General features: G+C 29.2%; 1 protein-coding gene across 1 annotated transcript; it reads left to right on the top strand.

Annotated features, from left to right (window-relative positions):
• The first annotated feature begins 2,241 nt into the window (after positions 1–2,241).
• On the top strand, positions 2,242–26,768 carry LOC107455617 (uncharacterized). Its single transcript, XM_016073241.4, has 3 exons — positions 2,242–3,133; positions 21,050–21,512; positions 26,217–26,768. The coding sequence occupies exons 1-3, from the start codon at positions 2,896–2,898 to the stop codon at positions 26,611–26,613; spliced, it is 1,098 nt and encodes a 365-aa protein (XP_015928727.2). The 5' UTR covers positions 2,242–2,895; the 3' UTR covers positions 26,614–26,768.
• Positions 26,769–60,948: the final 34,180 nt, after the last annotated feature.

The raw sequence follows: 60,948 nt of genomic DNA, 5'->3' as shown, positions 1-60,948 counted from the left end.
TATAATTACACACCTTTTTCCTAAGTGTAGAAGAATATTTAAAAGCAGCAGTAACTCTAATTTGTTCTAAAGGAAAGAAATCAGAAAGACCATGAATAATCTGTGGTAACTTAGCATTTTCAAAATTCTTATCATGAAAATTAATCGTACAAAAAACCCTTTCGACTTTAGAAACATTATTAAAAAGCAAATCAGTTTTATTAACACCAATTTTTGATTTAATTAAATCCAAAACTATAAATTTAACAAGTTCAGTATCAAATTTAATTTTAGAACCAAATTTAATAAGGAAATTTTTTGAAATTTTATTTTTAAAACCAAAAATATATTTCCTAATAGTGAAAATATTATTCAAATTAACAGGTAAGTTACAAAAATTCGAAAACTCATCAAACTCAATAAATTTACCCTTACCTTTTCCACCTCCCCTTTTACTTCTAAATTTTGAATCACAAACACCAGGAAAATCAAAAACTTTTAATTTATTATAAATACAAAAATCTTCAGTATTAACAGTACCTTCCCCATTAAATTTACTATTTAATCCATAAGGAAAAAGAGTCTTAAGACTACCAATGTAAATATTTTCTAAATCAAGTCTTTTATCTAAATTTTCCATAAAATCCAAAATAAAAAGAGTAACATTATTAAAATCATGAAATTGAAAATGTAAAATTTCATAATCCGTGGAACAATTACTATTATTAAAATTTTTTATAGCTGATCTGTGGGAATTAATCCGCTTATGAAATTCAAGACCTGTCTGACCAACATAACACAAATTACAACAATTGCACTGAATTAAATAAATAATATTAATACTTTTACAAAAAAATACATTAGAATGACTGTCAATTTGAGAACTATCAGCCAAAGGACAAGTTTTACATTTTTTATTACAGCATTTCTTAAACTTTTTAAATTTTTTTATATTTTTAAATTTATTTAAACAAAATATTTGACTTAGTAACTTTTTGTCCGAAGTAATCCCTAAGTCAAGACTAACTTCAGTGCTCCTTGTTTGGGCGCGCGACGAGCCAGGCGCCATAAAATATTTATATATTGTACTTTGCATTATTTTAAAATTAACCTAAAAGGAAATACTAAGATAGACATATAAAACCTAGACATCCAACAAAACCCTTTGACGCTTTAAATTAATTAGAAAACACCTGAAGCATGAAATAAAAACAAAATAATTTTTCAAAAGAAAGAAAGAAATTTTGCGTTTTATATATAAACATTGATTTTTCCCCTCTTTTCATCAAAGGTGCTTACATAATATTTGATCTGATCATTTGCATGTCACCAATGTAGGTGCCATGTAAATTTCGAAAATGCTATAAAATGGTGCAAAAAAAATTATAAAATGACAAGTTCAATATATTTCATTGGTATTTCTTTAGAAACCCTAGTCTTAATAATATAAAAATCTGAAAGAATGTGGATTAATGTTCTTGGATTAAAGATTTTACCAGCAAGTGCATAATGTTCACTTTTCATAATTAATATGTAAGTTATAATATAATATACTCTGCGTTTTAAAATGGCGACAATTTACACGTGCAAATCCTTAATCTGAAGTTCATTCTTTCATTTTAAATTTCATTTCTTTAAAAATAACAAAGAAGTGAAATTATTTGAACAGCACTGAATGGAAGTAAAAACAAATCCCCTCTCCTATTTTGACTCTTCAAAAGAACAAAAAAAAAAAATTTCAATATATGTTCAATATCGGTTGATTTTGCTTAGACAGAAATAGAGAAAGAAAAAAAAAATCGAAAGCAAAACTCGAGATAAACTGCAGAATCCCTTACGAATATGTTCTCATGTCATCACCCAAAAATCGAAACTTACCCTGCCCTTCCTTCAATATTCCATCCCCATATCAACCTCCAACCTGTCAGTGCACCTTTCTTTCGATGCATCACTCGCCACCTCTAAAACCACCCCACAAGCCCATCAAATATACAAACAAACAAGAAAAGAAAAGGACACGGGGTGGCGCAACTGCAAAAAAGTGCAAGAAAAACGGAAAAACACGATAATAACACAATGTTAAAGAGTCGCTCCTCCCGGCAGTTTCTTTTGTGTCCTTCCAATACGAAAAATGAAAGCAGACCGCCCTCTCGCGTCGACCCCCCCTCGCGGGGGTGGTCCTAACTGCTTGTTCAAATGCTGGGATCGACTACACCCCCTATGCGCGGGAAGTTCGTCTCCGTGAGTTTGATTCCGAACTTTGACTTGCCGATTAGAAAGTGAGGCCACTTGTTCCGACTTCATCGCTGGTTGATTCTTCGTTGTTCGGATCGCAGAAAAGGGATCAGAATTTAGATCGGATCATCTAATTTATAGATTGAAATCGAAGAAATTCTGGATTTTTTTTTCCTTTTACGTGATCGCATGAGATAGATCTCACCAACTGAAATTGTTAAATCGTGAAAAATAAAAATGATAGAAAATAAATAATAACAAGGATAATTATGTTTTTAAAATATTTCAAATTAAGCTCGTACGAAAACATCAGAATATAGAACTGGTGGTAAAATCAATCTCAAGATCATGTTTTTAAATAAATGAAAGAGAGACGCAGTTAAATTCAAACAGAATAGGTTGATCAAGATTTGTATGCGTTTTGAAGAAAAACAAGGTCATCAACGCTCGTTATTATATATGTGTTCAACAAATTCAAACCTAACCAAGATATGCATTTGGATAACATACAGAAAGAAACATAAAGAATTATAATATAGTTGTTCATTATAATTCAATTCTACTGCCTTTATTTATGTGCAACATCAACGCCTAATTGCTTATAACAATAAAATAACTTGTTGTTAGCTGATTTCGGGGGGAAAACTTTTTGTTAAAAAAGTTTTTGTGTTAACTGGACAAATGAAGATGACGGCTACCACAAAGCCTAGTGGTTTCAGTGTCAGAGACATATTGGAACTACCTGAGGTAAAGAATGCTAATCCTAGTAGTAGTCCTAATCCTAGGACAAGTCCTGTTCCAAGAGCACTGGATTTGTCTGATGTGACGCTTCCAGCGTTGTGTTACAGCAGTTTTTGTCCTGACACTTCTTATTCACGGTGGTTGGCATCAGAAATTATTCCAGCCTATGCAGCTTTACGTAAGTGTACCTTTAAACTTTTCTCTATCGATATCTTAATTTTATTTTGTTTAATTCGCAGCAATTAACATTAATACAGTTTTAACAGTAATTGTGTAATTAATGCTGTTAATTTGTGCACAGAGGAAAAAAAAAGTATTGCCAGAATATGATAAAATTTGTGTTTCTGGTTCTATGAGAACACCCAACAGCTCAGTTATTTTTACTGAAGTACTTTGGTAATGATTTTGGTAAAATGAACATTAAAATATGGTTTTATAATAAAAGATAAATTTAGTAATAGTGATAAAATTTTGTAATTTATCATGCTACCTTAGAGCATGGCGTAAAAACCATTTATTCGTTTAAATTTACTTTTCAGTTTTGTATTTTTTACTAAACGTGGGTGATAAGAACTATGATTTTGAAAATCAGAAATTCTGATAAACCGTTACTATATGTACGGAAAAATTACCAAATAAATGATTTCAGTACTAGATATATTTTGGTTTCATTAACTTAATAATAAATAGTATGACTTCTTTTTCCTTACCAGAAATGTCATTACGGTACGGTTATTTTACCAGAATTTTTTTCTCCGTGTGACTAAACTTCATGACTTATTCAATGGTACAATGAAATTTTAACGACAGTAAGATGTTTCGAATTCAAATTAAGGTATAGGAAAGCATTTAGAAAAAAAAAATTATTTTAAACTTAAAAGATTAGAAATATCTTCAATAAGTCTTTTTTTATTATTAGTTAATATTAACCTATTCTTATTAAAGAACAACAGGTTAATTTTCAAAAGCTATAGTTTTAAAGGCTTGATTTTATGAGTGCACTGTAAAAGATTCCGGATCAAATTGAGGTAAAAACTACTGGCACTCCGAATTTCCAATACTTTTTAAAGTTAAATTCATTTTTCCCGGAACATGTTACGGAACAAAAAATCTGATATACCGTAAATTTTACTGCAATACTTACGTAAAATCACTCGAATTAAATAAATATTACTGTATAATATAACTGTTATACATACAGTTATTATATTATACAGTAAAAATAGATTTTAGGGATGATGCATCTAAAGTGCCGGTACTTTATACCGTAATTTGATTTAGAATTTTTACTAATCAATTATTAGGCATTCATGGTGCTTATACAGACCATTTTTATTAAAACAAAATATAAAATCGTTAAATACTATCGGCAAGTGCATGAATCTTTCAAGCAATGTATTAAGTTTTTATATTAATTATCTTCTTTTGCGCAGTTACTAGTAAACTTTTTTTAAATAATTTTTTTATTCCCCCTTGTTGACGTTTTTTTCATCCCTGCCTACCCCTCTATGATTCTCGTCAAAGTTTGTGCAATTTCGTCAAATTTGCACAATGTGTCTTTTACGGTATCTCTGTTGAAATATTTTCATGCCCGCTAGGGTACGGAAGGGTAAAAAATACTTACGTGATCGGGTTTTTTACATACCCAGAGCATGTAAAAAAGGCCATGGTCTTTACCTGCAATAAGGCTTATGCTTATTGTCCACTTTACTTTTATTTACATCCAAAAGATTCACGTTCAGAACTGAAAATTTCCAGGTTAAGTCCTCTGGTCGCACAGTTAATTTTCCCCATGTAAAAAGAAACCGAAATCCAACTCATGGTTTTACAGCTGGTGTCGTACCTACAGAACTTAAATTATTGGGTATTAGCGCATCGTTTATTAAAGATTTCACTTGTTTCAATGGTAACAAATGGGTAGGATTAAATAAACTGCGTCAAAATTTCAATTTAGCATGAATCTTAAATAACCACGAAAATTAAAATTACGAATTCAAATTGTCAAAATAATATTTTTTAAAAATTGATCTGAAACTTAAGAAAAATTAAAAAACGTTTAAAGAATTTTTCTTTTTTACTCGACATTTTTTCCTGATTCAAGCAGAAAACTAAAGCACTATTTAATTAAAACAATTTGCTGTATCAAAAATGCAAGTTTCTTATTATCTTATTTTTTAAGTATTAATGCGAGAAATAAGGTATATATTTAACATACGTGTTTTTCAACCATGTATATTTCAGATATAAATATTAAAAAATTGTATTCACCTCAAACTTTCCAGTTATTGTAGTTTTTATACAGCGGGATACCCACCAAACCTACAGAAACAAACGGAGTATAACTCATATAATATATCGATGTTTTTGAAGGCACATATAGTTTGCAAAAGGAAATAACATTTAACAATAGTTATAGTCATTAGTTATAAATAATTCGTTAGTTATAATAATAATTCCGCTAATAAAAATAAAGATTGTGTTCCCAGATCTTTAATTTATAACAACTGATTTTTTGACTAAAAAAAAGTCTTTTTAACTGTCACAAATCATTAATGTATGTCTTTCTTTTAAAGATAGTGCATCGTTTTTAATACATTTAATTTAATTTTAAGTTTAATTAAAATCAAAGAAACAGAAAAAGAGTAAGCAAAATATTTTTCGTTTCAAAAATCAAAATTATTCGTCAAATTCTTTTATAAAATACAATTCTTCCTTTAAAACTATAACTCTCCTTCTCTGATATTTAAAGAGTTGTTATTTGAAAGCAAAAATTTTTTTGAAAAATTAATAATTGAAAATTTTATATTAGTGCCAATGAGTAAAAAAGTAAGAATGAAAACTCCCCCCCGCACATAAAACTAAATAAAATTAGTTGCCGAAAGGAAAAAAATTTTAAATTTTTCTGATGTAATAGTTTTAAATGTGATTCAAAGGGGAATATTTGTAAAACAAAATGATATATAACTGCTTAGGTTTTATTTTGTTGTAATTATTTAATTTTAGAACAAGTGTATTTATTTGGCGAAAATGCATCCAAATAAACTTATTAATCAATACGAAAGTATTAGAAGTTTATTAGAATGTGATAGAAGTAACAATTGAATGCGATGGAGAAAAAAAAATTAGAAAAAAATTTAATACATTTTTATTTTGATCCTGCAACTAGTTTTTTGTTCTCTATAAAATGTGCATTAACAGTACCTGCTCTATTAAATCGAATACACTTGAACTCTGTTATAATAAGAATATAGGAACCTAGTTAATTCGTTCGATAAACCAGGGTGCTCGTTTAAAACCGAATAGACTGAAATAAACTAGGGAATCCTTAAAAATGGTTCAGCTTTTATTGTTTCTTTGTTGATATTGGAAAAAGAACTCTGAGTTTAGTTTGCTGTACAATCTTGAGCCTGTCTTCGGCAATTGTTCGATATATGCTTTTATCATAATCAAACATGTGTGTTGATAAAATCAATGCAACCCTTAAAAATGGAGAGCGGATCAGACATAAAATTTCAACTGACCTTCACGCAGGTGCATATAGGCATACGTATGATCACCAGGAAGTATAAACTATGTAATAGTCTGCATACAAGATTAAGAAAATTTGTAATTACAATTACTACTAGTTTCTTATTCATTTGCTGACTAACTACATCTCCATTCCTCAACTGTTTGTGTGATTAAAGGGGATATAGACAAAGAACCTCACTTTCTTACTCTTTATTATCTACCTAAAACAACAACACCAGCACACGACCCGGCACTTGTACAGTAAAAAGTTTCGGATCAAATTACGGAAAGAAGTACTGGTGCATCATAAGTAATATTGATTTTACCATAAAATCCGTTTTGACCATAAAATTTTGCACCGTATATTTTACAGTAATAATCAAACTGCAGTGATTCAATGATTTTACAATAAATATTACTCTAAAAATTATTGTATACCAAGGTTTTTGTACGGTTAAATTTTACAGTAATGCTCTTATTTTTAGATGTTTATGCATGCTGTTACTGTCTATAGTCTGCCATTGGAAATAAAATAAAAAAATTTAAAAAATTTTACAGCAAAAATTACCGGCACTCTAGGTGCTGGTATACTTTACTGTAATTTGATCCGAAAATTTTTACAGTGTATCTATCGGCTTACGATAATCGTGGCCATAAGAGGAGACAGATCCCTTGCAAAGAATCCCCAGCCACGTGTCACCAATCCCAACCGCTCGCCTTAGAAAATTGTTTACCAGATGAATTTTAAAATATGAATAGTTACGCTTTTACATAGGGTAGAATAGAATATCTTTAAATTTTCCTGTTAAACTGTCCATATTTTGGGTAAATAATTGGGAAAAAAAATTTTGAAAATGTGGTTTTAGGAATGATTGTAGGTAGCTTTTCCAACAAAATGCGAAAATGAAATGAGATAATTTTACATACTATATTTTAGAAAATTATTCAATTTTTTGTTTTCTTTACCATAAATTGGAAAGGTCTTTAAACTGTTTGCCAGCATTGGACATAGTTTACGCACAGTGTAATGTATTATTGTAGTTGGATTTTTGAAATAATCCTATCCATCCTTAAATATCCATTATTAATAAAATTAAAAAAAATCCATTGTAGCCAGTAAGGTGTTGTCTTACCATTCTGTCTTATATCTTCTTTTTTTTTTTATTCATCTTGCATGAACTTCAACTTTAGTGGTATCGCATTAACTAACTTTCATATTTTTTCGTATATTAATTATTATTATTATTTTAATGTGCTTTTAATAAAGGTATTCTCTTAAAAAAGGTTAAAAGCATATTATTTATCAATATAATGATTTTCGATAAATAAAAGTAAAATTAACTTGGTCATTCAGGTCATTATAGTAGGAAGAAAAATATTTTATTCTATTTAATAGATTTTATAATTAAAACAAAAAGGATTGGGTATTACATTTATTTCTCTTGTATCAAAAGGATTTAATATCAGAGGGCATACCGACAAAATAAAATTTAAAGCGTGATTTATAAATTGCGGAACGTATTGATGATACTGTGTTCAAGAATTTTGTGTTCTGAACCTGTAAAACTTCTTTCACGTGATTAAAAAAAAATCTTTTTTCCATGGATAATCTTCTCAAAATTATGAAAGAAGAAAAAACACTTTTCCAACCAAGTTACAAACATTTAAAATTTATGTATTTTTTAATAATAGCTTAGTTCCTGTTAATTTCGCTCAATTAGGAGTAAATAATTGAATGTAGATGCTCCATTCAATGAAAGTCTTAAAATAATTTATCTTTTTTGGATGCATACATATCCATTACTACAAAGTTCCTTGTAGTGCGATCCTTCCTCTTTTTTTGTTGTGGTTTGTTTTCTCCTTTATTCATTTATTTATTATTTTTAGTCAGACAAAATTTCTAACATCATTTAATTGTGTTTTCTTGATGCCTACCCGCATCTGTATCTCGTGTAATCTAGGTGTTATTAGTGTACCATCTAATTCATAGAAGATTACATTCAATCTTCTGCATTAAAATTTATCTTTTTTCTAATTTCATTTTACGTTGTTACGTTTACGTCGTTAAACTAGAAAATCTGTTACATATACAAACGTTCATTTCCCGCAAACAAAGAGAAATCGTTGTAGATAGTGCCTTTAGAGCAAACGATACAGTTGTAGTAATATAGGCATTGTCTAGATGTACGGTACTACGGTACGGGACTCTCTTTTACTAATGTTTCCCCAATTTTGCCTAGAGTCACAATTCTACAAACAAAATAGATATTTTTTTGCAAAAAAAATTAGATTACTTTCTTTACTATCGAATAGTAAAATAACACTGAAAGATAAAATAAACTACAGTGTAAAACATTTCGGATCAAATTAAGGTATAACGAACCAGTGTCAGTAAATTTTACCGCAAAATCAATTTTTATAGTAAATTTTACAGAAAAAAAATATGTGATATGCTGAAAATTTTGCAATAATATTTATTGCTAAATCACTGAATCACAGTAATTAATTAAATGTTTATGTAAAAATTACAGTATGAAATTTTAGGGTGAAAATGGATTTTGCGATAAAATGGATTTCACGGATGTTGTACCTGGGTGCCAGTGCTTTATTCAGTATTATGATGCGAATTTTTGTACAGTATATATCTAAATCTATAAATAGAATGTTATACAAGAGGGCCCGCGATTACAGATTATTAAAGAAAAAATTTAATAAGAGATATTATTGAAGAAAAAAAATTTTTGAGAAAATTAAAACATTTTCCGGGCTCTCTTTTTATCTGCCTTTTTTATTTTCATTAATTACCTTTTCTTATAAGAGTTCATAAATGGGTTGTCAATGATTATTTTATTAATTTTAATTTTATTCCATGATTTAAATATTTATACCATTTTTCTGTTCCACTAGCTTAATTTGTATCGTGGTTTGTCTAAAGTAATGACAAATATTCGATTGAGTTACATGCTGAAAACCTTTTATATATACAATTGATAGCATTACAAAAATTTAAAAATACTTAATGTTTGAAAAGAAATGTTTTATTTCTTATTATTGTTAACTTTTATAATAAAAAAAGAGGGAAAAAAATGGAAGTTCGAATAAAAATGAATACACAGAAAAAAAAACTCTATAAAAATCACCGCGCTGTATGGTTAAAAAAAATCATCATTATCATTTTGGTTCATAAAACCAAAATATATGGTAATCATTTGGTAATTTTTCAATCGTATTGTAAAAGTTTGCCGGTAATTCTGATTTTCAAAAATTATAAATCTTAATACCACACATTTAGTAAAAAATACAAAGCTGAAATTAAATTTAATCGAATAAATGGTTTTTATGCCCTACACTAAGGTATCACAACAAAAATTACCAAATTTTACCAGATTTCTTAAATTACATCACACATTATAAAACCATATTTTATTGATTCCCGAAAAGTCTTTACCAAAGCGCTTCTGTAAAAACTACCGAGTTTCTTGGTGTTCCCATTGTGCCAGAAATACGGTAAGTTTTACCATATTCTGGCAGTTCTGATTACACTTTTTTTTTCTCAGTGTGCGTTTAATATTACTTTTCACTTCATGGGAAACAGTTTTATAAAATGGATTTTGATTTTTTAAGATTTTTAAAAATAAGTCTTGATTTTATGCTTCTGTTTTACTCATTATACAAATTATCTGTATTCGCTGAAGCAAAATAATCCAAATTCCAATCTTCAACCGAATTTTTTGTTATCAACCGAAACTTCACGTCATCTTTGATAACGTCCACCATCTGTGTTGTGAGTAGTGATGGCAGTTATCGGGTGTCAACATCCTTATGAAAACTTCACTCAATGGTTTTAAAATGTTGAGAGTGTCAAGATAAATATTCGAGTCCTCACTCCCAATATTTATAGATCAAACAAAAAATGACAAGTGTAATATTCATCATAATCACTCTCAACGATTGCTACAAACTGATAGCTGCTAACGTACGGAGTTGTTTTTATTTAAGTACGTGTACTCAACAGGTATCAGCGACACGTAAAAAAACAACTCATTTTGACATCTTGTTTATGGAATTGATTAAAAAAAAAACCAAAAAAAAAGAAAACAGTAGGACAAATGGCCACTGTAATAATAGCAGCTGTATTGTGCTTAAAATATTTTTAAAAAAATGATCATCTTATTAACTTTTAATTAAAATATGAATTCGTCATGGACTAATAATGAATCCTAATAAATTTTAATCCTTAAATATGTAAATTAATGAGAAGACGATATTTTAATTCACAGTATTAGACACAAAAACGTATTTTCTGTGAATTAACATACATTTTTTTCGATGAATTAAGTTTTTTGAACCCCCCCCCCCACTCAAAATAGAAGGCAACCTTGATTCAAACCGTTTTCTTTTTTTTTTTCATTTGGTTGAGATAGAAACATTAACTAATTGTTTATTTTTAAACTTCGTAAAAATATTAGCATGCTAAGCTTGTTTCCTTAAAGATTGAATTAAAATGCATGCAAAAAACTTTGCAAGAAATCTCGTTGTCTACCTTTTACTGTAAACCTTGTTTCAGCCTTTTTTTTCCATTCTAGCTTTGCCCAGGCTCTCAAATGCAGCATTTTGTTTGCATTAAAAACTTATACGAGATTCATTTTGTACGATTTCATTCTTCGATCGTATTTCATTCCTATACGAGCAACATTTTGTTTGTATTAAAACTTATACTAATGTTCAGGCAAACCTTCATTTTTAAAAAGCTAAAGAAGGTACATATAAAAGTCTGCATAAATAAACTTTGTTTCAGCGATGATCATAAAATCTAAAATAAGTCTGGAGAAGGAAAATTTATCCTCCGTTTGAAAATGCGTTCTACTCTTGATTTACGAATGATGAGTCATCCTCGATTTCAAAAGGTTTTTCTAGCCTTGTTGTAAAGGCAGATTCAATCGCGATGTAAAAGGGTTGTTTATACAAGCTTAATGCTAACGTCATAGCACGTAAACTAGCATAGTGTTAATTTAACTTTTTGGGTATTTCACTCTCTCAATGACGTCGTATTTTAAATTTTCATTTCTCAATAACACTTTTAACGATTCTCTTACGACATTGATTTTGCCATATACATAAATAAACTAAAACTACATAAATATAATTAGCGAAAAATTTGTATACCGCACAATTCGATTTTTTTTTCATCCATAAGTAAATTAAAAATAATAAATAAATATAAAAATAATAAATAAATATAAAAATAATAAATAAATATAAAAATAATAAATAAATATAAAAATAATAAATAAATATAAAAATAATAAATAAATATAAAAATAATAAATAAATATAAAAATAATTTTTTCATGTTTAATATAACTAACATGAAACTTATATGTTTAATATAACTATTATTATTTATACTAGCATGTATTAATAATTTGTTACATCTTTGGTTAAATAAGTTTTTATAATTGTAGGGAAACTTTTCTAGTAGCTTATGGTATTAGTTCTGGAGATATAGGGTAATAAAATGCTAAAACGGAAATTAGCATTGAGAGGTTCAAACTTGCGACCTTTTATTGACCAAATTACTTAAACCATTTTTTTCAGCCCCCGATATTATGACAGACAAGTGTACAGATTTGTCGTAAAACGTATGTTTATTCGGAGAAAGTACGTTTTCCTGTCTGATTTCGTAACTCAAAATATCGTGTGCACAAATATTTCGGCAATTTTGGCAAATATTAGAAAAGTAAACGGCTATTAGTAAAAGGTTTCCAAAATTAATTTTTATTGCTTAGTGCTTAATGCTACAGCATGAAAAAATAAAGACAACATAAACATTCGATAGATCAGAGTTATGAAATAACAATGCATTTTTATTAAACAATATTTTATATTATTCTCTGTTCGTGTAATATTTCGTTTCGGTAGTCATACTTTCCCGGCCAAAACGTGAAATTTAACAATGTTGAACTTATTATTTGGGATTTCCCAGGATTATTGAAACAAGTCTACGGTCTCCACGCTTTTGAAAGTTTAAATCATCATCTGTATCAAGGAAATTCGGCCAAATTTCTGCAAAATAATCAAATTTCGAACAAAAGAGTACGTAATTGACAGCGAAGCCCTCAACCCTAACCCGACACCTAATCTCAAAATGTAATTTATGAATTAATTAAAAATTCTCAATTAATATCAAATTCAAAATTAAAATAAATAATCATTATTAATTAGACATCCCATAGAATTCGAAAATGCAAGGACAACACTACAATTACTTATTTTGCCCATATTTAACTTCCTTTATAAGAATAATTATTACTTTACTAATCTCTTTACGAACACTAATAAGCTATAGCATAAAAATTCAAGCATGATAACGTTACAAAAAAAAAAAAACGCTTTTACAAATAATGCCCTAATTAAAGTATCTCTTGACGTCTTTTTGTAACTCAATACTTGAGTATGTCATGAATAGTACCACTAAAAGTACCGAAATGCAAATGAGACAAGTAGGTAGAAAACATCTGGGAAAGGGTCAAATGAGGCAGCTTTTCAAATGGGATTAGCACCCGTCTACGATGCCTGTCCTCCCAAAATCTGAATTAAAATGTCCACTTTCGAGTGAGTCACGATAACCAAACTCAAATACCCAACATCAGAAAAGGGGCAAATCCAATATGTGACGACTCATCATAAAGTATGTAAATCCTCCACTGTATTCAATATGTAAGGTGGAACTACAATGGCAGATTTCATAGAAAGTTCCACTGTTGAATCTGATTTGAAATTCTTTATTTAGCTTTTGCAGGAAAATTACTGACAGTGTCAGAAACTCAAGCGATTTTGATAATATTTTTAAAAATGATAAATGCACATTTCGTTAGTTTTAACGCTTATAAAATTTCGGTTAGCTTATATCGGTTTAAACTACTCTATTAGAATTCTTATTCTAAAATTATGCTAAAATAACCGTCAGTACCCTGCTCATCCAATTAATCGTAAAGTTTACGGTAAGGAGCATTTCCTACCTTTACGGTTTTGAAACCGTTCACAACTAGTATAGTTAAAAAACCATGAATGCAAATCTATGCGGTTTTTTAACCATTTGCAAGTAGCATGGTTTCAAAACCATAAGCAGTTAAACGGACTGGACATTGGAGATAGTTTAGCATCTTTATGGTGTTGCCACCTTCGCGTGAATGAAAAGATCGTATTCTAATTCGTCCAGGGTCACAAATTGGGCAGTGCAAGACACTGGAAACTTTATGGGTTTAAGAGAATGGAGGAAATATATTGATGCCAACGTTGGAACTCGAACCCTCTTTCTGTTGGTCACGAGACTGACAGATTAGCCCTCTCGGCTATAATATGTATGCAGCTGCAAGGAGCTAAGTGGCTTCATCAGGTGGGTCTAGTTGGTGCGATAAAATTTTGGTTGTATAACCATATTCGGTTTTTCTCACAGTTAGCAGTTTGAATACCATATTATTTATGATTATTTTATTGTTTCGCATGAATATGGCAAAATAACAAGCGAATAAATTGTTATTTATTACATTTGTCCGAGGAATTTCTAACAGTGTATTACACACAGTGACAAACGTTAAAGCACAAGCAAAAAAAAATTTGATTTTAAAGACAACAAAACAAGTAATGGTAACAAAATGGTAAATGGTATCGTAATGGTAACAAAAGACATTTTCCTGTGATGTTATTAAAAACAGGAAAAGAATAATTTGCTGAAAAATATTTATTTTATAATGAATTTGATAATAAAAATAAAACAATAAATAATAGATTATGTCAAAAGTTTAAGCACAAGAGCTAAGGTAATACTATTTAGCAGTTTAAAAAAACTCTTGCTTGGGCAATGATCCCTAATATTCTTAATAATATCGAATATTCATTTTCCCGAATTCATTCGCTTATGATGTTGTTTCCGAGGGGAAAGAATGCCATGCCTTCTCAATAAATTGAATACTTGGCAGGTTAAATTGCCCCAAACGTTCTCAATTGGATTTAGGTCTGGACTAAGGACAGGCCAATCTAGTACCTGAACACTTTGGCGAGAAAGCCAATTTTTCGCCAAACATGAAGTATGTATCGAGGCATTGTCTTGTTATATACAATCAGTTACTCCCAAAAGGTCTTGAAAAAGGAGCATATGTTGTCCCAGAGTTTCTTGATAAGATTAAGATGTTTGATGTCCCTTGACGAATTGCATGCATTTTTTGCTACAAGTTTAACAGATATTCTTGAACTAAATACTGAATGTTAATTTTTTTATTTTATCATATTTCTTGTACATTTTTCTTCGGAAGTTCAAAAATTCAGATCCTTTAGTTCTTTCGTTTTTGTGTCGCAAAACGAAATGTAAACTAACGTTGAACACTTAAAACAGCTGCCTCAGCGCGTCGCTTACGATTTTTTTAATATAGAGGAGAAAATGCGGTTTCTAATAAGTTAAGAATTAATCCAGTTGTACCATAATACTATTCAAATTTTCTGTAATCTTACATGGTGGTAATTAGAACCATATTTCTTTAACTCCAAAACATGATACTACGGTTTAATTTGAACAGAAACATGGTTCAACTTGACTCTTTAAGGTACAACGAATTCGTACTTCAACATAGTTCAGTGTTGAAACAATTTTTTTGAGGGTGTGTACAATTAGTAACCTTTATATGAGGCTATGTTGAACCATATTATCCCATTTCTAAATTTTAATAACACGTTACTGTAGCTCAACTTAAATGGAAACACCTTATTAAGATTGAGAAAAATTTGCCCTGTATTATAATTGAAAAATGAAGTTATAATTTTTTTAAAAGTGGGCAATATTAGTAGCCTTAATATGATGCTAAGTTGAACAATATTATTCAGTTTCTTAAATTAAATAACAAGATACTATGGCTAAACTTAAATTGGGACAAATTTGCCCTGTATCATAGTTCAACTTTGAAGCAATTTTTTGGAAAGTTTGTGGAATCGGTAACTTTAATACGGTGTTCAGATGAGTGATAATATTCTGTTTCGGAAACTTAATAACACGATCCTATGGTTCAATTTGAAAAGAAATACCTCTTCGAGGTTGCGAAAAATTCAACTTCAAATGATTTAACTTAAACGGAAGAATCTTATCGTGTTTGCAACAAACTAGTCCTGTATTTTTGTTCTACGCTTAACTAATTTTACTGAAAATATGCCGTAAACATCTATCAATAATCTTAATATGACAAGAAGTTGAGCTATTTCATATTTCTTACACTTATTTACACGATATTATGGTTCAAGATGTTTCAATTTAACACCTTATTAAAATTACTGCACATTTTCACTGTTTTATTGTTCATGGTACCTATATTATGATTTAAAGATGAAAAAGTTTTCTGAGAATGTATATAATATACAATTATTAATTTTCTTTGTATGAGTCTACGCTAAACTATATTATAATTTTTCTTATACCTGTTTACACGATACTACTATTAGCTTAAGCCTAAACCTATTTTAATGCAACACTTTATTGACATTATCGAAAATTATACCGTCTTAGTGATGTAACGAAATCATGTTTCAAATTGGAACGAATATTTCAGAACGAGTGAGATTATGAAAGTAGTAAAGCACAGGTCGAAGTTAAAACATATTATGGAGTTTCTTAAACTTGATTACACAATATTGTTAACTTTTTTTGTCACCGTCGTTGAACAGTCGACCCAATTTTGAGTTAATGATTACCAATGTTGAACTCAGTAGGTTTGTGATTCTGTTAATTTGAAAATAAACATATTTTAAATTTAACAGTTTATTAAAGTTACGGCAAATTGTAAGGCATTATATTTCAAAGTACCAATATTATAGCTAGAAGTTAAATCAATTTTTCTGACAGTTAAGCAGTTATTATTCGTAATGCGATATTTTTGAAATATTTTCAGATAAGTCTAAACATTTCTAAAATTATGGTGGATTAAATTTAAAAAAATTTTACTTAAAAAGTATCGTATTCCAAATTGATATGATTTTGCAAGAAAAAAATTAAACCGATTTTCAGAAATCCTCTAACATAAAATTGATTGACGTAAAATCAATCTTTTATCAATCAAATATTCATTAAAATTTAAAGAGGAACAATTTAATGATCTCTTAATGTTATATTGTAGTCACCTTTTTTCGAACTAGCAATTAGACCTGAAATAAACAAAAGATCAACACTGCATTTAAATCACATTCCAGTTAATACCAATTATCTCCAATATTCAGGCCTATGAATAATCAGCACTAAGAAACTATTAAACACTTTTTCTTGCTATTCGAAATGCAAGAACATGCTTTTGAAAGATTTTCAGACAACGTTAGAATGTCCTAAACATTATAAAAATTAATTATGATCGGCTCAATTTAAAAGTATAACACTTCAAAAATATCACTCTTCAAACTCGCATGATTTTGACCGATAAGAAATTAAAGTGGTTTTCCGAACCCCTCTAACGTAAAATTGACGGATGTAAAAGCAATCTTTAATCAATCAAATATTCATTTCAAAATTTAAGGAAAGAAGACAATTTAATGGCCTCTTAATGTTATTTTGTAATCACCTTTTTTCGAACTAACAATTAGACCTGAAACAAACAAAAGATCAACATTGCATTTAAATCACATTCCAGTCAATACCACTTATCTCCATATAGGCCAATGAGTAATCGGCACTTAGAAACTATTAAACACTTTTTGTTTCTCTCCGAATTATGGATTTTCCATTCGAAACAAAGTGCTCAACTGAAGTGGTCCACAGTAGTTAATCGATCCTGGTTCATTGAGCACCCCCCTTTCCTTTAACATATCTAAACAGTATTAGTAATTTGAGGGGATGACCTTTGGATAGATGTGCATATGAACACGGGAGACTTTTTGTATATCGCATTTCACGCGATGAAAAATTGTACAAGTAAATAGAAAATAAACACGCGAAACTCGAATTAATGTGCTTCGTGTTTTGCCTATAAGCACTCGTGAGGCAAGTGAAAGCATTCAGATTCCATGTTTGGGAAGACTTCTGGATAAGTAATTTTACCCCCACCTCTTAAATAGTTCTCTGGTTTGAATGTTAAAGGGTATGTCGTTAAGATTGCCCTATAAATGTCAAAACGGCAATGTTATACAATATTTCTTAAAAAATATATAAATATATTTTAATTAAAAACAAGCAAATTAACTGTTTTATTATTGAAATATTTTTATTGGACTGCTGTAGTGGCTTTTACTAATCGGGGAAAGGACAATAATATGAGATGCTTAATGCTGCTTATTATTATCATATCTGATATAATAATGGATAATTTATAATATAATAAGAATATTATATAAATTCTAATAATATAATGAAATTTGTATAATAATAACAGCAGAAATATGCCTTGCAAATGGAAAAAATAAGCAAGCATTGATTAAAAAAGAAATATGCAATACATATCCTGTATTGTTCGTTACAAACCAGACCAACACTGCCAGAGAATGTAATTCACATTACATAAATTGTAATTTGATAGTTGTTTTAGCGACGAGAAAAGATAATTGTTCTTTTTTAAATGTCTTTTCAAGTTTTATAAGATTTTATTTTACTTTTTAAATTCATAATGATAGTATGCTAATCTTTATATTTTATAAAAATTTGTATTTTCCTAAGACGGAAAACTGACGGAATTTTTAATTCGGCACTGATCAATTCCGTCTGAGAGAGTCCCACTATTCTTTCAAAAACCTTTCCATCTTGGAAATATTTAGCTCTTAACAGCTTGATGAAATAGTTAGCTACTTTGTCCGTTGTTTTCAGCTCAGTCCGTGTTTAAAGAAATATATTTTTGACGTATTTGCACCTAAAGATTTTATTGAGGTTTTCAAGGTTATTCAGCTAGAAATTTTGATGATGATCATATTACTTGGACACATTATGCCCAAATTGTGATGTTTGCATTGTTTTTAATGGAGAACATTTCAGTAGTTTGAATTGTATGTAACTTGGTCGAGTGGAAATATATGCGCCATCTAGTTAAGAAATTTAGCATGTAATACATGTGGCTAAAGCTAAAAATAAAAAATGTAAAATAAAAAAAAATAAAAATAATAATATAATAATGATCTTTCATACTATTTTTTCAAGTATGCCAAAAACAAAATATGTACAATGCGCAAAAAATGGACCACCCTGAAAGTAATTGATGATCTAATGATCGGATCTTCAAACTTTGAACCGCTCTCCTGACAAAACTATTGTGACTATATTTCCCAGTTTGCTATATTATTTTTAAGGGGTCAGAAATTTGAATCGTTCAAAATAAGGTATGTTTATTCAGAGGAAGTATGTTTGTGCGTCTGATTCTGTAACTTAAATCATCATCTGCACCAACTTATTAGTATATTTGAGATCCCATTCTTGAACCATTAAGATTGAGTCCCAGAACGTTAAGATCCGATCATTAGATCAAGAGTTATTCAGAGTGGTTCGCTTTTTCTTTTGGGCACTGTGCATTCTTGGTAGTTTTGGAACTTTAAATGCACACGGATGGTTATTGCAAACTGTTTTTCTTTATGTAACTCACGTTTTACATTGTTTAAAACATAATCAATAGAGGAAAAGTGTTTATCATATGATAGTTTTCTTATATGCGCCACCCCTATTATAGCCGAAGAAAATGGTGGATAGGTCTTTATCGTCTGGTGCTGCAAACTTAGATGATGTTTGAAAAAAATTTATCTTTGTTGGGTTTTTAATTTATTACTGAAGTGAATCATCAAGTCATTAATTTCATCATATATTCGAACCTAATTCGAGTGAATGTTTTACATTTTCTACTTTTTTCTTTTTTGCTTCATATAATTGCCTATAAATATGTATGATCTCAAAGATTATAACATTTAGAATTTACGTGATCAATATTTTTTGGTACTAGGATTAGGATTTTTTTTCTAGATTTCATAGATTTGCTAATATATTTATTTTTTGAGATAACTAAGCGGTGGGTTTCAGTTTCGTAAATTTCGCCGATCTCCAATGATTTACTTCGTCTGTTGGCTGGTAAGTCATTAAGTTCATTATATTTTCCAACCAAATGTGAGGGCATGAGTGCTATGTTTTACACATTCTTTTTTCCAAGAATTATCCATAAATAACTATAATCCAAGATTATAACATTTAGACTTTATATAATTAATAGATCTTGTTACTAAATTGCCGCTAAGACATATTAAGACGCATTTTCTAGATTTGACAGATAATACTACGGTAATTTTCAGTTTTGTAAATGTGGCCGATCCCTATGGATTTACCCCTGTTATATATTCATATAATATATTTTATAACAACAATTAACATCAAAATTACTATCATGTTCTAATCTTCATTTTAAAAAGAGTGTCTTATATTATAAACCCTACCCTTTCAAACTAATTAATATATTATTCTATAACCATTGTTGAACAGCAGACCCAATTTTGGGCTTACGACTACTAGCGTTTAACGCCTAAGCCTTGTAATTTTAAACCCAATCCAGAAGACAAGGGAACTCTTGGATCAAGTATTGAGAGAAACTTACTTTTCTGTTGGACCTTTTGATGGAACTAACCCGCATTTAGAGGAAACCACATGGAGAGGAAAACCGCGAAAACCTCAAAAGGTTTGTCTGACGACAAGAGGACTCTAACCCATAATTCGTCTACCACTGAGGATATTTTATGTCAGCACTGTGGTCGGTGCAATCTGGGTGCAGAATTGATATTGACCAGCCATCGCTGGGATTCGAACCCGATTCACCTTATTGAAAGGCGGACGCTCTATCCCCTGAGCCACCACTGCTCTAATCAATTAATATACAGTACAGAACCCGTTATCCGGAAATCAGAAAACCGGAAAACCAAAAAACCGGAACGAAATTCGATGAATTTTCCCTCCATTTAAAAAAAAAATATTTTTTTCCTCATAAGATTTTAGGATTTTTCTTTCTTTTTTGAAAGATTTTTACCTTACCATCATTTTGGAAATAATCATTAGTGTATTATTTCATCGTTTTTTCTTCTTTTTAAGATTATTTCCAAATTTTTTTTCTTTAGTTGGGTTTAACAATTAAAAAAAACAGCTTTTTGCAGCGATTCAGAAAACCGGAAAAATCAGTTATCCGGAATAGCAATGGTCTCGATCGTTCCGGATAATCGGTTCCCTACTGTATTATGAGAATTATTTATGAAAAAACTCCATTGGCTTAAATATGCGGATGGAAATAAATGCCGACAAGTTTCGAACGATTAAAAATGAGCGCACATTCTCACGACTAGCCAGACGTGAATGAGAAGAAACAAAAAATGCTTTCGTTTATTCTTATTCACGTCAAGAAAGTCTTGAGAATGGGTGCCCATTTTTTAGAGCTTGAAACATGATGACTTTTATTTCCATCTGCATATTTTTGAAGCCAAAGAAAATTTTTAATCTGTAATATATCTTATCGCTTTCGTTTCTTGGTATTATTCATTAAATATATATGACCAAATTTTTTTCTTCTCTGGACTTGCGTCTCATTTTAAAAATCTTTTACAGCTTTTGCACACATGGGTCTTGATCCTTGCCTAACAGGAGCCGAACCTGGATTCCTCGCAAGCCATGAACTCACTCGTAGCACTGATGAGAGGGACGAAATGGACGAAGAGGATGATCTTGAGGATGAAGAAGATGAAATAGTTGATGACGATAGTGCTCTCGAGGACCTTCCGGTTGTGTCAAGCCCTGGTGCGGGGATGCCTACGGGTGCCACCGGTGGGGTTTCCGTCATCACTCGGCACCGAAGAGGGGATGATTCCGATTCAGATGAAGTCACTTCATCGCAACAGCCATCAACAAGTATTTTGAACTGCAGTACTAATAATAACAATAACACTAGTGGGTGTAATAACAATAATACACCAACGAGTTCGACGTCTGGCGACGCTGCAAATCCTCCTTTGAAAAAAAGAAAAAGAAGAGTTTTATTTTCAAAAGCCCAAACATATGAACTAGAAAGAAGGTGAGAATAAAGTTAGATTTAAATCATGTTTAAAGTTCTTGAAATCTTTTTTAATGTTGCTTGAGTGTGAAATTAAAATCATTAATAAGTGATAAATCGTTGTTTTATCTTTTAATTATCATTTGTTTCGTTTTTATGTTGAAAGTGAAAATAACAGTTTTAAAAATCTTTAAACATTTTAATCTCGTTTCTCATTACTAGATTAATAAAATAAATCTGATAATCAAAAGAAGTTGTTAAATTACCAATTAATTTATGATTTATTATGTCTAGCTGACCTTTTTCTTTTAAATATTAAAAACATAAACTAATACTATTTGGTACAAAAGGAAAATAGTTATTTTGAAATATTTATAAAAATAGACAAATTAATTTAATGGACAAAAAAAATCTTTCAAGGGATTTATCCTTCAAGAAAAAAATCTACAAAAAATCTATTTAAACTGACTGATAGTACTAATGTTTACCATTATTATTATTGTGAATGAAAATAAGCACATAATCAGCAAACATAAAAACAATAAAACTTTCATATTCGTAGCCACATTTATATAATCACAAAATGAGTTTCGAGTTCACATACACCACTGCTCATTAATTTCCATATATCCTCATATTTTTATTTTTTTAAATCAACTCGGATTTTTTTCTGCATCAAATATAATTAGATGACTGAAAAATATTTTAACCTCGGCTTAAGTATCTGCCAATTTTTTTGTTTCAAACTACGAGTCATTTATAGATTTTTTTTTATCATTAAAAAACGTTGTAATTTTTGAAGGTAATAATTTGATGACGACTCACTAGCAATTATATTATAGTTTTATTGTATTTAGTTACAATGATCAATGTAACGTCAGTTTCAGGTACATGATGCATGATTATTTATTGCACAATAACTACTTCAGAACTCTTTCAATTAAAAAATTATTTTTTTGAAAAATGTAAGAAATATTAAATGTTTTAATAGTTTTATGAATGACCTTAGTCTTAAAAATATGAGATAAAATTTGCTAAAACTTGATAATTTTTTCATGATCCATTATAGTAGGGCAAAAAAGCATTTATTCGATTAAATTTACTTCTTAGTTTTGTATTTTTTTACTAAATGTTTAGTAAAAAGAACTAAAATGTTGAAAACCAGAATTTCCGTTAAACCATTAACATAAGAATGGAAAAATTTACCAAATGAATAGTTTAAAAACCGCATATTTTGGTTTTGTTAACCAAATTTTCTTTCTATCTTGTTGCTAGAAATGTGATTACCACACAGTAATGTAATTTTTTTCAGAATTTTTTTCTCCGTGCACAATAAAGTCTACGTAAGTTGAACACTTGCTTTAGAGATAGACTCAAACTAGGGATCAACGGTTAGAAAGACACGAGTTACTTCTTATATTATGCCATTTTTCTATATTTTCGTTATTTATACCAAGCAAACTATTTAAAAATCTAGTTAAATTTTTCTAGCATGAGTTTTAATTTTTACTTAGCAAATATCATGATCTTGAGGACTGGCATTGATTTAAAAAAATGAATTTCAATTTTCTATATGAACTTAATATTAAAATTAATAATTCAAAGAAATAAATATTAGGCACATTTTGTTAATAAATAATGTCTTAATATATAATTGCCTATGAACATATGCAACCATAAAACTTAACATTAACATTTGACAATGTAAAGTTCATTTAGTAATATTTTTTCGAACCATTTTATGTAAATTTTTATGAGAAATAGTTTCCCCATATGGTCAAACTCACGAGGAGTTTACTTTAAATTTTAATACTATTCCATCAATTTAGTGAAATTCTTATTCATAACAACTAGGAGGCTTCGCCCCCTGCTCGCTGGTGCTCGCCAATCCCCGGAACTGCTTTCGCAGTTCATTTCGGATTGCTTCGCAATCCGATTCTCGCTTTACTCGCTCATTGGATACGTTCTTAACGTCTAGCTTTTGTATACTTTTTTGAACACTGAAGTTCCGAAAACTTTTCACTGTAGAAAATTCTAAACCTGTACTTTTCAATATTAATTTGAAATTGCAAACAGTTCACATATTTTTCTTAATCACACTATTCTAAATTTCAGTTGTTGAGAAAAGTAACTGTTGTAAGTTTTGTTTTAAAGTCTTTCCCACAAAAAGGCTAAAGCCATGTGTTGTAAAACAATATGAAATAGTAGTCTGCCACTGAACGCCGGATGTAAAGCATCGGCTTCGCTAAAGATAATTTTGTATTTTTAATTCTCTGAATGGCACCACCCTAATATGGAATTTGTAAAATAAATGTATATATTTTTGATTATTGATGAAGCCCATCATTTTGCGTTTTCATCAGTGTTCAGAAGCAGAACAACTATAAGTTCTTTATTTTATCACAAAAATATAAAATGTATAAAAAACAAAGAGTAAGAAAATGAGTATAGTCATAGAAAAAGTTAAAATTATAATATAGTATTTATCAGTTAAAATAAAACTTTTTGTTTAAGTCATTGTTAACAATTCAAATTTCTCCGAAGCAATTCTAAACCTTAATTTTGCTCACTACGTGCTCTTGCACGCCGAAGCCTATAAATTAAAACGTATTAGCGTTTTATATAACATGGATTAGCCATATGATGCTCACTACGTGCTCTTGCGCGCCGAATCCAATCAATTAAAAATGAAAACTGTTGCCAGCGCGAGAAAAGAAATATCATCGGTTTTATTGATACATACATACGTACGTATTAGCTTTTTATATAATATAGATAGCGTTAATAATAAACACGAAGTAAAAAAATTCTTTTAAAATTTTCTTACTGCATGGTAATGTCGTTTATGGTAGCAAAGTAAATAAATAAAAAAAATTTTAAAAAAACCTTAATGAAACAAAAATATTTAAACCATTCATTTGATAATTTATCCGTTGATATGGTAACAGCTAATTGGGTTTGGCATATGATAATCCATGATATGCAAACGGTTATTGAAAAACAATTTGATTATAAAAATAATGATTTGCTTGAAATACTAATTGCATTTTTTAACGAATAAAAATTACCAGAAATGAAATAAATAATGAGAAAATGTGAACTGAAAATGCAAATATTGGGCAAAAAGTATGTACTGTTTTAGCTGAATACCTGTTCTTCATACTTGGTGGGAAAAAATATAAAAAATAAACAAATCAGCACTGAACAACACTATGAGATCTAGAACAATACTTAGTTTTTATTAACCCCTTAACGATCGGTTAATTTTCAAGAAAACGGTCTTAAAAGTGCCTATTTTACCAAATGCACGTATTTTTTAGTGCAGAAATCTAGTTTAAAATAAATTATCTACAATTACCTTAAAAATATCCTGGTACTGCCATCTGGTGTGTAAAATGAGAAATAAAATGTTTTCCGGGCAACAAAAAAAATTGAATTAGTTTTATTCTTATTGGCGCGTTACTACTGAACACTTCAGCCCAGAAATTTCACGGGAGCGAGAAATAGAGGGCGAAACCTTACCACGTCATTTTCATGGGAGCGAGAAGGAAGGGGCTAATGGCTAGTTAGAAACCAAGGAAATCTCCTGAATGATTCAGTTGAAAATTTTGAACAATATTTAAGGATCTGGTGCAAAAATTGCTACGTTTACCCACTGTACAATTTTAAGGACACTAGCTTAAACGGTTCTGGAATGGGATACCTGCAGTGACGTATTGTGGTTATCTTGATCCTGATAGGTTGTTGAAACATGGCATTTGTTTACGTTTACAACTGTTCTTTCAGTTCTATTTCTTGTAAACCAAGTCCGTCAAGCATCAATTCTCTCAAATGATACATTCTATAATCTTACACATAGATTCTTTCACAAAGATATCAATTCTTTCACTACCTATTATTTACTTAATACTAAGACCGGTGGCTGAGTGGTAGAGCTTCGCGCTCCCGTGCCACAGATCCTGGGTTCGATCCTCGGGTCGGGCAAGGTTGACTCAGCCTTTCATCCTTTCAGTGGTTCGATAAATGAGTACCAAGCATGCTTGGGAACTAAACACTGAGATATTCGCGTTCGGCTGACCACCTAACTGGAACATCTGCTTCTACACCCCAGAGCCCAAGGTCAAGAAAACTGAAATGGGTACAGTAGGACTTGGCCCTCCATGGGCTGTCGCACCACTGAGTTCAGTTTTAATACTAAGACAAACATGAAGTCATGTAAAACTAAAACAAACTAATTATGCATCGAAATTGCCAGGTACACAAAACAAAAATATATCATGGTTGTAATAAACAAATAATAAATCCAAGCTAAGTTAAGGACGTGGAAGAAAAAGAATGATATTTGCGATACGGCTCTGTATGTAATCAATTTCATGTTAATTTGCATTCTAACTTATGAGGAGAAACTCTACACGCTATTTTGCTTTTAAGCGATTAACCGGGACTGACGCCATAGTTAACATGCGTGGGTATACATTGTCTTCTTCTTCTTCTTGAAGTGCGAGTACCCAATTATAACAAAGATACGCAAATGCTTTATTTTATTATTATAAATAGTTTGTTTTATTATACATAATTTGCTTTATTATGCATAATTTGTTTTATTATACATAATTTGTTTTATTATACGTAATTCATTTTATTATGCATAATTTGCTTTATTATACATAATTTGTTTTATTATACATTTTTATTTTTATGCATGATTGTTTATGTACTTTTCAGGTTTCGACAACAGAGGTACCTGTCAGCCCCAGAAAGAGAGCACTTGGCAAGTATAATCCGGTTAACGCCTACCCAGGTAAAAATCTGGTTTCAGAACCACAGATACAAAACTAAACGAGCCAGACAGGAAAAAGGTCTGGATGTGAACCCGTTACCTTCACCGCGGAGAGTAGCTGTACCCGTTTTAGTTCGCGATGGCAAGCCATGCCAACCAGCAAGTTCTGCTCTGAACAAGCAACAAGCTGAGGGTGGACAACGCAACTCAAATCTGCCGTCAGATTTGTCTTCGATTACTTCAATGACAAACATGGCGGCCATCACCAATTCCTGCATTGGCACTTTTAGTATGTTACCTACTTATTCACATCCTTTAATACATCAGCACCGATGGTGGTGATGCTTAGAGAAAACAAAAAGACTATTTAAATCTATTTATCTATTAGACTCAGATCTAATGTAACAGAGACAATTTGCATTGAACTATTCAGACGTTTTGTTATGTGATCCCATGACAACTCATTTAAGTAAACTGTTTTCTTTAGGGAAGAGAAATTTATTTATTGATACTGTTTTATTTTCCCTAAATTAAATTGGCAAGTAAATTGCCTTGATCAAGGAAAAAAGTTTTTGGGTCAAATGCAAAAGTTCTTAATGTCTTTAAAATGTTGAATTATGTTATCTAGATATTTTATGCCAAGTGTTAATTTAAACTTAATTTGGAGTTCCTGTATCTAATGTAGTTAGAGAGTAACAACAAGGAATATTAAAACTGTCCAGATAAAGGTTATCTGGATTTGGTTACCTCACTTGACGGAGTTTCTTGTTAATTTCTCTTTTTATTTCGCATCAGAATTACGTTAACTGTATTGAGCTATGCTTTTTTAATAAGATTTTTTAAGTAGTCTAAGACAAAGTTGAGTAAATAATTGATAAACTGATAAATTATTTAATTATATAAACAAAACTTTATGTTTAGCTCGTTTACAAGATTTTTTTTATTGGAAATAACCTGACAAGAAAAGTAATTTTTAATCAGAAAATTAACAGTTTACTTGGCATATAACAGCATTAATAACTAGATAGATGTGCCAAGTGCTAATATCAAAGATTTTAAAGCTAACCATTTCCAAAAATATGAATTTATTTATTTCATTTATTTTTTTTATTTTGCGTATAATAGGTGTTTAATTTTGAGATGACTCCTTAATAATGACTCCCTTATTAAATTTACAAGGTTTTGCTTCTTTTCTTTTCAGAAAATTTCGGCTCTCAGCCAATCACGGAGAGTTACTCGTGTGTCGTAAGACTTTAACTGCATTAAATATAAGGGCTCTAATTTGATTGGTTCTAGTTTTAAAACTATCTGTTTTAGAACAATTAGTTAACAATTGGCCTTAAACTGAACTTATAAAAAATTATTTTAAGTTACATTCAATGAACATTTATTATGGCTAAATACATCTCTCTAATGCACAATGATCAAAAATAAAAATTTTTTGTCTTTAATAAGGTCTTAAAAGATTACTGATATTAAATTTATTTCAGTCAGCTTTTTAAGCTGTTGTATCTGAAGCATTCATGTTTTAAATATTTTATTTCTTAATCCGGTTCGTTCATTAAATTTTAAGCAGAATATCAAGAATGAACTCATATTAAATGTTTGATCAAATAGGGTAAAAATAAATATAACTATTAATACGCGATCATTTACAAAATAATTTCAAAATATCAATTAATTTGAAAAGGCTAACATGATTGATACGGCATACATCCGAACGCTCAAAAATAGTGTTTTGCAGTCATGTGTTACAGTTTTATAAAAATTTCAAAAATATGAAATTTTGATAGCTGTACTAAAATATTGAGTGTTTTTTTAATAACTTAACCAATTAGTACTAAAACATGGTCACAAAGTGTTCTAATATTAAACTGTCAAACTCAGTTTTATTCTTAGCTAAAAGAAGAGTAAAAAAGTGAGAAAATATTGCTTTATCATGGGTTTTTTAAAGTGTTAAAAATAATTAATAAAAATCTCAGTAAATTAAACACCACGTTGATGACATTAATTTTCTCCGAAATGTTCCCTGGATATAACTCCTCGCCTTCTTTTAAATTTGATTTTTAAATCTAAATAAAATCAAAACCTTACGACGATATTTTAAAGTTAATGGTATGCAGTACATATAAAAGAATTGAATTTCAATTTTTTAGAGTAATATCATTTAAAATATAAAAATTAATATAATTTAAAATATAAAAATTACTTAAACTAAATTCAGGTATCAGGACAGACAATTTTGCAAAAAAAATTCAATAATTAATTCTTTTATAGAAAATAATAAATACAGTAAATACGAGTGAGCAAATTTCATTACATTTCAGATGCTAATAAAAATAATTTGTTGTATGTGAATAAATAACCTCTAAGACATAGAACTGAAATTACAAAGTTTAATATAACGATAAAATAGTTCTTCAACTTAAATTCGAATCATAAAACAAATCAGTAAGTATTAGTCAAATAAGAAAAATGATTCAATCTGTAAAAATCTGAAACCTATTTTTGAAAGCTATCAGCTTTATTTTAATATCCATGCACGGAGAAAAAAATTCTTGTTGAGTTACTGCACAGTATGGTAATGACATTTCCAATAAAAATAAAACTTTAAAAAAAACTATTCTGGAAATAAAACCAAAATATACGGTATTTAAACCATTCATTTGATAATTTTTCCTTTCTTATGATAACAGTTTACCGGAAATTATGGTTTCAAAAATTATAGTTCTTATTATTAAACATTTAGTAAAAAAATACAAAACTAAAAGGTAAATTTAATCGAACAAATGCTTTTTATTCCCTGTTCTAATGTACCATGATGCAACTACCAAGTTTTTAAAAATTTTCTCACATATTATAAAACAATATTTTATTGTTAATTTTACCAAATTCGTAACCAAAGCCAATTGAAAAAAATTACGGTAATTTTTGGTGTTCCCATAGATCCTGAAACGCAATAAATTTTACCATATTCTGATAGTTTTGACTGTACTTTTTCTCTCAATATGGTTGTTAAATAAGAAAGAAAAGAAACATTTTTAAAATTATAATGTGTACTTGTTTGATTTTTTATTAATTTGAAGCACTTTTCATTTTTAGCAATTTGTTAAAAAATTGAATGCTGCAATAGAACCCACATAAAAGCCATGAGTATAGTAAAAAATGTACTGAGTAAGGAAAAAAATAAATTTCAATTGACAATCAATACAATAAAATCTATGTTTTTCTTAGTGTTGCTTTTATCACATTTTTGGTGCACCCAATTTAAATATTTCTAATCTAACAACTAAACAATATCGACTTTTAAAAGTAATTTTTTCGTTTAAAAAGAAATTTTAAACTTAAAACTATCAAACAATTAAAAAGGAAATTTTCTCAATTAATTACTCTATTATTACAATATGAGTGCAATACTTACTTTACAATATGATTATAAATTGTAATTGAAGAACTTCGTGGAGATTTGTTGTAGAGTACTGAAATATTAGGAAATATAGTTGTGATTGAAGAAAAATTTTAGATTGTATTATAAAATTATTTATTACATATCATTTGTGTAAGTAAATGTATTGTAGATATGTGTAAAATAATAAACTGTGTTTTGTTATTTCCTCGTTTTGTTCAATTATTAAGAGCGGTTTTGTTCAATTATTATATACTGAAGCGGAGTAAAATAAATTTTAGCTTAAATTATTTTCAGAACTTTATAAATTGCATAAAACTGTATTTCAAATTTTTTAATAAGCACTAGTTTTAATAATCAGTTACAAAACAAGCTTCCTTTATATAGATATTCAATTAAATTTGTAAAAAATATTAAATTCCAGGGCATCAAGATATGCTGATGTGACATGGGACGAAATAATTGTGGAATTTTCAAGATTGAATTTATGATCAAGATTCCAACAGCGTGCAGTAATAGATAGTATCTAGTATTCTTGTCAAGAGAAATCTTAGAATAAGACAGAGAATTTTTTTGGAATTGGATAACGGAAATCTTGTTTAAGTCTTGAAAATGGGCGCCTATTTTTGAACGCTTGAAACACGTAGACGTTTCTTTCCGATTTATATGCTTTTAAAGCGAATGAAGTTTTTAATCAAGTAATATCTTTCAGCTTCAGTTTCTTACGATAATTTATTTATTTTATTGTAATAGTTCATAACAAATTAAAAATAATTGGAAATAACCTAATTTAAACACGAGTCATAATTTTCACTTGAGAAATTGAAATCATTAAATAATATGGAAAATTTATTTAACTCTTACTTAAAAACCTCTATTTTATATGCTTATTTTTTTCTTGAAAGAGAAAAAATAATGTAAAACTTTAGTTACATCTAAAATTTTAAAAGCTGTAATGATCTAAAGAAGACAAGTGAAATAGCAAAAAAGAAATATTTTCATAAAATTGTATTTACCGAAATAAATCCGAAAGTCCACTATTCAAATTCAAGAAAACTGCTCAGACGTATGTAAAAATATGCGAAATCCATTGAAAAAGATAAATAAATAAAATTTCTCTAAAAAAAAATATTGATTCTCATTTTGAAAATTAAAGTCAATGAGTAGAATTTGACAAATAATCTAATGCTGACTTTCTTTTTTTTTTCAATCTTTATGCAATTCTAATTCTAAGTTTTAAAATATTTGTCTCTTCAAAAAATTAGAGCTTTGAAGACTTTTTGACATCTTTGTCTTTTTTACCCCCCAGGAAGAAGAAATATTCGGGTAAAATTGACGTACTGTATGATATTGACCTTTCTGGTTAAAAAAAATTATAATTAGGGTTAATAAAACTAAAATACATATACGCTATTTAGAACCATTCATTTGGTAATTTTTTCGTTTATATGATAACGGCTTGCCGAAAATTCTGGTTTCGAAACTATTGTTCTTACTAGCACACATTTAGTAAAAAATACAAAACTAAAAAATACATTTAATCTAATTAATTATTTTTATGCCATGCTCTAAGGTATCATGATAAAATTACCAAATTGGGTTACATATTATAAAATCATATTTAATTGTTAATTTTACCAAAATCATTATCAAAGCTCATTGGTAAATTCTATCGAGCTTTTTGGTGTTCACATAGAGCCAGAAACATGGCTCATTTTTGCCATATTCTGGTATTTTGGACAATACATTTTTTTTGGAAGTTTATGCTACATCTAAAGTATTTGCAAAAGCTCGTCGGTATAAAGCTCTTCAGTAAAAATTAATGAGCTTTTTGGTGCTTCCACAAGTCAGAAATACGGTAAATTTTACCGTATTCTTGAAGTTTTGATCGGGTAAATTAGTTCGTGTGAATTTAAAGTACTTTTATTGCTTGCCATAAAGATATCAAATTTTCCTTTAATTGAAAGATGGCCGCATTAAACATGTTAAATAATGACAACCGTAAGCATAATTTAGTTAACTGATAGTTTTGATAATTGGAAAGCATACGAAGCAGGTTGGAAGCACTAAGCAAACAAAATATAGGTACAACGCTACTTTAGGCGTGCAGGCAGCGAGCAAGCCCTGAATTCTCAATCGAAACAATAATGTTTCAAAGCAATAAATTGAGCAGCAAAAATTCTTTATTAATGATTTATAATAGAAAAATCTATTATTTTGCTTTCCGAAAAACAATTAAACGGATCTAGTTGTTGTAACCATTGAAATTATAGTCAAATCATAAACAATATCTCATTGAGAATAAAATAGTTATGATCAAAACTATCAGAATATGGTAGAATTTACCATGTTTTTGGATCAATGGGAAAACCAAAAGGCTTAGCAATTTTTACCAAAGTGCTTTGGTAATACCATTCGTAAAACTAAAAATAAAATAAGGTTTTATAATGCGTGAAAAAATTCGGTAAATGTAATAAAATTTGGTAGTTTTATGATGATATAACCATTAAACCATTTATTCGATGAAATTTACTTTTCTGTTCTGTATTTTTTATTAAATATGTAGTAATAAAAACTAAAATTTTGAAAACCAGAGTTTCCGGTAAACCGCTACCATATAAACCGAAAAATTACAAAATAAGGGCTTTAAATACCGTTTTATTTTGGTTTTATTAGTCATAATTATGATGTTGTTTTTTTAACTGGAGATGTCATTACTATATAGAACGGTAATTTTACTATATTTATTTTCTATACACCTGTATAGTTTCTAACCTGAAATTTTATCACAAAATATAATTTTATTAGTTAAAGTAAATATAATTTTCAATTTTTACACTTTTCTTAATTTACTACGCATTTGACGCGAAAAGGTTTTAAGATTTTTCTAAAACTAAATGAAAATTTTGTTTTTATTCCTTCAACTTTTAACTTTTATTCCCAAAGATGCTATAGTGGTCCCTATAAGGACCCCAGGAGCTATATGTGGGGTATGCTTCATAGGTTTGAAAATCTAAAACTCATTATAATTGGTTGGAGAGTGTAGAAGTTCAATGAACACATAAAAGTTAATCTATTCTTGGGATTATAATTGCGTACGTTGCAACGCTTCCTAATGTTTCAAAATATAAAAAATTCAATGATATAACTCATTCACTCATTCATCAACCAAAAAAAAATAGCTTTGATTATGAAAAGAAAAAACACTTTTTAAGGTGAGATCTATTATACTTTACTTCATCTATTTAGAAAAATGTCCACATATATCTATTTATATAGTAAATGTTTTTCCTTAAATTTCTTTAATGTTATGGAAAAAGAAACTAAGAAAGCTTATTAGCTAATAATTATTAATTTTCCTTAGAATACAAATAAATTAAAAAAGATTTCGCTACATTTTCTGATTCTAAAAAAGTACTATCACTACCAAAATTGAAAAAAAAAATATTTTGGGTTATTTTTTACAGTTTTATAGCATGAAGGGGGAAAAACAATTTTTAAATTTGTTTTATGAAACTTACGCTTATTTCTATTTTAAACTTCAACTTTCCCACTCGAAAAAAAAACCCAGTTTAAAAAAAATATGTCATTAAAGAAAACAAATTTACAAATCTATTTGCTTAGATTTGGTTAAATAGTGCTTAACTTGTTCTTAAATGAATGGAAAATTATAGTTTTGCTTTAAAAAGTGCAAGAAAAATTGTCTCAGAAATCATACTTGCAGATTATTTCATCAGAAAGAATTACAAAATTTCTTAGACAAGTAAGATTGAATTAGATTTTTAAAAAAAATTAAAAATAGAAAAACAAGTTATGTTATACTTATTCTTTTAAACTTAAAACATTTCCCAAAAAAATGGTTCGTATCAAATTGTTTTTATAATTTATTATAAAAACAATTTTGTAAAGTTATTTGTAATTTTTTAAAAAATTTTATTTGCTGTTATTTTTTTCAGAATGCTAGAAATTCAATTTCATATTATTTAATTGAAATTTTTTATGTGTTTCTATGCTTTTAGGATGCTACTATTTCATGCTAATGTATGAAATTGCATTATTTGAATGACTATTTTTAAGCTTTTTTGCATTTTTAACTGCTTATATTTTCATGCTAGACTATAAAAAACTCCGGATCAAATTACGGTAAAAAGTAGCAGTTCTTTGGGTGTATCATCTGTAAAATCCATTTTAGCGTAAAATCCAATGATTATACTTTAATTATTGCTATAAAAATTACGCTATTATTAAATTTTTTGTTCCGTGAAATTTTCCGGTAAAATGAATTTTACAGTTAAAAGTACCGGCAGCCTGAATGCCGGTACTTTTTATCGTAATTTGATCCAAAATTTTTGTAATATAATGCTCGAAATTTAATTTTAAATATTTGAATGAGCACTACTTTTACTCATTTTAGTTGCTGCTATTTTTGCGAGAGCTGGAATATTAATTTTAAATCATTAGAAATTATACTATTTTTACTATTTTCCCACTTTTTTCCACACTCACCCACACTCTTTTTTACCCTCTTTTATTCGTGTATATTTTGCTGGTGACCAAAATTTAACTTTAAATTATTTGAATGAGTTCTATCAACCAACTTTTTTCTTTGATCCTAAATTTCTACTACTTTTTTCTGGTGATCGAGCTTTCACTGTCTGTATCGAATCAGAACACTCACATTAAAAGAGTGGTGATACGTGCATCAAGTATCAAACGATTCATCTATGGCTCAACTCCTAGCAGGAGTAACCGTTTAGAAATACATAAAAAAAAAGAAACCTAAAACTCAGAGCAATTCATTCGTTTCGAAACCGTAACTACGCGTAAATGGGATCACGTCGAACTCATAACCCATAATGCAGTACCATCTCTGACAAAGTCGGAAAAACCCATTTTCACTTGCCGGACAAATCCATGGGATTCTTTATGGTGTCCATTGTCGGTGGGAGGTATTAAGCTAAATCCGGTTGGGCGCCGGATAGGATGTTTCCGGATCTTATTTTCGGTGGATGCGGTTTCAAAAGATAGATAGGTGGATAAGTTAAAGTGACATTTATCTATATATTATTTTAAGTTGTAGCGGTCAAATGTGCACTTTAGCGCAAGTGAGATTTTAAGTTGAAAGTTGAACGTTTGAAGGTTTAGAATCAAAATTGCATTTTACATCTTATGCATATTATTATTTTTTTGTTTGCAAAGAAGAAGATAAGGTTATTTCCCAATGCATAAAAAGTATTTTCTTAAAACTGCTTTGTTTTAAGTTATAATTTTACGATGGAACTTGAAAAAAAAAGCATTTTCAATAATTGATGTTTAATGCAGAAACAATCAATGACGGAAATAAAATAATATACTGCACTTTTTAAATGTATATTTAATATTAGTAAACTTAAGTGTTTTTTAAATATTGTTTCAAAATCTTTAAACAAAAGTAAAGTATAGCATTTCCGCAATTTAACGGTGAGGCCCAGGGGGTCATGTAGCCTGGCCAGGGGTCTTGGGCCAGGGGATTCGTAACCAATGACTTTATCGTGGCAATGCGGTTAGCACTGCTCCCAGTCCACATTTACTTCCCAGATAAGCTAGTAGTCATTGATCTAAAGATGGGTGAACTTTAAGCCACCACTGGGGATCGAACCTCAATTATTCTCAATGACAGTTCAGTGCCTTAACAACTGAGACATCAAGGCTCAAAATCTTTAAATAGTCATTTCAGAATCCTTTCTTTTTCAAAACATTAAATTGTTACAGTGAAAGCGATTTTCTATATCTTTTAATAAGATTTGTTTTCAGTTGCAAAAAAAAAAACTAAATAATAATTTTAAATAAATTAAACTCTTGTTGACAAATCTGATAACCTTTAGCAAAATTTTGACACGAACTCCTGTTCTTGTAATAAAACGCTAATTTATATGAATCTTTTGTCAAAACTGCCGATGTTTTTTGTTCTTCTGCACTGTAAAACCTGTAGCATAATATCTCTTGGAATTTGGAGTTAAAAATTGTTTTTGATTGAACTCTTCATTTTTAGGTTAACATCAAGTCAAGCGTCTGTACATACTAAAATAGCGTAATTAAATCTAAACATCAATAAAGGATTATGGTTACATCAACCGCATTCACACCATTCGTGAATTATTTTCGCTTCCGAAAAAGCCAATTTTGGCGAACTATAGATATTGTCAATAGATAGTTAACTCTGTATTTCGAAGCCCTGTCGCCAAGAAAAATAAAAAAAGTCATAGTTTAAATGCCTTACACTTGAAGCAACGCGATGATTTCAAACTATATATATAATCTTGCCGTGAAGAATTATATCTGGTCTTTAAAACAGACTAATAACTTAAATATTTTAAAAATTATTAAACTTTTTTAAAAATCGCCAATTTTGCTATATTTTCCGTCTAGATGAAAATTATCAAAATAAATGCCTCATTCTCAGTTTTTTCAAATTTTTATACGCCCAAGCAATGCAGCACTGAAGTAAGTTCTTAAATATTAAAAAATTAGATCACAAACGCTTTTTATTTTCACAAAACAGTTGCTTTTCTCCATATTGACGTTTTGAGCCGTTTTTAAAATAAGCCTAGACAGTGCTGGCTTTAGATAAGCTAAACTTGACCAAACAGTCATGAGTAACAATTGAACGCTGAAAAACGTTAACTTTTTTTTTCATTGAGTCATAAAGATAATTATATATTAGTTTTAAATGTGTGCCAACTGTATTAACTAGTTTTGTTTAGTTAGTTTCACTGAAAAAAACATCTCAACATATCTTGAATTATTATTTATACCGAAAAGGAAATTCAGTTATCTAAGAAACTAATTAATAAGTATAGTTGAAAAGTCTATGCTCCTTTTAATGAAATATTTCCGTTAATCAAATTCCTTTAAAAATGATTATCGAGTTTCTAATATTATTTATAATTACATTATTTATAATTACATTATTTATGATTATATTAATTATGATTACACTAATTATGATTACATTAATTATGATTATATTAATTATGATTATATTAATTATGATTACATTTATTGCGATTATGTTATTTATGGTTATGTTAATGAAACTTATTAAATTAATTATGATTATATTTTAAGATTTTAAATGTCTAATTGATCAGCACACAAACAATCTGAAAAAGGCAGTACTAGCCTCTTCAGATATTCTAGATATGCAGCAATGTTCAGTCTTTCTTGAGTCAACTTTTAAGAAATTCTTTCTTCAATATTAACAAATATTTCATAAGACAATAAAGGTGAATGCACTGTACCAAAGATTTCTGAACTACTGCTGTAAATCATATTGCTTTTGAAATTTCAAACTTATAAAAATCAAATCTGAACCAAAAAATGTAGAACTTTTTTTAAATGTTGTAAAAATTGAAAAAAATAAAAATTTAATAATTCTTTCGAAGCAACTACGCTATAAAAAATGGATGCGCTTATTTCACTAAAGGTTGTGTCCGTTTTCGGCATAAGCGTTTCCTGGTATAGGCTCAGAGAAAAAATTTCCTCAAAGTTACGAAATAACTATACTCTCTTCTTCGAAGTAACAAATTTCGTCAAAATTAAAGAAATATTTCATCGTTCCATTCCTCCCCCCCCCCAAAAAAAAAGCCTAGTTGCGCCTAATGTATGTTGTTCTAATGCATCACTTTATTGTGGTTACCATATAAGTGGATCAACGTCACCCAAACAACACAAAGAAGGACAAATAGAGCAAAGAGATAAATTATACACACTCCCGACGCAGGACTGAAGCTTCGCATCTTTCTGGCACGAGACCGAGTCCTCTACCACAGTGTTCCCCAACCTTTTTATCCCCACGGACCAGTCAACTTTTGATAATTTTACCGCAGTCCGCTGGGAGATTGGCGTTCATTGTTCATATTTTAGATTGTTTTGATTTATTAATTTTAATTTAATTGTATTTAAATATGCCTTCGAAATAAAATACAGCTACACCGAAAAATAAATATAAAGTGATTTAATTTTTTAACTTACTAGAACGTTAAATCAAAGAGAACCCTGAGCTTGTTTCTTTGCAATGAGACGGTTCCATCTGGGGGTAATCGGAGACAATAACACCCGAAGATTGTTGCTTATGTCCAGTTTATTCCATTGCTTTGTTTTGGTTGCTGTTACTGTTCTTTATTAGTTCCAATGTAAACTTCGAGCAGCATTTTCGTGTTTTATTTATGATATTTACAGTTATGATAGTTAATTTTTTTATTGAAACTAAATGAAAAAGAAAATAGTTGAGGTGTTGTTTTCTTTTTTACTTTTTAAAACATTAAAAAATTTATGTCACTACCTTCAGGAGCCCCCTTTTTTTTAAATAAATAAAACTTTAATGAAACACAGATATTTTTAATTTGGGGTATAAACCTAGGTACTTAAATTCAGTTTCAATTAAATGGACTGGGGGTTGGGGAACTCTGCTCTACCACACATTCATGCCGATTGACTTGATTCGTCACTTTATTTTCGATCGTCTAGCCTTCAATCTAATTTCATCATTCTAGTTAACGATCTCCCACAATGCACTGCGATGAGGTCCCGAGATGAGAAACATTTTCATTACATATTTGAGAGTTCACATTTTGTCACAAATCACATAATTTCATGACGAAATGATTCTCAAAATCAACGAAATACAGCTGAATTGTTTAAAAGTTTCAGTTCAGAGAGTAAAGCTCCAATCTCCTTGCATTTAACTAAATTGTAAATATTTTCCTTGACATGTTTATTCCTGTTAGCACACGATTAATCAGAATCAAAACACTCTAACAAGAAAACTACCGCAGCGCGTAATTCGACACTTTAATATCCTAAGTCCGTCTAAAGGACATCCGAGAAGGCTCTTCAAGCCAAGCGATTACCCTTCTTTTCCTTTTCCCATTAATAAACCTTATAATAAGACATAGCCGATCCAAGGACATATACTCATTCTAATATATACCCGGGCAAACGATCTCCCGACTCTCCCATTTCCCTTTAAATGCGAGGGAAAGACCCGGGAAAAAAGTCGCTTAGTCACTAGGGTCAGAGTTCAGGATCAAGCCGAGTGAGGACATTATTAAGAGCAGCTGATGTCGCATAAAGCTGACTTGTCTTTTCCCGTTCTGACCCCGGGATCAACCCCCAGTGGCTAGTTTGTGTCAGTCGCCCGTCGCTCCAGGAATAACAATTTCCTCGCCCGAGTTCCCGTTTTATATAGATATATGAAGAAGGGAGGTTGCATTGTAGGCGGCGATAAACTCCTTCGCCAAGTTTTAACTCCATGCGAACTTTGTAGTCATGCAAAGTATGCATAAAAGTAAAAAATATTAATGCGTATAAGTAAAACGGTATACTAAATACTGATATATCATTTTATTTTTTCCATCAATATATTTTGCCTCTAATAATGCAATTACTTGAGATAGTTTTATAAAGCTAAGGGATATACTTTTTTACTAATTTGCATATGTGTATTATTAAAACATCAGTGCAAAGTTGATTGCATCCCTATTAATTAACATATTAAAGTACAATAACTAGCCACCTTCAGTGACCAATCTGGCCTCATTTATGAACTTATCACGCAATGGCAAATGGTGATGATGATGTGACATATATCTATGATTGATAAAATAAAAATATAAAGTGAAAATGTAAACTAACTGGATTTTAAACATAATTAAACTGAGCAAAAAAGTAAAAATGGGAAAACTTTAAGTATCAAGAAACTTCATTTCTGGTGTTCCCCGATTTCTTACAAAATTAAATTCACAGAACTCCGAAATCAAAAGCTCACAAAAGTCCGATATAAACAAATAAATAATACCAAGTTGCTATCTTTCACAACAAAAGAAAGTTTATAGATCATCATACATCATAATACCCTTATAATAAATACCAAATAAAACTACAAAAAAAGAATTAATAAATAGATAAGATAAAATAAAATACAGGGTTTAAATTTGAATACAATTAGAAATTAATTACCGAGGTTTATACGAAGTGAATTAGTAGTTCGCAGCAAAATCTAGTCAAATATATATTCACCTTAGAATCTATGACAACAAAATAAGTACTGATATTTACATAATTCGATGAAATTAATAATTATTGTTAATAATTATATTTTACTCTTTGCAACTTAATCCGTTCTTAACTTGGTTAAATATTTATACCTATGCATTTAACTAGTTATTTTTTACCTGTCAGTTACACCTGGCATATCAAAAGTTAGACCTAGCATGTAATTATTTGCAAATGAGATCAGCATTCATGATCAGTTATTTTTTTAAAAGAAACAAATAAAAAAATAAGGCTTGACCAAACGGTATCCCCTGCCAAACGCTTTGAAGCATGTATTATATGAATTGAATATTCACCATCTATTCTAAGAAAACAAACAATCCCTACCGGAAGTCTAGAAGTTTTTTTCTGACGTCATAGCATTGGCGTGACTATTTCTTTTATGACGTTCCGGGTTTGTTTGTATATACTCGGAATACTCATTTATTCTGAATTTAATTTTTGTGTCGTGTTTTTGAGAAAAAATGTGTTCTTCATATTTTAAAATATCAGATGAAGATATGAAAAAAAAGTACTTAGGGAGTTTATTTATTTTGCGTACTACAATACTTATTGCGTTTAACTTCTAAGCTCAATTATTTATTTCATCGGTACACATATTATCAAAAACAAAATGAAAATACTAAAGTATTATCTCCATGGGAGCAAATGTACACAAACAGCAATTTTTTTAAAAAAAAAGTCGAAAATAAATGACTCCAAAAGATTTATTTAACAAATCACTTTCACAAGCTTTTAAAATCAAAATCATTTAGCACATTTGGCATCATGTATGTAAGCAAGGACAGCGAAAGTGTTGGCGATAAAAAGAAAAATCTGCCAACCTTCCACCATCCAGTCTTCTATTTCATCCTCATCTGATAGTACTTGATGGATGAGATTCAGGGGATGTGTGAAAAGAAAGCAGAACGTACTAAAGAGGGGTGTAGGGAATGCAATAGAGTGATTGTAGTAGACAGAGTAGAACGCTTAGAACATGGTAGGCTTCAGATAATCCCTTAAAGTTTTTTTTCCCCTTCTATCAGCTGTGTTAGGCTTTTGAGTTTGTTCTTCAAATCCATCATGGTATTTAATTAAACACTGCATATTCATTGGTTTTTCTTTTATCAGAAATGTTTCAATGTTTTGTGGGTATTTTAACACTAATACGGGACAATGAATTTTAAGGCGTGATGAATTGTATTCCATATGTACGTTTTGAATTTAAAAGTTATATCAGATTTTAAAAGTTGTTGTTAGAATCTGTTTTCCAATATTTTTCAGGATTAGTATTTTTTCTGATTGGATGGTGTTTTGTGTAACAAAATAACTTTTTTAATTATAAAAAGGAAGTATTTGATATTGGTAAGTAAAGAAAAACTTAAAGAATGGCTTTAATCAGAAGAGAATTTATGATTACAGGATGTTAAACGTAATATACTATTTTCAATAAGCTTAAATTCAGTTAAGCTTATTGAAACTTAGATAAAATGTATTTTTTATTTTTTCAAAAGTTTTTTTAAAAATCAAAGAAAAACATTTAGCTAGGTTTTTGATTTAAAGACCTATCGTGTACAGTCCGCAAAAAAAAAAAACGAATCACCCTGAATAACTTTCGTTCTAATGATCGGATTTTCACGAACTAAGTGTCAGTCTTAATGGTTCCTGGGGGTGACCTCAAATATGCTAATTAATTAGTGCTAACTATTAATTAAGTTACGAAATCAGACACAAAAACGTACTTTCTCTGAATAAACATGCATTTTTTTTTACATATTTGGATTTCTTATCTTCAAAATATAGGGGGTAGCCGCAATCTGGGAAATGTGGTCCCCATAGTTTGGTCAGGAGAGTGATTCAAAGTTCGTACCCCTTAATGTTAATTTCGCTTTTTGCGTTTTCAGTCATATTTTCAAAACTAATGAAGCAATTCAAAAAACATTGCACCCACTCATAAAACTCATTTACCCAAAGATAATTTCATGCAAAAAATAATTTTTAATAATTATTTATTATTTTTTATTATTTAATTAAAGTGAGGATGAAAAAATATTGAATTATAAGGTATGAATTTTTTTATACCATATTAATCTACATATTTTTCAATTGAAAAATCTAAAGTTTCAACTGTTTTTATTTATTAGAAGCTGAGAAAAATTAAAATTAATTATTTTTAAAAAAATAATTTGGCGACAATAAAGAAATAACTAATTGGGGCGATTAATATTAAAATGTGATAAACTTGGGAGGAACTTGACTTCGCGCGCGTAGCGTAAAATTTCATTCATATTTTTTTCGCTAATAATCGTTTGCTAATCTTTTTATTTTTATTTCTTTCACACTATAAAATACGATGTTTCTTTTTTAGTCATTTAATAATTTATTTGCAATTTAGTAAAGAATTTTGAATAAAAAACACTTTATTCAACAAATGTCTAGTTTTAAAAAAGCGTGCTTCTGATAGAATACACCAGATTGTGCTTATTTAATGTGATTATTTTTTATTTTTTTTATTTTGTTTTTCAATAACTGATACAATTTCAATAATATACATACGTATGCATAGATTTGGAATAATATATTTATCAATTTCTTGAATATATATTTTATAAATATTAATAAAAATACGTAGTCAACATTTTTAAACATCTCTCACAACATCGCAAATTTCTCAACATCTTATAGGGTAAACTAAACAATGAAGGAACACTTAAGCTTAGCTTGCCTTTAAAAAAAATTCCTAAAAATTTAAAAATTTGTAATTTTAGCTAAATGATGGTTTCGACATATTTGTTATTAAATGCAAATTAGGTAAAAAAAGTTAGCTAACTTACATAATATTGTTTTAAGCTTTTGGTGGTTTAAATAATAAGTAGTAAGATAACCAAGTGAAGGAACAGTTCTTACCAGTGAATAAACACTAAATTTTCCAGTGAATGAACACATAATTTAGAAAATGTTTGATGCTCGTTAGGAATCCATAGGCCACACAAATGTCTAAAAACAAGATTTTTCTTGGAATTACGACATATAACCATAGTTAATGTGGAAAATTTTACTTTTTTTTCAGTCATGGAATGGAAAGTAAAATATGTTTCAATACATAATTTTAAAAAAATGTTTTTCATTTTTTTCTCACAGTTTAATAGTCCGTTCTAAATTATGAATGTTTATCATTGTGTAATCTGATGATGTTTTTATTATTATTATAATTCGATCATTTTTTTGTTTAATCTTTTCCTCATATTTTTCAAGCTTTTTTTAAAATCTTTTTAAGTATTTTTTTTCTCTTCGTCATGAGTAATTTATTTCTTTTTCTTTTGATTTAACCTTCCTCTTTTTTCCAAATTTTTGGCCAATGTAAATGTATCTTCGAAATTTCTTTTGATTTTCCAGTTCCATTTCAAGAATTCCTCACTGGATACTAAATGAGAAAAAGGAGTTTCGAAGTTTGAGTAAAACCCATCTCTCATTGACTTATATCTAGTAGTTACTTATGAAACCAATCGTTTTTGCAACTAACAATGCCTCAAGAGGATTTATCTCAAAATCGGTTTTCAAGATACTTTCATTATTAATGTTAGTTGTCTCAGCTTCAGAACCAAAATTTGATTATACAATTGTTCTTTTTGAAATAAATTCTTCAATATTGAGAAAAGCGCAGGCTATTGGATATTTGGGAGATTAAACTTTTCTGTCAATGTTCCTTTAAAAATTTGCAACATAACTTGTGAGATTTCCTTCTCAAGCTTCTGAAGAAATAGCGCATCGTTACTCTCGAAGCATGTGTTTTGTTGATAAGTTGTCTTGCTCATTAACTCTTGGTGTCTGTTTTGCATGCATTTGTTACAGTCAACGTTTTCTACATCGAATGAAAAAATATCGCATTTCATAAAAGCATTTTAACTTCATCAGTTGATGCCTCAAATCTTATTTAAAAATGGATGTAAAATTTTCTAGACATATTGTTTTACAATTCTTTTGTTTTCAAGATCTAACGAGATTTCCAAGAATTACGTAGAAAACTAAACCAGAAAATTTGTTTTGAGGAACAAAACTTGCTCAGTTTCAAATTGATATGAGATTTATACCTATCCAGAAGAAGCAAAATTAGGAATTTGATTGCATTTTTAATTAGCCATGGGTAGAAACATTTGCAATATATTTGTAAAATGTTGCTGCGGTCATCGTTTCATTTCATGAATAGCTTTTTCCAATGAAATATGTAGCAGGGACTGATTCTGTAATATCTCTACGAATTCTTCTGTAAGGAAAAACTACCAATGGAGGTACTTTTTCTTTCCTAGGTACTTTAGAATATAAATCCTTATAATTTTTAAGGCCGCAGATTTTTCCCGTTTAAGGGCAGTATTCAACTATTGTTTCATTCGCATTGTAAATGCAATCACTTCATAAAAGGATGCCAGGGCTACTTCCCTCCTAAAGATTCTCTGAAGTTCTTAAAACCAGTATTTCGAATATTTTTCTCTAAGGGAAGTTTTGCCTTTTGAAATTATCTTCGCATTGCACTGAGTTATCGGTGGATGTCACCTTAAAAAAACTTCACCCATTTTTCACCTAGATAATTGTCTTTAAATGGATTTTTCCTACCAGTTCCCGTTAGGACATTAAAGACGGCAATAGGATAATAATTTAGCTAATTATTGGCACAAAATCCTGCAAAGATTCCATTCAAGCTTTTATTATTATATTCAGTTGTTATATTTAGTTAATAAACATAGTTTATTAAGGAGTCTAAGGTATGATGTAATAACTAATCACTACATTTATAAAGATAAATAATAAATTAATTATTATTATAATTCTTTAAATAAATTTAGCAATTAAATTTGCATATTTAAATGAAATAGTTATAGGAACTATTCATACAACATTTAACTGAATTTTAGGAGTCCTCTATGTCGCTGAACTACTAATTATCCAAGTAATATCATATTTCACACATACTATTCATTCACTGGGAAATCTATTCTCAGTGAAGGAACATGCCTGTTCCTTCACTGGTTAGAAGCTGTTTTTTTTTATTTTTAACATAATTTTGATTTATAATATGACAAAAGGTACAAGAAAATTAAAATTTTTCTTTTATTTTCATTAACTTGAAAAAATCCCAGTAAAGGAACACTTGTTTATACATTGGTTTTTCATCGTTCTGTAATCCAGTTAATAAACACCCCCTAATCTCAGTACTTGCTTATGTTATGATGCTTAAAATAAATAAAACGTAAATTCAATGACCATATTTTGAATTTTTTTTTTCACAATGAAAAGAAAAAGCATTATTATATGCAATTAATTGTAGTTTAAACGGATAACAACAAACACTGACCTTATAATTTTGTTAAAGAAACAAGGCGTTGAACAGATACTAACAAATTCAAAACTTTTTCCAGAGAAGACTCAAAGACCAGGTAACTAAATGCATTGTTAGATGACTTCCTATTGTTAGGTAGTAAGCTACTGTTACCAATCAATCTAAATTAAAACGTTTAAAATCTTATTTCTAAGAAATATCTATGAAATGCTCCTTCATTTGTTGGTTTACCCTATATCATCCTAATCTTAAAAGAAATTTCCGGAAGTGTATCGCAGAACTATTTTACCAACTATTTAATAAAATTTTAACATTTTAAAATTCTTATTCTTTTCCATTTTACGTTTATTATTTCTTCATTAATATACTAATAATTTTTTAGAACTTTAATTTAGATTTTCTTTAATTTAGGTTTCCTTTTCAAATTATAGTCAAGTTTTTTTTAAAGAATTATTGTCTGCTAGCTAAGAATAAAACCTTGTTAAGAAATTAAAAACATTCAGCTGTTTAAAATTATTTAATGCAAAACAGCTGATTATTTACTTAGCATACTATTTTTTGAAAAAAGAATATAAATTATTGATTGTCTTTTTTTTTTGTTTCTTGTGACTTCAACTTAGATTATCTAAAATAGTGTTGATGTTTTATAAGTCACTACAAAGAGGATAAAGATACCGAACATAAAAAGCTGTGGAATACGTAGCCAATTTTTTTAGTGTCTTAAAATATCTCAGTAATGTCGTCCTACTATCTTAGTTGTGAAATTAAATTTTTAATTTTCTGACCACGTGTGATTCACTAATTATTTCATTATATCTTTTACTCTTTATGATACCAAGTAGATTTTTTTTCTGATAATACACTAAACTATTTAGTTTAATTTTTTACTTTAGCATGATTTCCAAGATATTATTGTAGTATAATTTGTTATCAGGAAAATGCCTTATTTTGTTAATCAGGAAATACTAAAAATTGAAATTTGTAAGGATTCCGAAGCTGTGCACACAATACACAATTTCCGACCTTATTTTAATAAAAAAATTTAAAAAAAAAACGTGGCAAGTAGGCTAACATACTTTTTACAGAAACTGTGAAAACTAATTTTTCTTATATTTCGTCAAAAGAGGATAAGAATGATATTGCTCCAAGAGACCTACTCAATAATTTCGCTATTTCCAGAATAAAATCTGTTTGATCGAAACATATTATTCCTTGAAAATTACACGAGGGAAAAATTAACTTTTATTATTTATCTAAGCTTATTCCATTTATTTAATGATAGCGGTATTAAGGTTAAGGATATGCGTCGGAAGCTCCGTTTATTATTATACTATAAATGCATTAAATCATGTAGCTTGAATAATTTATTTTAAGTAAATTATTTAATAATTTTAAGCAAATAAGGGTGTAAAAATAAACTCGATCGAAGTACTCCGAAATTATACCCTGAAATATATGTAGAATAAACTTTGGAATCGATATATAAAAAATACCTTTTCAAACAACTTCGAGTAGGACGGAAACGCTAACTTGTTTAAAAAAGTTGTCCTTGTTACTATTTAATTTCGATTCCTGGTACTAGGGGACATTCCATTTTCACATTCGACTTTTGAAATTTCAATTGTAAACGGAATTTTTTTATGACCTTAAACTAAAATGTTAAGGCTTGCAGCAAAAAAAAAAAAAAAAAAATTTTTTTTTTACTGCATTAATTTTTTTACAAAGTAGTGAATTATTATTTTTTCAATCTAAGAACCTGTGCCTATAACATATGTAAAACTTATTTTAATATCGAGTGAAATATTTTAATATGTTGTGTAACTAAATGGATAATCCCAAGAAACTGAATCGAAAATATAAAAACTTCATTGATTTAAAAAAAATAATAGATGATAATAAAAATAGACATGTTTTGAGCGTCCAATAATAAAAGTCACAAGTTATCCAAGCCTGACAAGTCTTGAGAATGGGCGATTATATTTGAAAACTCGAAACATGTCGACTTTTACTTCCCTCTTCATATGTTTTGAAGCCAGTTGAGTTTTTATCGTCAATTATACTGTTTTACATTTGGGTCTTGATCATTATTTTGATAAGGATTTTACACTAGTTAAAGTAAACATATGCATTTTAATATTTTATCAGGATTCATATGGTCTTTAAAAATGTAAGAACATCAATATTGTAAAAGTTATATTTAACTTAAAAATTAACATTTTGACACCAGATATTTTGAGTTAATGAAATTAAATATTTTATCTCTTAAGTTTTTGTGCCCCCATTTCAGTATCTTAAGGATCTTACGAGCTCTGTTTAAAAAGAGATCATCAGATATATATAAGAACGCAAAAATAACCATAGTAGCAGTATTTGGTGGTAAATGTAGCTTATCGTAATTGAAGAATATGCTGTGCGACATTTTATGGTGAATTTGCGAACGTATAAGTTTCAGAATGTATCGAAACATGAGGATGCTATTTGCTAATCATCTTTTTCCAAAGGAAACGATGTAACCTAAATATCTAGTAGAATGAAGCGATTTTTTAAGCAATGAATCCTACAATTTGCAACATATTATTTCAATATCTTATTCTTAAACATAACATATTTCAATCTTTTTAAAATGCCACTAAACATTCAGCAATTCCTTGAGTTATAGAAAAAAGAAATATCGTATATTATAGAAAGCCTTGTGAATGTGCATTAGAATTATTATACAATCTACATTTTATTTTTCAAGCACTTTTTTTTTCCTCAAACTTTCTTGCCTAGAAGACTCGATTAAAACTGTAAAAATGATTATCCCTAAAATTTTGTATATAGCTATAATAAGTTATGCTCATTTTATTTTAGTATAAAATCCTCGAATAAATATAGTAAAAACAGTGTAATCTAAATAATATCAGATAAAAAGTTCATGTATTTAAATTCTAAAAACTATCATAAATAATTTATAAATCGATTCAAATTTACTATTCAAAGGAGATGAAAATAATATTTTTTTGCTTTTTGGACAGAAATCCCCTAAAAAAATTGTTTATGGCCTGGAAACTTCGAGATATTTTCTATTAACAATAAATTAAGCCCCTCCGAGCAATCACTGAACATTATTTCAATTTTTTTTACTATTAGAGTTTGGTTGCGTAGCAACCTAGTAAAATTAAGCACTCCTCTTTTGAATTAGTCAATGGGTTATCTTAAAATATTTATTTGCGCAGGCGACTTTTTTTGGCGGTTTTCTGGACTATCGCCAAATATATAAACCTTTATTGCGGCCCAATTTACCACCCAATTTTTTTAAAATTTTGTCTACCCCCACTAATTCAAGGGTCTAGATTCCAAATATGTAAAAAAAATTATATGTTTATTCAGAGAAAGTACGTTTTTGTGTCTGATTTCGTAACTTAATTAATAGTTAGCACTAATTAATTAGCATATTTGAGGTCACCCCCAGGAACCATTAAGATTGACACTTAGTTCGTGAAAATCCGATCATTAGAACGAAAGTTATTCAGGGTGATTCGTTTTTTTTTTTTGCGGACTGTACATAGTTCATGCTTTTTATTTTTAAACTCAGTCATATAAAAGCATTAGCTTCTGGCACATTTTTTTGTAAAAATCCTAAATTAACAAGACAAGGCACTTAGCTAGTTAAGTGTCACTGAACTTGTAAAAATAATTAAAATTGAAGAACGTTCAACTCCTCTTTTAATTAAATATAGCAGCAAGCTAGTAAGCATCATTGGTATTACTTTCTGGAAAAAAATGAGTTTAAAGTTGAATTTATAACAATGGTTATTGCTAAACCTATACAGAAAAATGAGTAAAGTAATTATGTTAGAACACATAAAATGGGTACGCGTTTATATATATATATATATATATATATATATATATATATATATATATATATATATATATATATATATATATATATATATATATATATATATATATATATATATATATATATATATATATATACATTTATACAGTAAAATGTCAGCATTTACCCAAATGGTTTCAGCTCCGCGCAACGGCTAAAAGCTTTACTGCCGGTTAAATTGACGAGTTTATTTTTTTTCTTTTATTATTTAAAATCGAATTTATAAAGTACTCTCAATTGTTAGGTTATTTATTTACGTGGTTTTTGCTCTATAAAATGCTCGGAAGTTAATTATTTTACGATGCCATGCGTTAATGAAGACAAAAATTAACATTTTAAAACAAATTACGATTTATTTAAAATATTTTAATTTCTCATCATTTTCTTGTTCATAAATTTCAATTTTGAATAAAATACATTTTTATATGAATGACATGCATCATTGATTCTTTTCCACTAATAAAAAACTTCATTAATATAAAATTTTATTCGGTTTGCAGTAAAATTTATCACACGCCAAAGTGGATTTGAAAAGATTCAATAAAAATATGACAGAAACAGTGTAAAAAAATTAGTGTTAAAAATTTTTTTTTTAAACGTTGAATAAAGATTTTAACGTTTAGATTCATTTTGTTAGATCCATTTAGCAATAATTTAAGTAGTGTTGAATAGTTAGTTATACATTAAGTATTAATCGTATTTTTATAGAAGTAAAAACTTAGTTATAAGGCAATTATTTAGATTTATTTTTGTTTCTGTCTAGAATGGCTACAGAAAGTTTAAACATAAACGGTGCTATGATGCCTCATACTCTCAGACCAATTATTGGTAATAGAGATTACTTTTTTCAAGCAATTTCAAATTTTTATTAAAATTCAGTACATAAAAAACTTTGACAATCTTGCGAACATTTCTTGAAAATGGTTAAAATTGGTTAATCAAAGAACTTCCTTGTGAGCAACAACTAGACCGTAATAAAATTTGGTCAATGACTTTGATTTGCTTCATAATAATTTAGTTACTGTTTAAAACTAATTAAGGTGTTAGGATAGGAAGTTTGGTTGAAGAATTAGAGTATTTAAATACAGTTGTGCTGTGTATTCGTCTCAGTTACCATTAAAGTTTATATGTTGAACAATATGATTTTGAAAAGTGACCAATCTAGTCTCCAACGGCGTTTTCTAGTACAGAAATGAACAGGGACCGATCAAGACAAATTCAGGCCCAAGGTCCACCAAATTCTCCGAGACCCTTACAAAATATTTTGAAATTAAATTACTGAAGTTTACATAATATTTTGAGTAATTAGTCCTAACAATAGAAAAGAATCGATTGAACTGCATGATTCAAGATAAAATTTCAAAGAAATTTTGAAAACAGACAATCGAAGATTATTTTTCTGAGATAAAACTAACGTATCTATAAATTAAAGCAAAATCTGAAACAATAAAACAATATTATGACAAAATAAAAATAGTTTAGTGACCACAAACAATTGAAATCAGTGATTTTTGCTAAAAATCACTGATTAGCTGAATTTTTTTTTTATTGTAAACTGTAATTATTTTTTATTTAGTACTTAAACCAACACAAAGTTATCCCACCTTCCATTAGACTTTTTAGCAATTTTTCAGGCCCCTCAGAAATTGTGGGCCCTAGGAAATACCTATTGGACCTAGGCGATAATCAGGCCCTGGAAATGAACAAACATATAGGTGTAAACTATCAAACCGACTAATCTTCTTCTTTTAAAGTAAAGCAAGAAGGCACAGGGGCCAATTGGACTAGAAGAAACTTTTAGAAAAACGTCTTCATGGCGTCAAAGTAGATTGTCCTTGAGTATTACAGTTTATGGTTCCTTCACAGCAAAAATGCTGAATAACCGTAATTAAAAAGTTGGAAAAAATAATTTACTAAAATAAAATGAATTTTTTCTATGTTTATGCATGAGAAAGTGTGAAATAAAAAATTGGGAGAATTCTTATAAGTATCCTAATTAAATTTTATAAGTTTGTCGTAAAATTTGTAGTAAGAATTTCTGATTAAGGTTTTAAAGAAAACAGATCAATGGTGCGTTTGATGTTATTGTTATCCAATGAGAAAAATTCCTTTTTTAAACCTTTCTTCTAAGCAAGCTAATTTTATTTTATTTTATAACTGTCGTTGAACAGCCGACCTAATTTTGGGTTTACGACTACCAATGTTCAACTCCTTAGCCTGGTAATTTTAAACCCAATCCAGAAGACCAGGGAACTCATGGATCAAGTATACAAAAACAGCGAGTTGTAACGAACTAAAAATATAGGGTATTGTTGTGATGACAATTTTATTTTGAACAAAATACATTTTTCAGCTGGAAAAGTAATCAATATTATATGGAAAAGGGCAAAATGATATCAAAATGGAAAAAGTATAATTTTTGAGATAATTATAAAAAAATAATTTTAAAAAAAATTTTAAAGCAGAGAGAGAATAAAAAAAAAAAACATTTAAAACAACAAATTTTGTGTGGTTCTGCATGAAAAAAATTTAAAACTAAAATATTTGCTGTAGCTTATAAGAATTGAGCTACTAACCCTTTGACGCAAAATTTTTAAACATAGTTTTCATACTTTTTCATTATTTTGAATTAAGTTAAAATAAGTGAAAAATATTATATTCCGCATTTTAATTATTTGTGGTTACAAAATATAGCATGTATAACTGGTGTCTTCGGCGTAAAGGGTAAGATCTTCCGAAAACAGCTCACTTCCAAACAAAAGTTTTTCAAATTTGCTCTCATTTGCAGTAATTTAGAACTAAGAGAAACAGTTATTCATCACTGAAATTTCTTTAATTTACCTGATCATTTATTGATAAATTTTTGAATATGTATTAAAAGAAATTTGAAACTACTTACTTTGGATTTTATATTTTATTACAAATATAATTTCGATAATCTAACAGATTTTTTTACAACTATTACACTGCTTTTTATAATTATAAAAATCAAAAATATTTTTACTTGTAATTTGAGCGTCAGAAAAAATATATACATAAAAGGGACACCGGTGTGCCATCTGCGTCAAAGGGTAGAGTGTCAGTTAATTTTCTAGATATTACGTTAATTTTATTAAAAAAAAATATCTTATTGTTTTGTAAGAATTTCTTATTAGATTCTTAGAAAAGCAAAACTTTGTTTTGAGACTACTTCCTTTAACTCTTTCAGGAAATTATTTGTAAAGATCTCAAAAATTAAAGCGCTTGTTATTTATTATGGTACAATAAATTTGCTGATTTTAAACACATTTTCGTGTGTTTCTAATTTATAAATCACTTTGACTGCCAAAATTATATATTAGTCTTCGGATTTTATACTCTTTCACCTACTTGACATTTTTTGTTCTTTTGAAAAACTCAGTTTAATAAACAATTTTAACTTCTAAATAGATTTTTAAGACTTCCAAAATTATATATTAGTCAGTTTTTGAATATTATAGATTTTCATCTGCTTTAATTTTTTGTTCTTTTGAAAAGTTCAGTTTTAAAAACACTTCTAAATAAATTTTTGAGTTGCATTATATGTATAAAAGCTTGGGGCTCTTTTTGTACAAAAACTTTTCCAACAATATTCAAACTACAGAAATTATCTAGAGTGGCAACAAAAGTTGACAAAGGTTTTGAAAAACTTTTCGACGCGATCAAAATTAATAACCCTCCATTATTCCATTATCAAAACGGTGTTAACGGTTTTATAGTAAACACATCTTTAAGTAGCTAATCTCTAATCTAATGCCATCAATCTTGATTGATGTTCATTTTTCAGGTAAGCACATCTTTTTTCACTTTATTGAGAAAAAGAAATTAATAAAAGCGCCCTTTTCAATACAAAAAAATGGCTCTTTTCAATAAAACTTCACCTTTAAAAAGCAATCCCCTATTTATCGCTCTTTTACATGCAGTCTAATGCTTCAAGCTAATAGTCCTCGCTATTGAATCTTCAACAAAGTGTTTTCCATTACAGTTTAAGGGGGCGGCATGCGTTACGCCCCTGCATCTATTGTACTCCCTAGGGATATTAATTGCTCCCCCCTGCATACACCCACACGTGTATCAACGTTACAGGAAGTGACAGACAACAATACGTCACTTCCTGCATGGGAACCACAACCGATAGCCAATCAAGAATCAATGTAACCGTATTGCGTGCGTATGTGCTTTTAAATGTTCGCCAAGGTTTAATTGGTCTTGCTTAAAACTAACTAAATGGTAAGAACGGTGATGTTGGGCGTTGGGGGAAGGATGTTGAGTACATCGTGGGGATCGGAGACAGGCTAGTGTACCGTGCCTAATTTATTAAATCGAGTCAGTTTTCTGGTTTTGGTTTCATCGGAGGAGCGATTATATCAGTTTTCTCTCCGCTACGGGCTTAAGCGTGGCTTTTGTTGAGGTTTTGTCGTTAAAAGAGATCCGAATGAGGATAAGATGCTTAAGCAAGGGAACGTACATTACGAATATATATTACTTTCTTGATCTGATGCGATATTAAAATGCATCGAGTAGAGAATAATAATTAATTTTGAACAAGCCTTTTTTTTTTCAAACCCTTACAAAATTTTAAGTTGTTTTTTGAAGTTTATTTGAGGAGGTTTTGAGGTATTAAGGTTGGTTTGAAGTTGGTTTCAAAAAAAATCTTAAAAAATCAACCTCCTAAAGTTAGTAATCAAGATGTGCGAAGTTGTTTGATTCCCACTTTAGGTTGTTTTGAGATTGAAAGAAATTTACCTTAAAGCAACCAGCTTGAAGTGCTGTTTTTAAGATATACGGGTTATTTTTTCTACACTTCAAGCAAATAAATATATTTGAGTTGTGAATGATTTTACCCTACTTCCACTAAAAGTATTGCTAAGCTATTTAGGAGGTAGATTTTATGAAGTGTAAATGAAGTTGAAATTGAGGTTCATCGATGAGATTATTTTTACTTCAAAACATAACCTCATTTTCTACCCCAAGTACATTTTTTCCTTTTTTAACCTCAAAACAATCTCAGAAACAATTTTCTTGGCAGGGAAACATGCTAACCGCCAAGTCAAAATAAGCCTAACATAATTTTTATCATTTTGATAATTAAATTTATATTTTATCTAATCCTTTCCTAAATAAGTTTTTTAATAAAGGACTTTTCTTATTAATTATTCTTGAGTGGATATCATTAATTCTTTAAACAGAGAGTCTTTCTTTAACGGATGAGGTCACTTTGGCCGTTTGATTCGCAAACTAATTTCCTTTGAAGAATTAGAGTGGGTATATATTTTAAACTAACTGTTCTTATTTTATATTGTATCGTAAAAATAACTTTAGAGACACTTTTGCATGTTATATCTCATTGTTATTGTAGACTTCAGTGTAATGGAGCACTTAAAATGGTGGGAACTACTTTACACCAAAAGTTATGCAAAGGAGCGTTCCTAGTGTTTCACAACACCAAGGACTGCTCTCGATGTATGTTTGATATACAAAGAATTATCTCGGATGTTTCCTTCCACCATATTTGTTGTAAAATAGTAGTTTTCACCATTTTCCATGTTAAGATACACAAAAAAATTTTACATTGAATGAAAAAATCTGAATGCTTTAAATTCATGTATAAATTCGTTCTCAATTTTTTTTACAGAAAATTTAGTGAAAAATTTCCTTTCATATTATCGCTTTGATGCTTTAAGCTATCGGTATTTATCTGTTTATTTAAATTTAGTAAGTAGACATTTTCTACTATAGCATATTTTCCTCTGAGAGTACTATAAAAAAAACAAGATTGGGAAAATTTATATTTCTCTTTAAATTTCACTTTTCAATCAAACTTCCTGGATGAATGCAGTTCAAGCAAATTTAAATTTTCATACTGCTTAAGTAATGTTTAACTACTTAAACTAACGGAATTAAGTTTATAATCATGTAGCAATGCTCATCACCCTATTTCCCTTTAAAATTTGTTTATGAGTTGCATTTAAAAATGATATTTTAAATAAAGATGTTTTCTCTGTTGTTCGACTCTTTATAATTAGCTGTAAAGCGATATCTTATGACTTTTGACTTTCACACAACAATAAAACAAATTTGGGAAAAGATTTTTTGAAATATTGCTTTTTGTAGGTAAAAAAATTCTGATATTCTGGGGATGTTCTGAATTTTAATAAGAGTATTTCATATAAAACATTTGCACAACTAGCCATTATTTTGTCTCAACTATGATATTACCTTATACATCCTTTTATTACAAAATTATTACTAATACTTTAAATATGTTTAATTATTTAATCGCTCACATTAATTTATCTTATTATAATCATTATTGTTGAGGATGAAAAGCTCAATAAAATTCATTTACTCTTATTTATTATTGTCTATGTATAAATTTGCTTATGTATAGGTATGATAAAATTCCAGAGGGCTGAAAGAAAATGCTGCCATAGCCAATGTTGTCATAGTCATAGCCAATGAAAAAACTTAACTATAAACTAGCCCACCATAGCTCTATTGAAAAAACTGCAATATAAAAAATACCATAGAATGTTCCTATGGGGCATATGGTAAAAATTTACCTTACACTTTTGCCTTATACGCACACATGGCAAAAATTTGTCATACGCTTATGGTAAAAATTAGCCTTATGCTTACATGGCAAAATTTGCCATACGCTTATGACAGAAATTTTGCAAGGCAAAAATTTGCAGTACGCTTCTGACCAAATTTTGCCATACGCTTATGACAAAAGTGTATGATAAAATTTTGCAATGGGCAAAACTCCATAGGAATATCCTATAGTATTTTCAAGGTGATTTCATTAACTACATCATGTGACCACAGTGAAAACTTTTTATCGACTTAAAACTTCGAATTTTGAGAAAATATTTTTTATGATACGCATAACGACTATATGCGTGTAAATATACGTATTTTATGATACGTATAATGACTATATGCGTATAAATATACGTATAACTATATGCGTGTGTGAAAATTGGAGCAAAACAAAAAAGCACTCAATTAATCTATTAATTGTTTCAATATGTCTCAATTTAATAATCATTTTCATTATAAGTAGTTAATGATTAATTAACTATTTCTTCTTTATTAATATATGATAAAAAAGAACATAAGAAACGCACGCTCAATCATCTAATATTTTTCTAATTTCTATTTCATAAATTAATAATTAGTTTTCATTTCATTCATTTTTTATTAAAATTAATTTGCTAAATCTTATTTAGTAATTTATGATAAAAGAGAACATAACAAAAGTACGCTTAATCTATCTAGTAATGGCTTAAATATTTCATAAATTAATAATCAGTTTCTTTGTGAGTAGTTCTAAATTAATTTGATTCTCTTGATATCTATGTCACATTACCGAAAAATTATCATATTTTAGAAAATTATTGTAACTCAGATAATGAAATTTACTATCTAACATTCACGAGATGATCCTCCGATCAAACTGAAATCAATCTCGCTGAGAACTCATCTCGCGCTGGCCAGACAGTAGTCTGACAAGTGTTTACATTTCAGAATAAGAAAAAAGTCGATGACAGAGGTCTTGTGGTTTGTTATTTTCGAAAAATGTAAAAAATAACGGAATTAAACAGATTATTGATTAAAACTAAAAAAATTCATTCTCCATGATTTTTTCCTCTTCAAATAACATTTCCGTTGCTAGCACGCTTTCCTTCATATATCGTTTACTTGAGCAAATCCATAGATTTTTCTTTTAATTCTTCGCTCAAAATTTCTTAACATATTTCCATTTCTGAAAGAAAAAACCAGTGTCTGAGATCCGTATATAACTAATGAAGGTATTATGCATCCGAATCTCGCATTTTTTTAAAAATTATTCTAATTTTAATATTTTATGATTGCCTTACAGTGTTTTTATTATTTCGTAATTGTTTATCTCTTCACGTTTCTCTCCCGTTTTCCCATGTCCTTCATGGTTATAATAAAGTAAATTTCTCCCCCATTATATTTTGTTCAAGTGATATTCTGGCCTAATATATTTTGTCCAATGAAGATTCCGTCCCATTAGATATTGTTCAGCTCAAAACTCGATTTCACAATATTTTTTCTTCGAGAAATTCTGTCCGACTATATTCTTTAGATTCTACGTTACAAAATATTGTTTGGCATAAAATTCTTTCTTCCCCGATATTTTGTGCATTTTATGTTCCTTCTCATGATACTTTTCCATGTTTCACAATTTCTCTTTTATATTTCTTCGGCGTTTTCTTATATTAATGAAATATTGTTAAAATTGTCAATTATAGATAAAGAATTATTTTATCATCTTTATAAAACAAATATTCCTATGATAATTTCAAACTATTTGGAGGATTATAGATGTACATTCGGTAATTTCAGCTATATTGTCATGTCGCGCAATCTCGGAGATTATCAGACGTTCACTTTAGTTTCATTGCGTCGATTCAAACACACTTTAAATGCTATTCAAAATTACGAATCATTATATCAAATTACGGTATTACATCAAATTACCGTAAAATGTTATACCGTGAATTTTACTGTAATATTTATTTAATTAAAGAGATTCAGTGATTTTACGGTAATTATAGCTTTAAAAATTACGGTATATCAGATTTTTTCCCCTAGCATGTTCTTTATATATTATATTTTTTATTTTATAACCTTCCTTGAACTTCCGACCCAATTTTTAGAGTTTAAAAAGAGTGTCTTCTGTTAGAAATCCTACCTTTTCAAACTAATTAATATATTATTCCATAACCATTGTTGAACAGCCGATCCAATTTTGGGCTTACGACTATTAGTGTTTAACTCCGAAGCCTTGTAATTTTGAACCCAATCCAGAAGACAAGAGAACTCCTGGATCAAGTATTGGGAGAAATATGCCTCGTGAAGGACTTTTTGATGAAACTAAGCCGTAGTTGCGTTACACGGAGAGGAAATCCACGAAAACCTCTCACGGTTAGGCTGACGACAAGGGGACTCTAACCCATGATCTGTCTACCACTGAGGATATTTTTACGTCAGCACAGAGGTCGGTGCTAGCCGAATGAGAAATTCGAATCGACCAGTCATCGCTGTGATTCGAACCCGGTTCACCTTATAGGAAGGCGAACGCTCTATCCCCTGAGCCATCACGGCTCCGATATATGTTCTAGTAAAAATGGATTTTACCGTAAAGATACCGGCACCCGGAATGCCCACTAACTTGATCTTTCCTTCAAGGAAATGCCAATTACACGCAAGAAATTACTTTACCACTATAACACAAATAATGAAAAAATTATTTTCGAAAATTTTGTTAGATACCAAATTATCGCTTGTCTTGCCACTCAATCTCATAGATTATCAGAACTTTTTAGTTCCATAATGCCTAGTCAAAAACTGGGCATTGATTCATTTACTCCCTTACATTGTTTTAATCGTCTCCCTTTCTACAACTCAAGACGTATAGTAACTTATCAATTATTACTAAAGTCAGCAAAATCTCTCAATCTGCGCCATTTACTTTAGTCTATACTCCTAGAAGACGCCAATTAGACGTAAGGAATTATTTTACCTACATAAAACAAATATTTAGATGTCATCTTTCGATAATTTTTTCGATTATCTGCTTTGATAATGTCACGGATTATCGTGTGTTTATATGGTTCAATAACGCCTACTCAACATCTGGGGCATTGATTCACTTTACTTCTGTTCCCTGCTCAAATGTTCTTACCACAACTCAAAGCGTATGGTAACTTATCAACTATCTTAATAGCCAGCAAAATCTCTCAATCTGTGCCATCTAACTTAATCCTCATGCCAAGAAGACGGCAATTAGACGTAAAGAATTATTTTACGTACATAAAACAAATATTTAGATGTCATCTTTCGATAATTTTATCGATTATCTGCTTTGATAATGGATTATCGTGCGTTTATTTAGTTCAATAACGCATACTCAGCATCTGGGGCATTGATTCATTTTATTTCTGTTCCCTGTTCAAATGTTCTTCCTACAACTCAAAACATATGGTAACTTATCAACTATCTTAATAGCCAGCAAAATCTCTCAATCTGTGCCATCTAACTTAATCCTTACGCCAAGAAGACACCAATTGCACGCAAATAATTATTTTACCACCATAAAACAAATATTCAGATTGCAGGATTCGATAATTCTATGGATAATCTATGCCTGTTATGATTTTCTCACCGATTATCCTGAGTTTATTTTAGCTCAATAACGCCTACTCAACAACTGGAACATTGATTCATTTTATGCCTGTTCCCTGTTCAAATCTTCTTTCCACAACTGAAAACGTATGGTACCTTATCACTTATCATAACAGCCAGCAAAACCGCTCAATCTGTGCCATCCGATTTAGTCTTACTGCCAAGAAGATATCCGTTAAAAGGTCCCCACAATCTTCTCTATTCTCCCCTCACACAATATGGAGAATATTCTCTTCCCAAAAACCGCTTTACTGTGAACTCATCAATAGTTCTCTGACAGCTCTGAAGGAACACCAACTCTGATGCGATTTCTCATGGAAACGGGACATTTTTTTTTTAACCCACATCGTCCTTTCCCGTCTTTGCGTATTCTGTGGAGGAGATATGATTTCTATGGTTCTATTGGGAAATAATAATAATAAAAAAAGTTTTCAGTTCTCAGTTATTAATGATTTTGACAGCTCTAAGGGGAATATTATCGCCTTGCCGATGATGATAAGCGTGGCTAAATAGAAGATGAACAGCGTGAAAAATTTTCTCTTAATTTATTCTGAAATGTTCCATTAAATATTTATTTTGTCATTTACCGTAACGACAAAGAAGAACTGGAGATTTGAAAAAGTTTTTGTGCGTTTTATTTTTGAGTGGGAAGAATTTTGAGAGGAATAATTTAAATTGTTTAATTTTTCATAAAAGCAGCTATTTTCAATATGAATGAGTAAAATTCTGATTAGTTCTTCTATGTAACTAAAATAACTGTAAAATTTATAATTTCATATGCAAATTCTAATTAACACCTAAAGTATGTTTGTGATTTAAAATTTTTTATTTAGTATAAAAGCAATTAAAAATACAGAAAATACGGATTGTACGTTATCTAAATCACTGAAATTTAACAACTATTTTCAGAAGATTAAAAAATATCGAAAAATCTTATACTCTCTTTTAACTAAAATTATTATTGTGTATAATTTATATATATACATAACTACCTGGACAAAACTAAACTACCAGAATATGGTAACATTTTCCGTGTTTCTGACTCTATGGGAAAACCATAAAGTTCAGTAATCTTTACCGAAGCACGTTGGTATTAATTTTGATAATATAAACAATAAAATATTGTTTTATAACATGTAATAAAATTAGGTAGTTTTATCAGGGTATCTTAAAGCATGGCATAAGAACCATTTATTCGGTTAAATTTACTTTTCACTTCTCTATTATTCATTAAATATGTGGTAATAAAAACTTTAATTTTGGAAACCTGAGTTTCCAATAAACTGTCACAGTATGAAAAAAAATTACCAAATGAATAGTTAACAAATACCGTACATTTTGGTTTTTATTACCAGATTTATGGTCTGTTTACTAGAAATGTCACTACTATACAGTACAGGAATTTTACCAAATTCTTTTAATCGTGATATGGAATGAAGATGACAAATTCTGAGCCAAGTGATGAGATATAATCAAACAAAAAAATCCCTTTCAAAGTCCCAACGGAAGAAGTTTTTAAGTGAAACTGTCCCACATTTAGGTTTTAATCGAGAGATTTTTTGCTATTAGTCCAACGAACATTCTAACATAGATTCTAACGAGTGATTAATCTACTATTTAATTATTATTATTGTTCATTATTTATGAACTAAATTAATTGATTCCATTATTACTGAAGTAAGAAACTAATTGTTATCATTCAATTGCTTATTTTAAAGCTGAAATTAATTTTTTTTAAAG

Source organism: Parasteatoda tepidariorum, chromosome 7, assembly GCF_982258835.1.
Source record: "Parasteatoda tepidariorum strain Cologne lab strain chromosome 7, Ptep-v5.0, whole genome shotgun sequence".
Classification (NCBI taxonomy): Eukaryota; Metazoa; Arthropoda; class Arachnida; order Araneae; family Theridiidae; genus Parasteatoda; species Parasteatoda tepidariorum.
This window is presented reverse-complemented; position numbering and strand designations above follow the sequence as displayed.

Coding starts and splice junctions, on each gene's coding strand:
- LOC107455617 (XM_016073241.4), top strand. CDS start 2,896: ATGAAGATGACGGCTACCACAAAGCCTAGTGGTTTCAGTGTCAGAGAC. Junction 3,134..21,049: donor TCCAGCCTATGCAGCTTTAC/GTAAGTGTACCT, acceptor AATCTTTTACAG/CTTTTGCACACATGGGTCTT. Junction 21,513..26,216: donor ACATATGAACTAGAAAGAAG/GTGAGAATAAAG, acceptor TGTACTTTTCAG/GTTTCGACAACAGAGGTACC.